The following is a 68,000-nucleotide window of genomic DNA, read 5'->3' as shown; positions in this document are numbered from 1 at the left end:
TTGGATTTCTCCCTGTTGGTTCACATGCTTCTTGAAACGAGGTACCAACACACACTGTGCTTGCTGCAAGTTGACACGTCGATCGTTTTGTCTTACCTGTGATACTCATGCTCTGAATCCTTTAAAGGGCTTTGCTTTTTCGTAACAATATGACATGGCTGACTCACAGTTTGTGATTCAGTGTATGCCCTGATCCTTTCTGAGGAACATTTCCAATAAATTTACTCTCTTATCTTGTGATTATAAGTGGGAATAAAGTATTATATATGCTAATTTCTAATCCTGTTTATTTCAGCTTGTCAAGATAATTTCAAACCATAAATTCCTCCCTTAAAGTGCTTGCAACTCTTTTCAGCTTAGTGTTTCCCACGAGTTTGAGAAGTATAATCTTACATGTAATTAATGAACAGACTGAGGACAGATGCCCACATAACCTCGTTTTGATATGCTTTTACAGTTTGGTAGTGACCAGCTGCTCTGCGTGTGCCGTAGTTACATAAGAATGCTATAATCACGGCTTTTCTATCTAGCACAGCAGTAGCCGATTGGTGTGTTTTCTGCTAGCTTGATCGTAAGGTGTAATGTGAGCAGATACCCAAACCCACAAATGCCAAGATAACACTGCTAGCACTCCTTCTTATGTGTATGGCCTGCTCTCACTGAGAGAAAACAGGTTACCGTAATGGGCTGGCATTGTCAACCCCATAGTAATAACGTGTGCAGAGTGTCCTTCTTATATCCTTGTAATTGTGTTTTACTTTCTGCTTTGGCACTGTTGGATTTTTTTGACCATACTGGGTTATTTGATTTAGGTTTTTTTTTTTTTTTGATATGGTTCTTTCTGAGTTTTGGTGTCAATGTAATTGTTTAACCAAGACGATTTTTCTGCACTTTACTGTTCCTTGGATTGCGATGGTTTGGGCACATCTAACCTCTGATTTTTTCAGAATTATTTTTTATTTGTACTTTCTTCCCATGAAATCTCATCTAGCAATGTGGAAAGTTTAAACATGTTTTGTTAAAGTCCATTGTCTTTTTTTATTTCTCTTGTCATTCCATGAACAGTTGTGCAACTTGTTTGCTGCCTTTGTTCACTCAGCTAGATTTGTGCAGATTCAAACCTAGAAAGCCTTCCCTATATGATGTCTCCCATGTCAACAGAATCTCTCCCAAACATTCTACCCGTTAGCCAACTTTCTCACGTTGTACCCATTTACCAGCAGATATCTGTTAACTTGAGTAGTGAACTTGGTGGTAATGACTGACCTTAGTATGATGGTATTTGAAATCCTCCCCTTAAAATTATATCCCCTGCATTTTCCTTCCGCAGTGCTCTGCAGTAAAGTCATACCACAGTGGGCTCTTCCCTCTGCTTTCTCCTCACCCCCATTTTGTAGCACAGTAGCGTATAATCATAATCACTCAGCAGCTGGACCCTCAGCTTTTCTTTTATTTGCTTAGTCAGATAAAATGCAGTAGAGTGACGAAGCAGTTGTGCCTTGTGGCACTAATTTATCCCTCGTGTGGCCTGGCAGCTCCTGGGCTCGGGGAGAAAGTTCCCTTGGTGAGCTGCTGCTGACACCTACTGCCAGAGCTGAATGCAGCAAAACAGCCCGGGAGAAGGCTCTGACACCAACCCTCATGATTCAAGGGATGGAGCTTTGCATTCAGACTACCAGCATTGTACTTAAAGAGAAAAATATAATCCATAGTTTTATAGAAATAAGAGTAATACAGATAAAAAATGGCAAAGTCTCCAGGAGCAACCTGGGGGACTTGTTGCTGTTTTTCTTGTAAAATTAGTGAAGGGCAAGAGTTAATTGAAAGTCACTTAATGCATTTTCCATGGTGGAAGCTATTGAATTTATGGCTAGAAGTAAACACTTCTCAAAGGCAAAAAATTTGCAATTTTTTTTAATAGATAATACATCTTCATTGTGATTGTGAAGGGTTTTACGTCAGGTTCTTGCCCAGTAGTAGGGACCTGTTTGTTTGTCTTTGCAAACCTCCTTTCCACTTATTTCAATACCTAGAAATCACATCCAGGATGAGGAACTGTGGTAGAAGATCCCACTTACTGGAAGGTACATAGTTTTTGTGAACTGCAATGAATGAGTTCATTGCACTTAAAAGCTGTAGTTTAGACCTTTATAGGTGTAAAAAGGATTAAGAACCAACCTTCTGAGCTATCAGAAAATTAGAAACTATTATAACATCTGGCTACTGGTGTTTGTGCATTTTGGAAGATGGGATATTATGTTCAGTTGCTAAAGGAGAGGGCAACAAACCAGTTTGAAGGGTTCATCTAGTTTATATTTGAACTGTAATTACATCTAGGTTAAAACCCTCAGGAGAAAAATCTGAGGATAGAGCAGATTTGTTTGTTTTTCCTCAGACCATCGATCCACTCCCACCATTTCATATTTGTGTACCAGGTCCTCTCATGTGTCTTCAACTCTGAAAAATACAGGCTCTCAACCAGGCAAATGCTTCCAAATTTAAGCATAATCCCAAGCCAGGCATCACTGCTATATGTTCTCTGTAAGAAGCATTCAATGTCTTTGTTGCCTCTTTACATCTTTGACTTGGGAGTTTTTCTGCACTGGAAATGGCTGCTCATTCTTCTCTACCAAACTGGGTTTTTGCGGAGAGAATTTCACTGAGGACCAGACAGTAAACTGGGATGCTTAAATACACGTGAATGTCATATAGATTTAAGAAGAGCTTTAACAGATCAGTGACTGTGCATATGCTGTGAACATACAAATCAATACGGGAGTGTGTTAGTTGCTCAACCCATTTTATTTTGAGGCATTTATCTTTTAGTCTAATGGGATTGTACTGTTCCTTCAATTTGTATTTGACAGAGCACTATGGAAAACAGATACATATTCACAGTAATTGCCATTGAGACTTCCACATAATCAGGCTACACATCTAAGCTAATAACACTTACATTCTCCTCTTTTTTAACAGTCTACTGCCCTAAAGATTGATTTTCTATTGACAATTGCTGGACGCTGACAGTCCTGATGAATCCATTTTGTTTGCCAGTTGTGCTGGCATCAATTCTCAAAGAGATATTCAGAATAAGAAAGGTGGGGCCTTAATTTTGCAGAGGAATTTACATATGAAATCTATTTCAATTGCTTGCAAGATAGGGCCTCAGAACCCTTTTGAGCCAAGGAATAAAAGGAAAGCACAGGTAAAAAACCAACAGTGCATCCATTGAGCAGCTTGTCTTGGATGCTGAGATTGTCCCTGCATGGGACTCAGCTGTAGAGCTGTTCTTGACAAACAAGGCTGTACCCGAACAAACATTGGGAACCTTGACTTTGCAGCAGCAAAGCTTTCGAACAGGTTATTTGGATAGTTGTAATTAGTATTAGAGCCTCTGCCCTTTTCATGTTGTTTTCCTAATGTGCTGATGTTTTGCTGACACACATACCGCATTTTGAGCAGCCCAAATTTGGCCTTGTGTATAGGAATGACATCAGTGTTAACAAAGCACAGCTATTAGTGGTGTGAAATGCAGAACCTGTTGCAATGGCAGCAGTTCAAGCTCCGACTCTTTGAAAGCACTGAAGGAAAACAGTTTTTCATTTTGGAGATCACTGTAAAGCAGCAGAAGAGGGACATGGGAATTATTCAGTTGGACATATCCAGGACAAGAGTTACCAGTCCAGGTCCTCAAAATAAGCCAGATGCTGTTTTCTAACCACCATCAACTAACTATTAATTAACCCAAAGGTTTATGAAATCCGCACCGAGGTTGCTCAGTGGCGATTCCTGTCCTTCCGGAACACTGTGCTGGGCTCACACTGCCTTTGAGGACAAGGACCTGAGGAGGTCTGTGACCAACACCCCAACTTTGGCACATGGCAGTGAGCCTGCTGGTTGGTGCTCAGGCTTTTAGCAACACCTGGTCGAGTGAAGGGCAATGAAATATGTGCAGTTCTGCAGCGGCTTGGAAGTGAGCGCAGGATGGGTTTAACACGAGCGATAAATACAGGAGTCCTCACTGCATGGAACTCAAAGCTGCTCGTGTGTGGTGAAGCACATACTGTTGTTGACTCCTTGTAGACAGCTGGTACTACTAATAGTACTTATGATATTGTAAGTACTATCCCATTGGGGGCCTACCTGTGCTTTTTAGGCACTAGGGTGTCATATCTAAATAGAAAAAAGCTGCATTCATTGTGGGTTGTGATGGTAGTGCCTTCTTCCCTCTAGCTTACACTTGTGTTTTTTCTCTCCTCTTTCTCTAGTGTAAGACTGGAATATGAAGTGCTTTTAAGGCCAGGTCAGGCAAAACTGCTAGTCTTGCAGGCTAGGCAGGATCAGCTCTGCCAGGGATTCAATGCAGATAACACAGATAACGTCCTTTCTCCATAACACATGGTATGGAGAGCACACTCAGCTGTAGCTGGAGGCTGATAATAATTTTCACTTCTTGACAAAACAGAGCATCTTCTGCTTTCTCATGACCTGGTCTTTGGCATGCTGCACAAGCCTTTTGTTTCTGTTCAGCTGGAAACTTCTGTCATCACTGTTCCACAGAAATGAGTCCCTCTGAAAAAGAATTGCTTTTCACCTGGGAATGACCCATTTCCTGAGGGTGAACGATAAAGAAGAGAGGCAATAGTACTGGGTGAAGATCAAACTTAAAATTTTAGATCTTGCATCCTGGGCTTGAAGTGAATGCCTGGTATTCTGCCTGGCAGTGTTTGGATCTCAGGAACAAAGCAGCATGGGCTCAGATATATCCTGTTGCTGACACTCTTCTGACCCATTATGAATAGATTTAACTTCGTAGTCGGTGTGATCTTCAAGTACATGGTAGATTTGAAAGTAATCCTACTTCTCTGACTGTGAAGCTGCTGCTTGCATTGCCTGTGAAAACAGCGCGGTTATTGCGCGATCTCTGGCAGGATCATTGCTGCATCTCTGCAGCATAAGCTACTGACAAGGCAGACACTAGATTTCCCGAATTTTCCTTTAAGGCTGCTTAAAGGTTTAGTTACTTGTATGACCTGTATTCAGTGATATAATACAGAATTTTCTTATCCTGTTTGCCAGGTACAGTGTATAAAGCTTGTAAATAAATATGCATTTAATTTGCATAAATTATTAGCTTGCCAGAGAACTGTGATTTTTATTGAAGATTCTGTAATGGAAGTTTATTGTTTCAGAAATTGCTTGGGCAATCAATCATGATGATAAGTCTGCATGTAGCTGGAAGGCTTACAAATGTCATTCATTTTAAAAAATCATGTTAATTAGGGTCAAGTCATCATAGAAAACAGATTTCTCTATTAAATTTCATTTATCAGTGAAATTAATGTAGGGAATAGGAAGGAGAAATGCTTTTGACTTTATAGTCATGGTTTATCAAGTGCTTTCATAAAAACATCTGGCTTAAGAAGTAAAGAAAACATCAAAATTTCTGTCAGCTTTGACAGTAAAAAGCTAATTATTTCACCAGGGTGCTACCTATTATTTAACACAAAGTACAATTAAACAATGACAGAAGTGTTTATCTCCCGTAAGCAAAGAAATGGATTGCTCCAGAGGCTGGCAGTGTTACAGAAAAATTATTTGACATTCCTTCAAAATGCAGGCTGGATTAGCACAGGATTGTCACTGTCCGATGCCCTGAATGGTGCCCATTCTCAGGAGCTGCCACACAGTTTCAGAGAGGACAGAAGGTCCCCTATGTGCATTTTTACTGCGTTCCTGCTACTTATGAAGGGAAGAAAGGAGTGAATGGGCAAAGACTGCTGTTTTATCCCCAAGTACAAGGCACATTGGCAGGATTATGTAGCTGCTACTGCTGGTACCGTACTGTCATACACATAAAAAAGAATTAGTAGCAGGCAAGAATGAAAATCAGTCTCATAATTTTCACCTTTTCCTCGTCAAACCTGTCCTAGATTTTAAAAGATCAGATTAAAGATTATGCTGTGGCATACATACATTTACACACACATATATATTTTCTATGCTTGACGACTTACTGTAACCAAGAGGGAATGAGCATGCACAGCTCTGCTGCTGTCACTGGAAGGTGGCAGTGCTCAGTCTGTTGCAGGGCCAGGCCTGGAGCCATTTTTTTCCTCAAGCCTGTGATAAAGCACACAAACAGTATTTTTCTGCATGTATTAATCATCTGAATCTTTGTAACTTAAACATCAGCTGCATAAATGGCTTTTCACAGATTAATGAAAATGAAGCATACTCTTTATATTGGAAAGTACGAGCACAAGATGTTCTCTATGATTTTTATTATAATTTTAAAACTTTTGGGTGACTATAGAATAGGTAAGGCCTTGGGATGTAAATGCCAGGTGTTTGGTGGAACCGGGATGACAGAGGAGGGAGGAAGCTGTCATTTTTGCCCTTTTATTTGCGGAGCTGGGTCACTTTGGTACTTGGCAATACCCACTGAGGTGCTACCTTGTCCTCCGTAAGTTCAGCTTTTGTTTTCCTTTATTAGAGGATAAACCACTGCCTGGAATGACTTCCAGGGAACTTAAAAAACCCCACGTGCTGGAAGTACCCCTCCTTGAGCTCTCAGCATGAATATACTGCCAGCCCACCGTAATTAGGCTGGAAGTCGTGAACATTATTCCCTTTCATTTTTGTGAAGTACCATTTCAGACGGCCGCTGGAGATAACATAAGCGTCATTCCCTCATTATCTCCTTATGTAGCACCAGCAGGAGGGATCACTTGTGTTAACAACTTGCTCTTGCGTCTCCTCGTGTGTGTTTCACGCTATCAGCAGCCGGCAGCTGGGCAACACCTCTGTTTAGATAGCTCACCTTCCGCAGTACCGGCCTGGGGAGCAAAACCCCACCGAGGGTGTATCGAGCTCCAGAAAGCCCGGGGAGGGGTTCACAGAGGGGGCACAGCGCTGTGTCCAACACCATCCCCGGCTGTGGTGGTGGCCTGGGCAGACACTGGAGGCCGGAGCGCGCTGCCCACGCCTGCAGCCATGGCTGCCGGCCGTGCTGTTGGCAAACCTCCGTGCCCAGGGAGCCGGGGGCTCAGCCCTGGACGCTCAAACACCCCTGCACAGCGGTGAGGTGCGGGCTGCGGCCCGGCCACCCGCCGTGCGCCGTTCTGCCAGCCCCTCGCCGGTGACAACCTGTTGGAGCTCGGCCAGGCAGCGCTGCCAGCAGCCGGGGCTGGAGCCGGGGGACAAGGCCCAGCGGCAGCACCGAGCCCCCAGGGCGCGGGCAGAGCGAGCAGCCAGTCCCCGGTGCCTGCCCACAGGGGCAGGTGACACGGGGGGAGCCTGGAGCCAGTGTTCGTGCCGGGGAGGGGCGGAGAGGGCAGGAGAGGAGTGTACCTGTCGCATTGTCACCTCAAACATAGCAGCCTGCCCCGCCCCCACCCCCCACAGCGGGAAGCGCAACAAGCGCTCGCAAAGTGCCCCAAGCATGTCCCTGCCGCCTCACCCCGCCGCGGCCCGCCCGGGAGAACACTACACTTCCCAGAAACCCCGCGGGGCGGCGCAGCCGGCACGGCGCGCCCCGCCCCTGCCCTCCCCTTACCGCAAGGCATCACGGTCTTTGTAGTCTCTGCGCTCCTCCCCCTCCCTTCCCCCCGCCGGGCCCTGGCGGCGGGGCAGACTACCGCTCCCGGGCGCCCCCGCGGCGCCGCGCCTGCGCCGTTGGCGTGGAAGTGCGAGAGGCCGTTGCGTTGCGGGCAACGGCTCAGGCAGCGAAGAGGCAGTGAGCGGCGGCGCCGGCGGCTTCCGCGTTTGCCGGTGGGGGGGCAGGCGGGGGTGGGGGTGAGGAGCGGCGGCGGCGGCGGCGGGAGGGCGCTCGGTGGATGGGCGGCGGGCGGACGGCAGCGGCGGCGTCTGTCAGGCGGCGGACGTTACCCGGGGCGCAGGGGATGAGCCTGTGAGGGCGGAGGAGCGCGGGTGGGGGTGCAGCCCGGCCGGAGCAGAGCCATGTCTCAGCCGCAGCAGCAGCAGCCGCCGCCGCCGCCGCCGCCGTCTCCTCAGCAGCAGCCGCAGCCGCCGCCTCCGGCCGCCTCCAAGAAGCGGGACCGGCGCATCTTCTCGGGCACCTGCCCCGACCCCAAATGCCAGGCGCGGCTCTTCTTCCCGGCCCACGGGCCGCAGAGCAGCGGCAGCATCGAGTGCACGGACTGCGGGCAGCGCCACGACCAGCGGCAGCTGCTGGCGGTGGAGGAGGTGACGGACCCCGACCTGGTGCTGCACAACCTGCTGCGGAACGCGCTGCTGGGCGTCAGCGGCGCCGGGCCCCCCCGCAGGAACACCGAGCTCGTCAAAGTCATGGGCCTCTCCAACTACCACTGCAAGCTCCTGGCCCCCATCCTGGCCCGCTACGGCATGGATAAGCAAACTGGCAAAGCCAAGCTCCTCACGGAGATGAACCAGGGAGACATCTTTGACTGCTCCCTCTTGGGTGACCGTGCTTTCCTCATTGAGCCAGAGCACGTTGAAACCATTGGTTATGGAAAGGACCGCTCTGGCAGCCTCCTCTACCTGCATGACACCCTGGAAGACATCAAGAAGGCCAACAACAGTCAGGAGTGCCTCATTCCTGTCCATGTGGATGGGGATGGCCACTGCCTCGTCCATGCGGTCTCGCGGGCACTTGTTGGCAGGGAACTGTTCTGGCATGCTCTGCGAGAGAATCTAAAGAAGCATTTTGAGGAGAATCTGAGTCACTACAAGGCGCTTTTCCATGACTTTATTGATGCAGCAGAGTGGGAGGACATCATCAATGAATGTGACCCTTTGTTTGTTCCTCCAGAAGGTGTGCCAATGGGCCTTAGAAATATTCACATCTTTGGTCTGGCCAACGTGCTTCACCGGCCTATCATCCTGTTAGACTCCTTGAGCGGAATGCGAAGCTCCGGTGATTATTCAGCAACGTTCCTCCCTGGTCTGGTACCTCTAGAAAAATGCATGGGAAAAGATGGCATGTTGAACAAGCCAATCTGCATTGCATGGAGTAGCTCAGGACGTAACCATTATATTCCTCTAGTTGGAATAAAAGGTGCTGCTTTACCTAAACTGCCTAGGAAGCTGCTTCCTAAAGCCTGGGGAGTTCCTCAAGACCTCATCAAAAAGTACATCAAGTTAGAGGAGGATGGTGGTTGTATTATTGGAGGAGACAGAAGTTTGCAAGATAAATACTTGATGAGGCTTGTTGCTGCAATGGAGGAGGTTTTCATGAGTAAACATGGGATCCATCCCAGTCTTGTGGCTGATGTACATCAGTATTTCTACAGAAGGACTGGTGTAATAGGAGTCCAGCCTGAAGAAGTCACCGCAGCTGCCAAAAAAGCAGTCATGGACAACCGCCTTCACAGGTGCCTCATCTGCGGGGCCCTTTCAGAGCATCATGTTCCTCTGGAGTGGCTGGCTCCCGGGGGGAAACTCTATAACCTGGCAAAAAGTACCCACGGCCAGCTGAGGCCTGACAAAAATTACAGTTTTCCCCTGAACAGTTTGGTGTGTTCTTACAACCCCGCAAAAGATGTGCTGGTACCAGACTACAGCCTGAGTAGTTTGACTGCTTGTAACTGGTGTCACAGTAACTTAGTGCGTCGTGTCAGAGAAGACGGATCCGTTTCATATTTGGATGGGGACAGAACTAATACTAGGTCTGCCGGTGGCAAATGTGGGTGTGGATTCAAGCACTACTGGGAAGGTAAAGAATACGATAATCTCCCTGAAGCTTTTCCTATTACTCTAGAGTGGGGTGGAAGAGTGGTGAGAGAGACAGTCTACTGGTTCCAGTATGAAAGTGACACATCTCTGAACAGCAATGTGTATGACGTAGCCATGAAACTTGTTACCAAGCACTTCCCTGGTGAATTTGGTAGTGAGATTCTTGTTCAGAAAGTTGTCAACACAATATTGCATCAAACTGCCAAAAAGAACCCTGATGATTATACTCCTGTAAATATTGATGGTGCTCATGCCCAAAGAGCTGATGATGTACAGCAAGGACAAGAGTTAGAGTCGCAGCTTCCAACCAAAATTATTTTGACTGGACAGAAGACAAAAACTTTGCACAAGGAGGAGTTGAATATGAGCAAAGCTGAAAGAACTGTTCAGCAGAACATTGCAGACCAGGCTTCCATAATGCAAAAACGGAAAAGTGAAAAATTGAAACAAGAGCATAAAGGGCAGCCTAGGACTGCATCTCCTGGGGCTGTTCGTGAGGGGCCATCATCCGCACCTGCTACACCAACAAAAACCCCATATTCTCCGACATCTACAAAGGAAAAGAAAATTCGAATAACCACAAATGATGGGAGGCAGTCAATGCTTACCCTGAAGTGCACTACCACCTTCTTGGAACTACAGGAAAGCATAGCAAGAGAATTTAATATTCCTCCATATTTGCAATGTATTCGCTATGGCTTTCCTCCTAAAGAGCTTCTGCCTCCCAAAGAAGGCATGGAAAATGAGCCTGTTCCTTTGCAGCATGGTGACAGGGTTGCAATAGAAATCCTGAAAGGTAAGGAAGAAGGCAGGCAGTCTGCCTCAGCGCACTTGGCCCACGCCATGAAGCATGAAGATGTTGCTGTGACCAGTAAAATCTCATCGAAGGAACTGCAAGAGCAAGTCGATAAGGAGATGTATTCTCTCTGTCTTCTAGCAACACTAATGGGTAAGGATGACTTCAATTTATACTTTAAAATTGTATTTTTAAGTAGAAGATAAGATTTTACAAACTGTAGTTACATACGTGTCTCTTTTTTTCCTTCAATTTAATGGTGGAGAAGGTTAGTTCCTTTATTCTCTGTGAGAAGAACATTTAACATGTTGTCAGTGATTCATTGAGTGCTGTAACTTTTTAAAATGTGTATATGAGGTACTCGTTCTTTCTTTGCTATGAAGGCCTCTTTTAAAAATTGCAGTTTAGAAGTTGTTGCATTTCCTCTTCTGTCTGTCTCACGATTGTTTCTCCTGTCTCTCATTAAGCACACACATCTGATGTGTATGTGTGTGAGCTACACGCTCTCCTTTCTCCCTACATCTCCCTCAGGTTTCAGGAAATAAATTCAGAGCAGAGGTGAGCAGGCAATGCTGAATATCTGCTCACCTTTGTAGCGGGATAAAATCCTAGCATTTCTCCCCACAGGGAGTTGCATTGATTTAAGCATATCATCACAACATTGTATCCTTAGCTAATCAGCTAATTTTAAGTGAAGATCTGGTCTTTTTAAAGAGCTGTGAAACGTATTGTTTCAAAATGTAAGCAGAAGAGAAACTGAAAGAAGCCAAACACAGATTTGAATCCTAAAGGTGGACAACAGGGTTGCAAAGCTATGCTTGTGAATTGTCAGTCATATAAATCTGACTAACTGTTAATAATTGAAGACAAAAGGACTTTTCTTAGGTGCCTGTGGTTTCTGTTTTCATATTTAGACTCAGGAGACTCGGATCTTCATTTGTGTACTCTTCATCAGGTTTCATAGTTCTTGCTGCTTACTAGCAGGAAGTAGGACAGTAATTATACATTTAGCCCTATGAACTAGTTCAATAGTAATGCTCACAGGTTTTTTTTTTGTGGGAGCCTTCTCTTTTGCTGGAGGGATTTGGTGTGGCTAAAGCATGTGATGTTTTAGAAACAAAACAATTACATAATCACAGAGTGGTATAATATGTCAGAAGTTCATCATGCAGAACTTTGCTGCTTTTCCACGCCTGATTGTTAACTCCCATGTCTCTTGCAAGATAGTGTGCTGAATCACTAGCCACCTTGTCACCCTGACATTTACACCACAGTTCCAAAGTCCAGCAAGAGGTTAGGTTTAAAAGCTGTCTTAATTGTGAGATGAAGCTTAAGAGTGCTTTCCTGTTTTCAGGAAATGCTCCTGAAAATGTAGTTATTGGCTTACAAAAATCTGAGGTGCTTTAAAAGTATGTCGGTGACCTCAGCATTAAGTGTGTCTCTTTTTTTTTTTTTTTTTTAACAAGTATTTATCTATTAACTGTGAGCTGATCATGTATTCAAGAATCAATTTTTTGTCTTTGACTCTTGTTACTGTTAGACTCTGCTTTCAAAGCACAGGTTAGAATAGAATTTACCTCACCCTTCTCTGACTGCATCCTTTCTGCATTACTAATAGAAGTAAAAGTGTCAGCAAATGATAAACCAACCACTTACAACAGGTTTATGCAGCTACTGAATAAGATGCTATTTTTATATAATCACTTTTCTCATCAGAGCCTCATTTTCCTTCCAAGATACTTATAGAAAAAATCTAGACAGTTGACTACTTACAATTGTGATTTTTTTCAATGGGGAAATGAACTCTAAGAAACTTCCTAAGTCTTTGCACTTAAGTGTTGGGAGTGGCAGTTTCTCAAGGTGGTATATTCAGGTATATTCTGGGACAAGAAGCCTCAGCATTTCTCAGTTATGTTTCTGTACTGCTAAAAACTGCAAAGTTCTGAGAGTCAGCTTATCCTGCATGCCCCTGCTGTAACTTTGTTCTACTGAAAGCATACATCTAATACAGTCAGATTAGAATGTGTAGAGGCGAGATGCTATTGAAATAGCTCTCTGGGCCACATGTGTGGGGTTTTTTTGTTGTGTGTGTTTGTTTGGGTTTTGTGTGTTGTGTTTTGTTGTTGTTTCTTTTTTTGTTTTGGTGTTTTGTTTTTGGTGTGGTTTTGTTTCCCCCCGCCCCGCCCCGCAATGCCCTTGGTGAAAGTGTGTCTTCCAACATCTATAATTATTCATTCTGGATGCTTAGAAGTTTTTCTTTCAGACAAGGTCTCCTGTAGGCTGACTTGATGCTTCTTTTGTATTTCAGTTATTGGAATATTTCTCTTCTGGTCTCAGCTAGTTAACATATTACAAATTTAGACCATGTTCTTTAATTTTTATGTATATGATTTAAAAATAAGCCTTGGGAAATTGGAAACTGTAATTTCTGGACTACATAGCTTTACAAAAAATCATGCGTAATATGTTTTCTCCCCTGTTTTTGTTTAGCTCAAAATACATAATTCAACAAGGAAATGACTAAAGGAATTTTAATTTTACATTTACATTAACATAGTTAAAACATTACGTTTCTAAACTGATTTTTATATACACCCATGCATAAGCACTCCGAATACATGCAAGCCACGTACGAATCTATCTTGATTGGTTTGTTTTGCATTGATGAATATGTCAGTACACAAGAAATCAAAATAGCCAGATGTAAATTAAATGTATTAATTGAAACCAGGTTTTCCTTGGATTTAAACAGTTTGTTTTTAAGCCAATTGTATTTCCCTGTAACCTGTGTTTATCAACTGAGCTTTTGATTTGTTTTGCACTTCTGTGTGTCCTCTCTCCTGTACAAAGTGATGGTCTTGGGCTTCCCCTGGCGTAGGTTAGTCTGCACCTGTGATTTTTCAGCAGTGTGTGGGGTGTGCGGTTGGGTAGGATGGGCTTCATTTGTTGCTGTACCTTAATGTTGTGGAGCTGAGGTCTGGTCTGGGAGAATGTGTACGGCAGTGGGAATAGCATGGAGAACATCGTCTCTTTGATAAATGTAGTGTCTTGAGGGAGACTTTAATCTAAATGATCACCAAAATTAACTTGGGACCTATAAACATCTTACATCTTGTGATAAACAAAACCAGAACAAACAGTAAAACCTAACTAGCAATAAAAATGTGCAAACCTCAGATGTAATTTAGTTGAATCGCACACGCTAATTCCTGTGGTCTGGGAAAGTCCAGTTGTAATTGTGGGGTTTTTTTGGTGTTCCAATCTGAGATCTCTTTATGAAAACAGCATTGTTAGTTTGTATTTCTTTCAGTGGCTGATGCTTTTGTTTTGTGAGCCCTGCTCTCCACACTTTTCTGCATGTAGTCCTTGCTTGGGTTGCATAAAAGCCTCTAAGCAACAATGCTTCTCTAGTGCAAGGCTTGAAAAATCATGCTCTGAGTGAACAGGGAGTGCCATGAATGTGTAAAACTGGGCTTCTTCTAGAAGCCTGTGGTTGTCTTGTGGCAGGGAAGGGAATCCTTCACCCGAGAATGGATTGCTGGGTGCAGCAGTATGGGAGCCCTTCATACAGAGCCAAACGCTGTGTGGCCGCTGGCTGTGGCCTCCCCAGGCCTCAGTCAACTGATGACCGTATTCTATTAGTTATCAGTGTAGTGGTTATTTTGATTCCCGTGGGCAGTATTTAAACCATCAGGAAGACTTCAGCTTGCTGCTGCTGGGGGGGAAATAAGGAGTCACAGCTGGGATGCTCTGGAGCCATTGGCTATAGGGATGTGTATGTCAAAATGTAAATGAGAATAGGGATGTGAGGATAGCAGTGAACCTTTTGAAATAACAAAAACATGAGTGTGTTATCAACTGTAATTGTCCTCTCTCCATGCAGCTGTTTGAAGAAGAGGAAAAGCACAACAGTGGGGAGGAAAAGAGAATATTCCTTTTACATTTGTGCTGGTTTGACTGAGAATGAGTTCATTTTCTTCATGCAGTTATAAATCTTTCTCTTTCATAGCTAGCACAGTCATTATTTGGACTTAGTTCGAGAACAAGAGATAACACCCCAGCACAGAGTTAATATTTTTAATTGCTCAGGTCTGAGAGCCAAGGGCGTTCTGAGTGCTCTGCCCACAGGTGTGAGGCATCGAGGAAGGGGCGGCATGGATGGGGCAGAGCTTGACTGACATCCAGACTGATCAATAAGAGTATTCTATCCCATTAGCGTCATGCTTCATATGTAAGGAGAGTTGAGGCCTTCCAGGTCACTGGCTCGCTCTCTCTCTCATGCTTTTTTTGGGCGTTCTCGCTCTTGCTTGCTCTGCGGTGCAGCTGGGGGAGTTTGGTTCAGGATGTTTAGTTCGGCCTTTTTCTGTTTTGCAGAGGCCTCTGGCCTTTCTGCCTTTTTTCCTCTCTTTTCTCTCTCTGGGATCGGCTGTGGGACCAGGTGCTGTTTCCTGGGACTGGCTGCTCAGTGTGTTCATGAGGAATTGCCTTGAGTATCTTTTATTTCTATTTTACATATATATTTACTAGTAGTGTATTAGTATTTTGTTATTTTATTAAACTGTGTTTATCTCAATCCAAGTTTCTCCCTTCTCTTTTGATTCTTTCCCCCATTTGCGGGGGATGAGGAAGGGGATGAGCGAGCGGCTATCGTTGTATTGCTAGCTCGGGTTAAACCACGACAACATTTTTTTTAGTGGATCAGTGAGAGCTGGAGAGGAGCTTCAAATTTATCAGCAAGTCAGTAGAGAGAAGTTATCAGGATAAAGTCAAAAGAGAAGACCTCCTTCTTCAGTAGATCATGGAAAATAAGCAAGACCAGTGGTTGGTTTTACCTGGATGTTCTTGCTGGGAAGTGAAGGCCAAATCTGTGAGCTCGATGCGCAAATGAATACAATGAATTGGAGTGTATATAGTTCAAGGGAATGCATTAAAAATGAATCAGGTTATGTAGGTCTCCTGTCTTTAACGTGTCTAAAGGCAAAACATGATGAAGATGCACTGCACCTTTTTGTAGAGAATGGGGACTTAAATAACACCTGAAGTGGAGAGGTGAGTGACAGAACCTTGTGGTAGGGGGACAGATGAGCTGGGGAGTGTGTGAGGTCCTGTGCCTGTTGGGAGGGGAAACAGAAAAGTTGGCGAGTGGCTGGAAGGGTTTCAAAGCATGACATGGTTCATAATGCCACCGTCACAAGGGTGAAACGTTCCTCACCGGAGGTGGGTGGGATAGGAGAGTGCCAGAGTTACCTCATGGCATACGCAGTAAAGAAATACAGGGAGGGATTTAGATGTGCCATATATTCAGTATTTGGAAACTGTTAAAAATAACTATTTACTTTTATTTTGCTGTCAACAGCAAGCAAAGAAATATCGGTAGGTAATATTTTATAGCCTCACATATTCCAACCATCTCTATTCCAAGTAGTAAGTGCATCCAGTTAATTTTAGTTAATGATTTACATTCTCCAATTTTAATAGAAAATTGAGAGACATGGTTATTGAGATTTCAATGCCTAAAGAAGGGTGCAATTTCTATTTGAAGTATCTCAGTATATTCCCTGAGTGTTTGATAGAAAGTGGGAAAAGCAATTTTATCTGAAAATGTGTACACTCAGTAGCTGTTTCTGCATCAGGAGAATGGAATTTATGAGTGCTTTTTGTTCATACTACTTTGACAGCTACATCACACGTCACTTCTCCAAAGCAGGTAAGTAGTCAGCAAAATAAGGAAAAGGGTGTAGGTAAAAATGCAGATTTAGCAGGTGCTGTTAGGTCACTGATATTCTGTCATTGTAACACAATTTTTCTATTCTTCTTATTCCTTTCCTTATATACTCTTGGGGTTTTTGTTTGTTTTGTTTCTTTCTTCTCAATGGCAGTTACAGTTGTCACATTTCAATGCCATTTTTGGTGTCTTTGAAAAATGCCGGTTACACAGGACTGCTGGGGCCTAACAGTTGGCATTTTGTTTCTAACTCTCAAGGAAAGCAAAGGGCAGACACAGCTTCTGCACAGCTGCCTGCCTGGACGTTTGTATCGCAGCTACAATGTAAAGTCTGTTGTATGGCAGCTGTGAAGTGGAGATTTTTGAGAAGGTGTAGGGATACAGAATAGAGGTTTTAATGTGCAAGGGTATGTGCTTGAATTTTGGAAGTGTGTTAGTAACTTCCTAGTTTTATGTTGAAAGCATAGGGTAGGAGGGGAATAGAAACTTGTGTGTAGGGCCTGGCAAAGAACCAGGAGCTGCAGCTTGGATCAAATCAGATTCAGGAAACTTTGTACTAAGAAATGCAGGATATTTGACTCCAGACGGTTATGTTTTCCTGAAAGTTTCTTAACATCCTGGGCTCCTGTTCTGTAAATTTGCAATAAAAATTCAAATTCTTAATTGCATAGAAGAGAGTGAAGATTCATCTTTTAATTCAAGGAGTTACATTTTCAGCCATTGTCTATTATGTTCAAATATGTCTGTTTAATTCTAATGATTGTGTTTGATTTCTACAGGAGAAGATGTTTGGTCTTATGCGAAGGGGCTTCCTCAATTGTTTCAGCAGGGTGGAGTGTTCTACAGCATAATGAAGAAAACCACAGGTATTTTTTGGTTTTGTTTTTATTCCTTCCTTCCTCTGTTTTCAAACCTTTAAAGTTGAAAATTTGTATTAAGTCACTTGTAAGCATAAATATATTTTTATTTTATTACCATGGTACATTTTCATAATATTGTAGAACTCCTTATGCTCCTTCAGAGAGCCTAAGACTAGGGAATCTGACTAAGACTAGTTAATTAAACTTAAATCTCATCTTTTCTGAAATTTTCTCTACAACCATACATCTCCATTTAAACTTCCTGAATTGTACAAACAAGTTCAATAAGTCAACTGATTTTTTTATATTTTCTTTCCCACTCCCCGGAAAGATCAAACAAAGAGAAGATCATAGGACCTATTCCTGTTATACTGTAAAACACTTACTGGAGAAGCAGTTCATCTTTCTACTGTGCTTCTTAGTAGATATTTCATACAGGGGTACTGCATGTTTTAAATGTAAATGTTTGGTTAATTCTGTCTTTCATATTCCTAAGATTGTTGTTCAAAAGCAAAGCTACTCCCTTCCTGCATTAATAAATGTCGCAGCTTGGACTATGTGTGGGATAACCAAGCAAGCAGTTAGAGTGTATCTGATTTTTAGACAGCTTTAGAAATACTACCTGCAAAGAGTAACATCTGTTTCTTTAGAGAAAAAAAGTACTATTCAGTTATTTTCTCATTTAAAATTTATTTTCTTATTGAAGTCTTTGCATTCATAGTTTAGCTTTTGTGGTTTCGTCTGTAATAATGATTCCTTTGCTGCTTTCTTACTGTTTGATTTCTTCTTAGGCAATTTTATCAAACTTAACTTAATCTTGATTATTTCCGGAAACAGTTATTTTACCATGTAATTTCTGTTCTGTTTGCAGTAACTAAAATGCGTGGTATACTCAATGCCCACTACCTCTCACTGAATTATTAGCCTGGGTAATAGAATTAGCATGCAAGTGTCCTATAGTAGATCTGTTTCCTTTTGGTTTTCTTTCTTTTACTATGCTTGTGCAGTAAAGACTGGTGCATTGTTTGTGGCAAGTGAATTAGCCTAAGCAGTGGCTGATGGAAAGGACATTTTGACTGATTAATGACTGGCCAGAATGGAGAACCTGAAATTAATCCAAGGGATTTTAACCCACCTGGTCATTAGCTCACAGAAAAAGCCTGACTTAAAAGTCATCTTTGCCAACTGACAATTTAAGAACTGAGACTGAGGGAGATGATATTCTGTATTTAAACATTATTGCATTTCCGTGTGTGCAGGTATTTTACGCTACCTTGGTAGGTAGAATTACTATTTCAGCATTAACATACTTTTATGATTTTAACACTTTATGAACTACTGAATTTCCACATTAAACAATTACAGTGTGCAACAATTTTTTTCACTTAAAGAAGCTCCTTACCCATTTGTAATATTTTACTTAATGTAATAATGCAACTGTTATACTGGACTTTTGGAACGAAGCTTTCTATCAAGCATAGGTACTGTTAATCAATTGAAATTTGATTTAGTAGACCTCATTTAAGATCTTATTTTGGGATTTCAGGATTGCAATCTCTGATGCTTTTTTGGTCTGTCCTAGAAACTGTTACAGCTGTGTCTTGTGAATGAAGGTTGAGCTGGTAAATTATGTGTTTGAAATATGTTCTTCAGGCTAAGTTAGACAGATAGGTGTGTGTGGTTAAATTTTGTTCTGTGTGTGTATTGGCTGTTTGGTTATTGGTTCCCATGGATATGTAAAGAAAGGAGCTACATGTCTGAAGTCGAAATAAAATCTCATCTGTAGATTCTCTTTAACTGTAGAAGTGTGTGAATCAGAAGCTGTGGAGGATGATTGCGATTGGTCAGTTAGTTCATTAGTATAAAACCAGTTTAATAATGTTTCAAATTATTTGAGTGACCTTTCTTATTGATGCCCAGAATACTTGTTTTGACTGCATTGTATTTGATAACACAAATAGGATTTGCTTGTTGTGTTTCTTCCCTTCTGCACAATTTCTGGTGTTCAAGAATTGTAAGAAAATATGAAGCAAAAAATCCCATTAATTTACCTATTCCTGGCACTTTAAAAAAAGTGTGTTTTCTTTTTTTTTCTTAATTGTAGCTCTCCTCGCATAGCTGATAGAAGCTGAAGTGAAGCGAGTTGTTGCAGCCAAATTTTCATCTGCAGATAGCTTTTAACTCGTAGCAACTTGTCATCACTTAAGCAATACCTTACCGATTTTAGTGCAGCCTGTATGGGATGCAGTTGAAAGAGTTATTTTGTATTTTATGATGATAAACTGGAAAACCAAATGTTGTCCATTTTTGACACAGACCAGCTTCAGAACTTAAATTTGTTTGTGAAATCTCAATTTTTAGCAGACAGTTGGATAGTGGGGCAAGTAGCAGACAGTGGGACAGTAGCAGACAGCGGGACAATGAAACAGCAGATCAAAAATATGCCTCATGTTTGTTATAGAGGTTAATAGTTATAGTCTCTGGGACTACTAAACAGTAAGCTTGAAACGCTTGTCTAGCAACAGTTCCTCTCTGACAAGACGACAGATAGCAAATTTGAAATTCCTCAGGCTTAGCAGCAGTTGTACACCTTGAAATCCTACTACAGTTCTAACTAGTATGGAAGTGGCCTTTAATAGTACTGCTCCAGAAAGACAGTGATTTGAAATGTGCCCTTTGGCGATTTTCTGAGGGTTTGTTTGGTTTTGTGTGGGCTTGGGAGGGTGATGATAGTGATGGGGTTTGGCTTGTTTTATGTTACTGCAAATATATACTATTTCTTTAACTTCTGTTGGATTAGAACTCCAAGTCTCGGCAAAGTGGTTATTTTATGTAGTGGTAGTACAGTCCTGTCTCTTCGTTAGAATCACTGTAGAAAGCAGCAGCCTCTTAGGGGTATCCTGTGACTGCTATCGTATGGCGTACAAGCCTAAATTGTTTTCCTCCCACGGCAGTAAGTTTCAGTGTGTTTGTTTTTACAAACTTGATGCAATAAGTTGAAACACAACAATTACTGTGTATTCAGAGCACGCCTTAAAAGATGTTAGCACTTTGAATAACTTTTTCTGTCTTCATAGGTTTGGCTGATGGCAAGCACTGTACTTTTCCACATCTGCCTGGTAAAAACTTTGTGTACAATGCCGCAGAAGACAGACTGGAGCTGTGTGTGGATGCTGCTGGGCACTTCCCTATCGGTCCTGATGTCGAAGAGTTGGTTAAAGAGGCCTTAAGTCAAGCGCGAGCAGAAACTACTTCAAGAAGCAGGGAAGCGAGTCCTTCACACGGAATGCTGAAGCTGGGTAGTGGTGGAGTAGTGAAGAAGAAATCAGAACAACTGCATAACGTAACTGCATTTCAAGGAAAGGGCCATTCCCTAGGAACTGCATCTGGTAGTCAACAACACGATCAAAGAGCCAGGGAAACACCACTTTTAAAAAAGCATAGCACAGAAACGGACTTCAGTCCTTCTGCTAAAATTGAGCCTTCTGTATTCACAGCTGCTTCTGGTCACAGTGAGCTTATCCGAATTGCGCCAGGAGTTGTGACGATGAGAGACAGCAGGCAGCTTGACCCCACTTTGATTGAGGCGCAGAGAAAAAAGTTGCAGGAAATGGTCTCTTCTATTCAGGCTTCAATGGACAGACATTTGCGGGATCAGAATGCAGAGCAGTCAGCATCAGGTGATTTATCTCAGAGAAAAGTAGAGGCAGTGAGTTCAACCGCTAAAACTGAGAGCTTTCAGGCTGGCTTACCCGAACCATTTTCTGCACCAGGTGGCACTGAACCCTTGAATACCGAATCAACTGATGGTAACGTGGTGAATTCTGTGGGATCAACATTCCCTGCAAGGTCTAAAGCACAAAAGGGAAATTCTGTTGAGGAGCTTGAGGAGATGGATAGTCAAGATGCAGGAATCACTAATGCAACTGAGCCAATGGATCACTCTTGATAGGTTAAAATCTAATAAGGGTAGAAGAAATTACTGGTCAAATGTAATGTTTATTGGCTGGGCCACACAAAGTGATTAGTTATTAAATCTTGTATGTATGTCAAAGATTATATCATCTTATTCAGTGCATGATAAGTGTGTGATTGGCAATAGCTTTCAATATTACCATACTGCTGCCCAGGCTGGCTCTGTTACCTGTAAATTAGTTATTAGGAAATGCACTGAGATGAATATCTGCTGTAAATGTGGGTTCTTGAAAATTCTTTGTAATTTTTAATTCCTTAAAAGTCTTAAAATTTAAGCCCATTTAAGGTTCTTACCGTGCTAGTTTAAGGTTACTGGAAATGCTAGAACAGGCGAAACTAGAAAAGTGACAAAGTTAATCCTGTCCCAGGTACTTAATTCCACACAAAAATACACTATAAACATGAATTATACATAAATTTCAAAAAGCAACTGAAACTAAACTAAATTTGATAATACAGCATATACAGTAATTTAATTGCATTGTACTGGCACTTCCTCTCATTTAAAAACTTTTTCATTCATACAGCAGGATAAACTTGTCAGAAATTTCAGAGTAAGTGTAACTTCAGTAAACTCTCTAATTCCTGCATATTGTCAGTTTAAGCAAGTTAGGAAAAAGGCTACTTAGTGTATGATGAAGACAAAGTGAATGTGGTGTGGTTGTGCATGGCTGGCTGAGCCAACACAACCATTTTGGTGCTCTGTTGCTGAGTGATAGCATGGTTTTATTTCCTCCCAAATACCGAGCTAGTCAGATGTTGTGCAACTTTTCATACAACTGCATGAGAGAAGTTGGCAATTGCAAGAAACAACAAATGTTCAATGGCAAATCCATTTCTTTTAAGAGACTTTGATTACTACTGTTGGTTAGTAATGGCAAAAATTAAATAACAGCTGTCCTCTTCAGAGCAAATTAACAATTTATTGGAAGGAAATGACTCTCTAACATACATTATCCTAAAGTGTTCAGTGATAATTGAGCTTTTGGAAGCTCGCTGTTGCCTCCATGGAAACAAGGAATACATGCTGTTTCAGTGTCTGTAGGACTACCCACCTCTATTAGCCTCACTTCAGCTGGTGATGCAGGTTTCCCTGCACCAGGATAGCTGGTTCAGTACTTCAGTAGCGTGTTCATCAGACCTGCAGTGCTAGTTTTTAAGAAGCAGCCGTTGTGCTTGCTCCCTAAGGATGGAATGTGTCTCTGATACTGCACTTTGCTTCCTATCTTCATAGTCATATTTAAGTGCACTATTGTTGCTTCCTCTAATGGTAAAATAACATTGAATGGATGAAAGATGTTAATACAGCTTCCAAGGAATGAAGAGCATCTAAATAGTGAAGTCTGTGTTTGTGCACATGTGGGTTTCTACCAGTTCACAAATGTTGTTTGTATTGTATATGTTTGTATTTGGAAAAGCCTCCTCACTTTTTACATTTCTAATCACTTAAACAGTTCTAAGCATTCGTATGATAAAATGTCCCATGAGGGAGGATTTATTTTTGTATGTAAAAATTAACTGAAACAAGTCACTTTAAAGAATAGCCCCTGTTTTGTCAAAGAAAATTAAAACACCTCTGATCGTTAAGGTTTTATGTAGAGGGAAAAAATATTTTATGATTTAGTACGCTACTTGTAGGTAAAAAGTAAGAATAATGACCTTTTCACAAATAAATGAAACACTTTAAGAACTCAAATTGCTAACCTGTAGGTTACCAGTTTGGAAGCTGGGAACGTATGAAGTACTTTGGCTGAGCAGAACTGACCTTGCTGAGGCACTGATGAACTGGCAGGGCTTATTCAATGAGAAACAGGTTGCACATGCAGCTGCTGGAAGCCTGCCATGACTGAAACGGAAAACATTTAGTCTCCCGTGAATCAGCCTGGTTCTCTGAAGGCCGCTTCTATATAGAAAAGGTTGAGTAGAGGCTTGTGCTTTGTCACTGTGTGAGGTTTAGGAAAGTGTAGCAGCGGCGTGTTCCTGGGAAGGAGTTTAAGTCAGGAGGGGCTAAGGGGGAGGAATGTCCTGGATGTCTTGCATTTTAGACAAGGTAACTATCACTTAGACATTTTTAACCTTTTCTTTACAAAAAGTGTCTTCCTAGGCTGAAAAAAATATGGGCAGTGTATATGAGAGAATTTTAGGTTTGAAATAAATGGAAATATTTATTGCACGTCATCTTTATTTCAAGGGAAGATGCTCACTTCTTTCATGCCTTTCTGGTAAGACTACAGAAGTTTATGTGCCTTTTACTGTGTAAAGAGGAAGGCTTGGTTTAATTTTGACACACTTCCCATTTCAGCAGTAATTTGACATTTTCCCTCTTATCTAGAGATAATAGCTCTGTTTGACTCACCCTTGGTGTCATCTCAGGTCCACTCAAGTGATGTAGATCAGAACTCTCCAGTTCCCAAAACAAAATGGTCACAAAAAGGAATGGTAAAATGATGTCAAAATCACAAGATCCGCTGATGTGAATTCCTCTGGTGTAAAGCAGGATTGTGCATATTTCTTTGCAGTGTTCTTATTTCACGTCGCTTTCTCATGCATCTAAATATCAATGTTTTTGAGAAAGATGGCTTTGATACTCTCAAGTAAAGCTGAACTTCATCTACATGCTGGTGAGATGTGTAACTGTACAGGAGAAGTGAAATAAAGAACACTCAAGCGTAAGTTTGAACAGATCTTTCATTTGATTGCTGGCAGTGGGTGTAAATGTAAGTTGAGGCAAATCTGTGTTTCTGTCTTGGGAGCACCTCTGTGCTTGTCAGATGCCCCTGTTAGAGTCAGGACAATGGTGGTGGGGCACCAGGGCAGGGAGGACTTTGATTCATTGTGGATGTGAAGCTGTGTCAATGGAACTTCTCAAATGACTTGAGGAGCGTCCTTTCTCAAAAAAACCCGCAAACTAAAAAAGCCCACAACTTCTTGCTGCTTAATTGCCTGGGGACAGAGGCTGTGGTTCTAAATGCTTTTTGAGTACCTGCCTTGATTATTTTCTTGTCTAGGGGCCAACCACCTTCTATACAGTGTCTCCTGGCAACGAAGTCTTAATGATTTGAAAATCTGAAACTTTACTAGATTGCTGATGAGCATACAGGAAAACTCAGGAGAATGGATCAGTTTTCCAGGCAAATCCAAGATTTTTATTACTTCAAATGGCTGCTGAGTAAGGTTGACTTTTTGATACTGCCATTTCTCTGGGAATTGTTTGCACTGCATTGAGAGAACATAAATAGCAGCTTTTCAAATTAATTAGTATAAATATATTTGGGATGCTTGCACTGTTCTGATCATAGAACAGCAATGTATATTGTTGGTTTTGTGAATTCCATATAGTTTACTTCTGATAGATATAAAATGTGAGCTAGACGTTACCTCCAACAGAACACTGCAGCAGCTTCCCAGAGGCGCAAGGCTGTGTGCTAACAGGCACGCTTCCAACACCAAAACACTTAATTTACAGTCTTTCAAAAAGTAGAATGTATTGTCACTGTCACAAGGTGAGCACAGTCACTTGCTACTTTTTCAGTGCACTGAAAATGCCGGGTAATAAAATTCAAAGTATGTTTACAATTGGGAGAGCGATGCTTGATCTGAAATGTAGGTGAAAGGAATGATTGAAGAAGATGCCACTGTTACCTCTACATTTGTTTGGCTCCCATTTTCAAATAGCAGAATCTACATGCTTTTGTAAAATAATAATATTAAGTTGATCCTTCTGTTAAAAAAAAAAAAAAAAAAAAAAAAAAACAAACCCCAAAAAACCAAAACACCACAACAAAAACCAACACACAACCAGTAAGTGGTTTCTTTGTTTTGCTTGTGGATATCAGTTTAGCTTCTTAAAATTGAAGAAGTTGCTTAGGATCCTTAGATGCAGGATTCCCTCTGAGCCCTTATGCCTGTGGTTGAGCAATAAAAGGTTGAAACAAGAGTGATATTTTCAGAATTATTTTATGTTTAACGAGGATTATTGCCAAGAAATGAAAGAGTGCACTTTTAGGAGGGAATGCTATTTAAAATGTATAAATAAGAATTAAAATAGTGTATATATTTAGGAAACAAATCTTTTTAAACAGTAAGTGCTTTACATGTTGAATTAAAAATAAATTAGCATAGAAACTATACCATCTTCACAGCACTGGCTGTTATCCAGCACAGTTTGATTTGTTTTATTTGTGATTGCTGTACTAATTATATTTGATTTTTTTTATCTGTAATGTAACAATAGTGTATTATAACAGTATATAGTGTACTATACTACACTTCACTGTACAGTATTTGGAATTTTCTTTGATTGCTATATTAAAACTGTAAGTTAAAACATCTGCTTTGGCTTTGTAAGGTGCAACTTTTATCTAGCCTTTCACACATTAGCCTGTTTAACACTGATTTGGCTACAAAATAACGAGTTGTAATTATATTAACTTCCGCATTCTACATATAAATTGCGTTGTACTTACATACATGAATGCTAGTAGTTGAAAAACTGGTATGAATCTTAGAAAAGTAAACTCTGTCATCTGTTTTGCTTTAGTTATGTTGCTGTTTAAAAGAAACTTTTTGGAAAGAACAACGCTTTACGGAAAAGCTTTTTTGACCTCATACGTGTTCTGAGTATTTCATGAAACAAAAATTTGAGAGATTGTTATAAAAAGCCAAGTTTTTAGATATTCGAGACCAAAATCTGAGATCTGGATATTTTTGCAAAGTTGGTACCAAGAAGAAGGTGTAGGAAAATGCTGACCAAGTTATACATGACATTTAAGGTATCTTGCAATCTGTGGTTTGAAACGTTGGTCAAGATGTATTTCAAAGCAAAATTTTAATGCATGCATGTAGTATGCAAGTATGAATAGTAAAATTTGGAAGAACTGGGCTTTTGAAGATCTGGCAATACTCAAAGGTGAACATATTGGCAACTACTTAAATTATCTCTGTGCTTTTTCCGCCAGCTACACATGGTACTTTGTGTCAAAATTTGGCTGTAATCATAACTTTTGAGCCTAAAAAGAAGGCATAAAACCCATCTACAAAACTGCGTTACTTCTTCCTGTATTTATTGAAAGGCTTTTATTGAAAGTGTGCTAGCATTAAAGCATTCTTTAAAATGATGGGTGTAAATACACAGTTAATTTTGATTGCATGTCGTATGATGAAGAATTGAAAATTATCCTTTGGAAGATTTGTATTTCAAAGGCTTAAATGCTTAATGCTAAGCTAGAAATTTTCTCATCCTTAGTAATGTAGTGTTTATAATCTGAGTCAAACCCAGTACTGAATGTATGAAGCAACCAAATTAAGAGTGCTTTCAAAGTGTTTTCATTTCTCTTCTGCTATTAATTGTACAGCTTTAATATCTCTCTATTTTTTTATTATTATTTTAGATTGGAGTTGTTTGGTTTGGTTTCTTTTTTTCTAAGGTACATCCATAGTAAATGTATTCTGACATTCCTGCAAAACCCACCTTCCTTCCAGAACGAGGCCCCTAAATAACATCATTTTCTCCCTAGGATCAGGATGCGGGTGAACCTTGGATGTTCATGAGCATGTGGAGCGAGTTGTGGAAGATGCTTTTGGTGTTACGAAGAGTCAATTCAAGCACGTATCTTGACGCAGAAGTTAATAGAAACTGTGTCGCTTTACTAGATGTGGAGTTCATTTTATTGAGGCTTTGATACATGTTGGCTTCTACTGATTTGTGATGTTTTCAATATTTACTTCTTGAAGAAAAATGTGTTTGGATCCACAGTAGACTTGATGGCTAAGTTGACATTAGAGAAACCTGGTTGCCACAACTGATTTGAGATGGGGTATTCTGATCTGAATTCCTTAAACTGAGGTACACTGGGTGATTCTGAACATTTATTCATATCATCAAAGGCGTTAGGTTTCAGTGTAAGCATGACATCTGTTGCAGTAACTTGCAGACACTCTAAGAAGCTTCAGAAAATACTATTATTCTTTGTTCTGTTAATGAAAGACATTGATTTGATGATTAAGAGATAGCTGCACAGACTTGGTTTTGGACTTTATCCACCTCTGTTTTTTTAAATGACTACCTAATTTTGTTTTCTGCTGGAAATAATACTTCTAGTGGCCTGTCTTGCTGGTAGCAAATCTAATTTCACTTCTAAAGTGATCCTGTAGATCTGGACTGGGTCTGTGCTGCTTGGAAACTTGTATTCAATAAGTGAACAATTAAAAGAAAGATGGCAGGTGGAAGGAAGTGACCAGAAATTAGAAGAAGGTTTAGAAGGTGCCGTGGTTCTTATTAGTCAATAGTCTGTGGAGCCTGGCTGCGTGAAATGCGCAGTCATTTCTTGCAAACCTTTAACCCATAGTTCAAGCAGCTTCTTTCAGAATAAGAAAACTTGATTTTGTAGGCTATTGTGTCTGCTTGGTATACAAGATTTTCTTGAAAATTACACTTATTCAGATTGTCGCATTATGATATAAATGTGAAGAGATACTTGCCAGGCATTACCTCCTAATCCTGACCTCTCCCTTCTTTCCCGTATGTATTTGTGCAGACTCTGCAAACCCTAAAGAGGTCTCTTCTGATGTGCTGGCTTTCCTGTTTGCTTTTTGTCTGCCGTTTGGACTTATATACTGAATCATTTTCACTATGGACATTTTTGTAAGCTTATTGTCCTCTGTTTATACTGCTGCTCTTAGAGACAGTAAGAGAGAGTAATAAATAATCCAATTTCACACAAATGAGACTGATAGAAATGAAAACCTTGTTTGACTTCCTCAGAGATCCATATGTATGGCACAAAAAGGCATGAAGGGAGATTCCTCAGAGAGCAGACGACTTGTGGGCACACTTAGTAGATACGTAAGGATTTATCAGTTATTCTAAGGATCACCCAGTAGTTCTGCAGGGCAAACGTGTTTTGTGTTGCTCCACCTCCAGGGTGGTAAGCTTGAGAAGCTGCAGTGGCTCACTCTAAATCTGGGGAGTTCCCTGAGATCCACCTTTCTTTTCTCCTAGGAGTAAAAGCTGCCAAATACAAACTTTTCCACTCAGTGAGAGAGAAGACGTGAGACCTCACCAGTTTCTGCCTCATGATGGTGTAGGGTTTGTGGCAGCAATAAGAAAGCCAAAACACACAGAAGAGACAAGGGCCTAACTTAAAATTGCTTAACTCTTAACTATTTGTATGTTCAAATCTGCTCAGTTATTGCTCAGTACATACCCAAGTCCTACATCTGAACATTGCACATACAAGAATACTACTTTTCCCCCCCACTATGTCCTTCTTAAAATAAGGTCCTTTTCAGCTTCTGAAGACAGATGCTGGAAGGAGCAGCTATTTTTGCAGACAGCAGGAGGGATGCAGGAAAAAAAAGCGTCAGGAGTACCTGCTTCCTTTTACTTTCAAAATAAGAAAATTCAAGGCATGGTACAATGGAAGAAACTAAATACCAGTATTTATTTCTTTGCTCCCTCTCTTTCTCCTGACCTTAACTTCTTCTTTACCCTGCCATATTCACTAAAATATTTTTTTGTTTTCTTCCCTGCATTTGAAGTTGACCAAGATAGCCCATTCCCTCCTTAGCTGGGAAACTTTGAGCCATCTCAGGTCTCTAGTAAGCCAGCAGCCCAAAAACCCCCCGTTATTTATTGTCTAGTCTGAAAGTTGTCTTTTTAGCATTTTGGATCTTTCCAATCCTAACCCTGGGGTTCTACGTTTGATACTCTCACACACTCGCATCCTCGCACAAACTCAGAAGATACATTTGCAATAACTAAGGAACTTTCACAGACACTCATTGTGGACTGCAGGGGTGGAGCCAGGATGGAGGTGTGCAGGCTTTTGCATCTCCTCTCTCCATCTGCTCTCTCTCCTCCTGCTGGAATTCTGCAGGGCACAGGAGCAACACCACCTTGGAAAAAGAGCTAAACCGCAGCTGTGCAAGCAGCAGAGGCTAGCGGCTCTGGGATCGCAGGTTGTGATACTGGAAGATTGGTTGCTGTGACTCCTGTTACAGCAATCAGTGTTAGGAGTGGGAGTGAAAGAGTCTTGTCATGGGTTCTTTTTATAAAGTGGTTTTCATTTTGGGGGTAGACAGTCAGGCCAGGGATTTCCACTTATCACCAGGACACTATCAAACAGACTGTTTGGTGGAATCTAGCTCAGGCTGCTCCTGGGACATGGTCACTGCTGCCTGACTGCTGTTTACCCACCTGAACGTTGGGTTGTCTCAGTCTGGCTCCAGCTGCTTCACAAAGCCCTTGCATTAGGGCTAATTGTTTGCTCCTGGGGTTGGCGAAATGTAAGGATTAAGGACTTCTCTTGTATTTGGAGCGATGACTTTCTAGGGTGTAATTCCAAAACAGTGTGGGAAAATGTGTACTGCTAAATTGCGATTACCAGGTGACTTCCAAATGATCTCTGGTTTCCAAGTGGTACGCATGCTTGTGAACCGAGTAAATATTTTTTTAAGAAAACATTTGCATGGCTGACTAGAGCTACAACAATCATCCCTTCCTGATTTCCAAAATAAACAAGTTAGTGAAGCCTGTTAGTTGAGATTAATATTACAATCTAATCTTGCAGCAGCAGCATCATTATTTATTGGGAGAATTGATAGCGAGATCATAGGTAATATCTGAGTGTAAATTTGTGAATGTTTTTTACCCCCCTTTGATTGATTCAAAGCTGTCCTACTTTTAGCACCTAAAATAATCTGTTTGCCTATATAGTGCCTCATGTGAAACCATAAGTGAAGTGGTTGCCACCCTGAAATTTGTCTCTTCAGAGCAGTGCTACCAGTGCAGCTGCCACTGTACTTGTGTAAGCAGGTGATGTGAGGCTTCACACCTGGTTTCTAAGTGACGGTGTCCATCAGAGCTGTGCACTGACACCGGTTCCTCACAGTCTGTGCAAGAGACACTGTGAGCTCAGCATGCACCCCAGTTTCTTCTCAGCCGAGGATTGCCAGAAGCAGGGATACAGAGCAGCTCATGAGGTCTGAAATATAATCTCATCCCTGAGAACCACAATTATTCTAGAGTAACCAGGTTCTTCTTTGTGTACGTGCCTGAGTGGATCACAGTGTAGGTCTCTGGCAGGGCTATATCCCTGGAGCTGTTTTATTGATCTCTTTGGGAGAACTCAGAGACTGTGGTTGTTTCGTTCAGTCCAAGGCTTGATCCAAAGGCCACCTTGGAATTCTTTGAGCAGTCGTGCAGTCTCCTTGAGAAGTTGATATAGGCTGCTTTGGGGATGTGCAAGAGGATATTTTTTGTGCACAGTCGTCACAGAGGTTAATGTACTAGTATAAATTCTAAGCCCATCCAGATATATTCAATTATATTGATATTTTTGTGATAAGGTAGCCTTTAGCCCTTACATTTCCACCCTCCCTACACTAGCCTGAATAAAGTAGACCTAGCAATATAGGAAAGCAAAATTCATGAAATCACAAAGCACATACAATTCTTCTCTGTCACAGTTAACAGAACACAGGCTAATTGAGTTAGGCAGAAGTATCAGCACTTTTTCCCCTCTCTGAAAGGCTGTATGAATAGACTGAGTCAAAGTGTGCAGAGCTCGCTAACTTTGGGGTGAAGTGGTTGATTCAGTAAAACTTAGAATCTCAGGAAAATGTTGTAAGGAGCATTTAGAGAGAATTCCAGCGAAAGCAGATAATTTTCAAAAGCCATGAATAGAATATTGCCCTTCAGAAACTTTGACACCAAGAAGTTAAAAAAAAAAAAAAGACCAAAAAGAAGGTTAAGTATGACTCTGAAGCCACACAGCAAGCTGAGATTGCTCTGAACTACAGCTTCCCTGAACTGACTGTGACATGACTCAAGTATGGACTTTCCGTCGTGAGACATGGAGCAGATGCAGATAATAATGTGCTGTCCATATGGAGAACTATTTTAATTTAAGAGTATCTGGTGAGTATCCTTGTGCTCTTCATTGGGAATGTCTCCAAACATAGGGAAGAAGCTCAGCCTCCACAGGGCTGATGCAAGCAGGATCACTTTGGGCGGTGCTGAATGAGTGATGCCGTGACACTGAATCTAAATAAGTCAAGTAGCTGGGCTGAAGACTTGATGGATGCATGTGGTTTTGATTGACATTTTGATGTTTCTGCAAGTGTAGAGCTCTGAAGCTTACAGTCACTAGAGGAACAGATGACAAGGCATCGAAGGCTATTAAAAGGAAAATATCTGGTAAAATGCTGTAAGCTCGCCTGTGCTGCTTGATGTTCGTGATCATTACATGTTTCTCTTACTTTATAGACCTTAGTTCTGTGAGACAGGCAGCAGTTGCTTTTGAGTTGGGAAACTGTTTCCTGAGGAAATAAGCCACTTGTTTTCCACAATTCAAAAACTAATTACTGAGTTAATCTTGTAGGAATTTTGCTAGATTCAAAGGTTGAAGCTCTTGTAGCAAGAGGTCAGTTGCATGTCTTGTTGATTGATTGTGCTTAGAGTCATCTTCACAAAATTCTGGGTTCCTCCGCTGAAAGGTTTCCAAACAACCTACAGGGAGATAATTTAGGATAGACTGATTATTCTTAACTTCATGTCAGTGGTGTTAAGCTCTGTGCCTTCCAGGGAATATCCTTGTACTGGTTAGTTGTCCAGATAAATGTTGAACTGGCTGTGTGAATTCACAATGAGATTCTGATGAGCACAGCAGCAAAGAATTACAAACTTCTGCACATGACATTAGAGTTTTTCCATCATTTCAGCTCTGTGACAATAAGAAATGGGATCATGACTGGTGCTTTTTTATTCATTAAAGATTTTGCCAGGGAATAGATGGAACTCTCGCAAAATTGGAGCAGTAACAAATGATCCTGGTAATACACACGTGGACTTAACATATGGCCTAATAGTGTGGTACCTTTATGTCATTGCAGCTGGGTGAAATTTTTTGAAGAATCAGCATTGCACAGAAGGGGACCTGTTTCCATGCAGGAACAGTTGCTCATCTGCTGTTGATCAGGGGCATAATGAATGCCTCATAGATTTTTTTTTTTCCTTTTTTTTTTTTCTTCCCCTCCCCACCTCATAGATTTTTTTTTTTTCTTGCTTCCCCCCTCTCCCCCTGCAGCAGATCAGCAGGAAGCTTAGCAAAGAGGAATAAATAACAGGGCAAATTACAGGATCATCACTGTCTCTTCCAGGGCACTTGGCCCATCACATCATCTGGGTAAGGGTGTGAGTGTCCTGTCTTTGGAATTGGGATGTACGCTGCTGCTGGCACTTGGGCAACACCACAAAAACCAGGCAGGAACCAAATGACAATAGGTGGTTCTAGTGATGTTTGGTTTTGATTTGTCAGGAGACCCAACAAAGCAGTCCTAAGGCAATGGAGAAGTGGCAGAGTGCCATTGGAAGTATGCCCACTGTCACACAACGTCCGTGAGCTTGGAGTGATGGTGACACTGGCCTCATCCTGCCACCCCAAACCTGGAGCACTGTCCTCAGGGCTAGGCTGGAACTGAGCTCTCTTTTGTCACAAGAGAGTCTTGAGAAGGACAAACAAAGGTGGAAAGCAGGTCTCGCATGGTGGGACTCACATTGCAGGCTGCTGAGTGTTCTACCAGAACTCAGTTGAAGCTGAGCCTGCTGGCTTGTGGGACCTGACAGCCCGGATGGGATATGGTAGGATGGGATGGTCCCTGAAAATGGTGGCATTTGGGGGAGATGTTCTGTATCCCGCTACAGAAATAAACTTCTGGTTTGTGCCTTCTGTCTTAGGGATGCTCTTAAATGGAAAAAATAACTTGTTGTAAGGTCTCTGAAGACAAGAGTAGCTAGACCTCTGGCTTAGTTTTGTGAAGCTGCTAGAAGCTGAGAAGAGGTGGAGGGGGAATGCATCTCCAGCCTCTTGTTGTCATGTAGGGGCACAAGAAACTTGGAACATTTGACTTTGTCACACGGGACAGTAATACATACGGAATTTAAAAAAAAAAAAGAGTTGCATATGTGCTTACTGATGTACTCCAAGGAGAATGTTTACTGGATCTCATAACAAACTGCATCTTTTTTTTTTTTTTAATGATGTGACCATCAGTGCTTATTAATTTAGTAGTTGACTCAGCTAATGCTTTCAGGATCAATTTCCTACAAATTAAGAACACATGCATTACTATAGAAATATAAAAGAAGGCACTTATTTAAACAACAAAATTTTTATTCTGGGCTCCTTTCACTTCGAATTAAATATAAATGAATGCTAAAAGATGACATTTCATGCCATGTGAGGCTGACACCACAAATCCTGTCTCAGGGTGCTTTTTACTCCACACACTTTTTGATTACAGCTTTTGTAGTTCAAAGACTCCTGTCAGAGCTTTGATGTGAGGAAACCTGCTGTGTTGTCATCTCTGGGTTCACTAGAAGTGAATCACAGTGAATGCAGGTTGGTGCTGAACACCCGTTAGCAAGCAGCAGGCAAAGACTTCTTGTTAATAAACAAATAAAAACCCCAAGGAATTTGATTTTTTTTTTTTATTCTGTGAAAGATACAACAATAGGAGTGCTCCCTTGTAATAAGAGGTTTGTAATGCAAGTAAACTGGGATTTTGTGCCCTTTTTCCCCTCTTGTGCCAGGGCCTGAGGTCCCTGTGTGCCCACGCAGAGGGCGCTGCGAGCCAAGCCTGCCCCCTCGCAGGCTGTACATCTATTAACGTATGTATGTGCATGTATGTATGTGCAAACTCCATACGTACAGTTGTACAAATAACTTCTGGCTTAAGACTTTCGTCTAGGACAGGGGCAAATTGCATTCGGCCCTTCGAAGGCAACCGCGAGGCTGACGTGGCCGCCGGTGAGAACGAGTTTGACGGCCCTGTCCTGGAAGCTCTGCAGAGCTCATGTGCTCGTCAGAGCAGCCACACGAGGATGGGGTGCCATGTTCGGGGTGCTTTTTTTTAAAAAAAAGTGACAGTGTAGTGGCCAGAGCGGGTGCCCCGTGGTGGGACGGTGGGGTGCGATGAGACCCGCTTCTCGAGCACCACAGGGGGTGGGTGTTTCGGAGCCGGGAAGGAAGGCGGGGCGGCGGCGTGAGGGGCGGCGGCGTGAGGGGCGGCGGCGTGAGGGGCGGCGGCGTGAGGGGCGGCGGCGTGAGGGGCGGCGGCGTGAGGGGCGGCGGCGTGAGGGGCGGCGGCGTGAGGGGCGGCGGCGTGAGGGGCGGCGGCGTGAGGGGCGGGCACCGTCCCCGCCCCTGCGCTACCGACCCACCCCGTAGCAGGGAGGAGGCCCCGGGCGCGGGAACCCTCATCTGGGCCCTTGCCCTGTCACACCCGCGCTGCCTGCGGTCTCAGAGCTTGGTCTGACCCGGGTCTTTACGCCCGGGCTCTTCCCGGGGGAAGGGGCACCCGCTGAAGCCGCGGTGCTGTGCGGGGCGGCAGGCTGTGTGCCGCGGGATGGCGGAGGCGCGCAGCTCCCTTCGATAGCTCAGCTGGTAGAGCGGAGGACTGTAGAGGCGCGGCCCGCGGGAATCCTTAGGTCGCTGGTTCGATTCCGGCTCGAAGGAAGCGCTCGGTTTTTGCGCCGCCGCGCGGGGCAGCCGCCGGTTTTTTTTCCCGTCGAGAGCCCCGCCCCCGTTGCCGCTGGCGCTGGCGGCGCGCGGGTGCTCGCGCCGGGGCGTTACGGGGCGGGGGGGCGGCAGAGAGCCGGGGCACCCTCCCCCAGCTTCCCCCGACCCCGCCCCGCGGCCGGGAAAACTCGCTCCCCCGTCATGCCTCGCCCGCCGCCCCTCCCCCTGCCCGCCCGCGGCTGGCGCGAGGCCCCGCCCCCCGCCCGGGTCGCGTGCGGCGGCGGCGGCCAATGGGGCGGCAGTCCGCCTGCGCAGATTCAAACGGTGGCTCTGGAAGGAGGCTGGGCGCGAGATTCGGCGGTACCGACCGAGCCCGCGAGCGCGGCGGTGGCGGCGCAGCCGGGGCGGCGGGGGCCGGGCCGGCAGCCGGGGGAGCCGGGCGGGGTGGCGCAGGGCAGCGCGGCAGCACAGCTGCCCGGGGTGAGAAGGCGCCGCCGGAGCCCGCGGCAGCTCTGACAGGAGTGGGGAGGCACAGCTGGGCGAGAAAGGGGCCGCTGCGCGCTCCGTCCTTGCGGGCAGGGGCCAGGCCGAGCCATGCCTGACGCGCCGGGGGCTGGGCCGGGCCGCGGCTGAGGGCGGCCGCCGGGGCGCTGTGGGGACCGCGAAGCTCCGCGGGGAGGAGGGGGCCGTCAAAGGAGCCCTGTCCGCCTCAAGCCTTCCTGAGCCGCCAGTGCCCCCGTCCGCCCCCCGCCCGCCCTGCCACGCCGCCCGGCTGTGAGAGAAGGAGCCCGGGCGAGGGCTCCGCGCTGCGCCCCGCTGCCGTGGCGGTTCCCCCCTATGGTGCGCCCCGAGGATGGCGAAGAGACTGCGCAGGTGAGTGCGGCCGCGGGCCCGCGCCGGGAACCCTGCGCGTTCTGCCCCCCGCCCCCTCCCGGGCAGCCGCTGCCTCCCACGCCGCCGCCCCGCGCCCAGGTTCCCCCCCGCGCCCGGGATCCCTGCCAGGTGCCGCCGCCGGCCCGCCCCGCCCCGGCCCTGCCGCCCCGCACCCCCCGCCGGGCTGTGCTGGCGCTGCCCTCGGCCTCCTTCCACCTCCCCGGCCTCGGGTGTCACTGCCCACCGCCCTCCCTCCCTCCGCCCTCCGATTCCTCCCTTGGCCGGCACCCGCACAGGTATCCGTCTTCTCTCCGGCTTACGAACTCCAGCGCTCCGGTATAAATCTCGCCTCTCACTTTGAGGCGCCTCTCACTTTGAGGCTGCTCTCACTTCTGTGCTTTCACTCGGACAATCTTTGTTGTAGTTTACCTAGGCAACCCTCTGCTTTGCTTTTCTGTGGCCACTGAGCCTGTCAGTGATGAGTGCATTGCCTCCGCAGTAGCTTTTCCTGCTGGTTACTTTCCTTTTGCTGGAGTAATGCTTCTTGCTTTTCTACTCCCGAGTGGCTTTGGCACAGCCTTGATGTAAGGTTTCGGGCTGTTCTGTTAATGTTCAGCTCTGCTGATGCTTCCAATATCTTAAATGCACCTACTTTCTCTGATTTGGCATGTTCTTTGATTGAGGATGTTGTAATCTGGCCTGCAATCTTCCTGAGAGCGAATGTCTTCCTCAAGAGCTTCAGCAGCAGCCCCAGATGGTTTAGATACGTCTTTTGTTTTATTGATGTGAAAATGGGTGTGTCTTTACTTTGTATTCAGAAGGTGCGTCTTGGAGAACTGTTGCTGGTATGGTTATTTTTGTCCTAAATAGAAAATCAGTTTCTGGAAAGTGATAAAGAAATGTAAAAGAAAGATTAGGATTGAGAAAGGAAAGGATGCTCAGTGAGTAATATTAATGTGCGAGTTACCTATGACACCAGGGGTTTACTGAGACTACTTACTTTTCATGGAATTTGGGGTGGTTTCACAGTTACAGATATTAAAACTGCTTCTGGATTTTCCTTTGATACAAAAAGAGGTGTGTTGGTTTTTTTTTTTTTTTGGCAAAACTGCAGCTAAAACAAGAAAGCAATGCTTTGGGGTTATTGTGTAGGGAACAAAAATTGAGGGGCTCTGCTTGCAGAGGCTGACTGCTGGAGCTGTCTATACTTACCTATCTGCAAGAATCAGCTCAGTGAGAATGTTTCTTGTTACTCCGAAGCTGCACTTTGTAATTGAAGATACTTTCATCTGTGGTATTGCAAACAGTAATTTCATCTTTGCAAAGCTTACCTTGTATTATATCTCATGGCTATGGAGTGCTTTGATGTCGTAATTGAAAATACAATGGGTTGTAGATAGCGGGGGAACATTTGGTTAGAGATCAGTAGCCCTAGATGGATGCTGTGTTAATGTGTGGTGATGATATCTCCAAAACTAAATCATTATAGTTATGAGTTTACTTAAAGGTGATTTCAGGATTGTTAATCTAGTTGCGAAATAAGGAGAAAGTATAATTGTTTTGCACCAGGTAGGATTAAACTTAATTTCATTAAACTGCTCTTGGTTTTTTTGCATTTGGAAGCCTAATTATTTCCTTTAATGGTTCTCTACTCAGAATTACAAAGACAACATCACAGAAGTAATGAAATACTTCCTTTATTGTTCCAGGTTTCTTATTTGATGAAATTTGGTGATTGCATTCCACTTCTGTGCAGTATTTTAGCACAGTTTCCTAACTGTAGAAGAATTGACAAATGAATTATAACAACCCAACATGTTGGAAAATCTTTTCATTTTATTAAAAAACTTAAGTTAGTAGTCCAAATCACTCACATATATTTAATTTATAGTCTACTGGTGTACTATTCTACACAAGACCAAAGACTGGATGGTTATTCATGTGGAATCAAGTGCAAGGAGCTTGGTGCCTGTGTAGTTCATGGAGGTGGCTGGTGGCCGTGGACACATGTGCCGCTGGAGAACTCTGGGTGCAGGGTTCTTAACCACTGCTGCTGGCCAGGACTGATGTTGTCTAGTACCTGTGCTCTTATCAGCATCACTGCTGTGTACATGGAGCCCTTCCTCTTTTTTAAAATCCCAACAACTCTTCACGTAGCTGAAGATTCTGTTCTTGAACTAGTGTGCTGTGCAGTGGGTGAGTAGGGAGCCTGTGCTGACAAACAGCTTAACTACAGGACTAAATTGTATGGCTTGCTTGGTATGAAGTAGAGTTATAATATCAAGATATACTCCTTGTAATACCAAGATATACTCTTGAAATTTGCTGAGAACCCGTGGATAAGAGACAAAAAAAAGGACGTAGGAGCAGAAGAGAGAACTCTTAGTTAACCGTGAGTTTAAATGCTATTTTCTGAAACCCTAAGCCACTTAATGCAAAACTCTTACAATCATTGTGTTTGCAGCTTATTTTTTTTTGTGAGTACTGTGAAGAACTTGCTGTTGACCTTTAGACAAGCTTGCTGCTTTGTATTTCACTGGCTCCAAAAAGTTTTAGTATGTTAATGTGTTACTATTTCTACTGCATCATGAAGCGGAGCAAATCCAGATTTGGTGTAGGATGTAAAAGCGATGTGAAATATACTGGGTCTGCAAGAGCTGGGTACATACCGTCTTGCAGTAATGGTTTCAGTGAAGTAGTGCTCTTCTTGTCTGACTGTGTATTTTTGTTAGCTACAGAGGATATACTTCATGGGAAAATAACAAATATACATACATGCTTGATCAGCATGCTGTATGGGTAATTTGCATGTTCTGGAAGACAATGTAGAGATCTGACATCTAATCGGTTCTGAGGACACTGGCACAGGTTCATTCCATTACTGGGAAAGGATGTTTTTTTACCTTTGGTTGAAAAAAGGAAGTAATTTTCAAGGCTGAACAGAACTAATATATAGTATTGAACATGAATGTATGATATTTATATCCTGCTTTATACTGATAATAGAGGAAAAATAAAGACTGCAGTGTGAAACTGCTTTTAATTAAAGCTACGTATTTGGATGGGAGTCGCTTCTTTGTGTCTTTGCTATCACTAATGCAGAAGAACTGCTCATCTTGTTGTTTGGCCTAGGTTTCCACATGTGTTTGAATTTATGCTGTCTAACATGAGTCACTGACGTACAAGTTGAAGTGATATTTCCATGAAACATTTCCACGTGGTGCTGGTTTGTAAGGCGCCGTTTGTCAAGGCCGTGCAGTCCGATTTTCCCCAGTAGATGGAGTGTGATCTACACGGAGTCACAGAGGTTACCTGCCTTCCCGCCTCTCCGACTCTTAACTTAGAGACCCAGTGCTGATCCGCTAGTCATTTCTTGCTGGAATACTTCCGTTTTCGAAGATTTGTATCTCATTCCTGTAACACTGAGGCGGCGCTTTTATTCAAGGCAGGAGCTCGGCGAAGTTCTCAAGTCGACACTAAATTATTTGGCACCCTCATGTTTGTTGTTTTGAGTTATGGAGGTGGAACATGAATGTATTTTTCAGACTAGTAAACCACTTTATCTCATGAGCTCATCTGTGTAAAATAAGGATTCATAAATTTGTTACAAACCCATGATCTTAAACAATAGCTTTTGCTTCAAATTAAGTCTTGATTTGGGATGAATTATCTGTCCATATCCCAGTACGTGGCCTTGAAATTAAAATTAATTCTGTTTCTTTGACATGGTGAATGTAGGCCACTGCTGGAGGCAGATCTTTTGTTCATGCAAATTCCATATATCATTTTAGAACTATATGTACAGATTGGAAAAAAGCTACAAGTAGTTAGGAAAAAAGTTATTCAGAGTTATTTTAAACTCTATCTTCATTCTTCTGTTGGACTCTGCAGTGAGGAAGATGACGACCTTCAATATGTGGATCATGACTATGAAGTACCACAGCAAAAAGGTTTGAAGAAGATATGTAACAGGGTGAAATGGACACGTGATGAGGTAATACTTTTTTTTGTTTGCTTTAGTTTCATTCCTATATGATATTGGTAGCACATGAAATATGTTATTATTTAGTATCATATTAGGATAGTGTGTAACATTTACTGGCTGGGTATGTCTTAACAGGATGAAAGGCTGAAGAAGCTGGTGGAACAAAATGGTACAGATGATTGGGCTTTCATTGCTAGTCATCTACAAGTAAGTTGAATCTCAGTTTCAGTTAAGTTCCTTTTTAATATTTATTTACTTTTGTCATGTCTAGTTTAGGAATGAGGTGAAACAGAAATCGGAAATGCGTAATAGTAAGAAATATTTTGAAAGATGCTTGTAAATTGGACTTGAGATGTAGCTTAGACCTTGGAGAACCTTATCAGCTCAGACTGAGGCTCAAGTGATCATCTGAAATGACCAAAAATAATCGATGCCTTCTGTCCACATTTGCTATTTATTTTCATTCTGGAATATATTCCTGCTTTCCATTAGTTGTACCACTTGTGGTGGTTACATCTGCAGTTCATGGGTTGCTTTTGAAGCAGTTAGGAGAAGTCTTTGTTGGGCTTTTTTTTGTTGTTGTTGTTTTAATTTTTTTTTCTTTACAGTCGTATTTGCTTCCTAGAATATGTAATTTTTTCCACTCAATGATCTCTTCTGTTGCAACAAATAGAACCTTAGCAAGTTTCTTACAAAGTTTCTTACTGACAATTAAAATTTCTTGTTCTATTCCAGTGATCAGGTGGAATGAATAAAGGAGCTGTTGGTTCAAACATTAAATGACTCCTCAGCTGTATGAGCTGCACTGGTAGAAAATACCTACAACTAGAATTGATGATGTTTGTTTATTTTCTGATTAAATGCTTTAAAATGCCTACTATAAAAACATGGCTAAGATCTAAGGCTGAACTCACTACCTAGAAGTGGAATTGAATACTCAAATGTTAGAAATAAAAGAAAAAATACACTCCCCTTCCCCCGCCTTAGTGGTTCTCATAATATTGAGTAGGATGATACAGTTGTCTGAAATTCCTGTGTAACTAGGTAAAAATAGACTTGAATCCTAAATGCTCAACAACTGTAACTTTTCATTGTTCTTACCATATTTGTACAACTGTGGTGCTTCTGATTTTTTTTTTTTACAGGTGGCAAAGTACAGATATCAGGGAACGAGCTCAAAGCTTTGAAATTTAAGGACTGCATAAGCAAATCATTATTCCTTATATGTGCATTGTCCTCTTCCAAAAGCCAGTGAAATGGGTGAATGGCAGAGGAAAAAGAGATAATATAAAAAAAGCTTTAGTATAAAACTGTTTAAAAATGCAATGCTTGGTGATACTGATCTGCACGTGTAGTATGGAGTTGCATTTAACAAATCTGACAGTTTAATAAAAAGTTCTCCAGCTGAAAACAGATGCTTCTGGAGACAGAAAGCTATTTTTCAGCTAGGCCCAAGTGAGGCTGAAAAAAGGCTCCCCAGCTATCATGGGAAACATGCATGGAGGATCAGGCTGCCTGTTGCAGGATTGTTGGTGTTGGAAGGAACCTCTCAAGATCAGCTAGTCCAAGTGCCCTGTTCAAGTAAGGGCAGCTGGAACAGGCTGCTCGGGACAGTGTCCAGTTGGGTTTTGAATATCTCTATAGATGGAGACTCCACAGCCTCTCTGGGCGACCTATTGCAGTGTTCAAATTACAAAGCCAAATATTAGAGGCTGTTGTAATTAGCCCTTACCTTGTTGCTGATTGTCTTTTGGTAGGAAAATCAAGCATATCTTGAGTTGCTAACATGTAAAGGCACTCAAACTGCCATGTTTTCAGAACCCCATTTCACTATTGGGCTGGGCACAAGTAAACCTTCCCTCTATTCTGCCCAAAAAAGTGAAGATGGCTTAAAGGTAACTCTGGAGAGGGAACACAGCTTCTGTTCTCTTTCAATTTATTGTGGCTAAGGCTATCTGAAATTATTTTATTGTTCCCATCATTTGTTTTGTACTTCTATGCCAAATATGTCATGACTTGAGAAATGTCTGGAAGGTAAAAACACTAAAAGGCCACAGTTTAAAAATTTCATAGAAAATGGGAGCAGCTGTCCTATATAGAGTCTGTACTTTACAGCTTATCTCCACCAGGAAATGATGATTCGTAACAAACTCTAGTGTGTTTTTAATTATACAGTGTCTACTTGTGATTAACTTGAAGGTACTGTGATCAATGTAATTTTAGATGTAACAGTATTCTGGGTGTTTTTTCTGGTTGTGCAGACTTTTTCTTGTTTAACTTCATCTGAATGTAGTAACACCATTGCTTGGTAGACAAGCCCAGCAAAACCTTGAAATCAGTACTTGTTATCTAGCAGCTTGCACTGAAGAGAGTAAATCATCATGTCCCAGTGTTATAAAAGGTGTACTAGTATGTGATGCTGGGACAGGCTCTTCTCTGTGTATTTCTAAGGAAATACAAACTTTCCTACAGACAGTTTTTAGGAGGCTAAGTGAAAGCTTCTCCTTCATAACTAGGAACAATATTTCAAAAGATCCTTAGTGAAGCTTCAGAAAAGCACCATCTGTCCTGATCAGAAAAAGCATTGTTGTTTAATTAGCATGTGTTAGCTAAATTTGATATAAATATGTTTTCCTTAACACTGGTAAAGAGCTGAGAATATATTTGAGACTTCAGAAAAAGCTTATTCTTCTATTTGAAAGAAAAAATAAATTTCTTATATAGGTTATCGATAATGTCAAAAGCAGGTCAATGCTATAAAGTTCAAATAAAGTGTGGAGTAATGAGGACAAAAATAATTCTAAGTTTTTCTCTAAAGAAGAGTAAGTTCTGAATCTGATTATCAAGTAAGAACATTGAAGTCAATTAGAGCTTTCTGCAAGGCTGTTTTTTCTGGAGTTTTTGTAAGCAAATGGAAGAAGAAATGATAAGGGAGAATTTAACTGTTAGAACAAAGGTCTGAATAAGTCTTTTAATTAGAAATAAGCTAATAATTCTGGCTAGCTAATATCTACAGTTTTATGTGTTCAAGAGTTTAACATCTACACTGGTCTTCTAAAACTATTTCAGAATCGTTCAGATTTTCAGTGCCAGCATCGATGGCAGAAGGTACTAAACCCAGAACTCATTAAAGGTCCCTGGACTAAAGAAGAAGATCAGAGGGTAATAAAAACGAATTGATACTGTACTGTTTTACTGTAATAAAATTGGCATATGACTGCTAAGAATGTGTACTTTTTCTTAGGTTTCATCCACACAAAGGTGGTGTCTGATGCATCTTCTGACATAGATAGTTACATTACATTATGCTGTGTGAGAAGAAAAAAAAATGCAGCTGCTCTTATGTAAATGGAATGTCTGATCTGCTCAAGCGTTTCATTTCCCTTTGCTCAGATTGCTAACTGAACTACTCTTGCTTACCAAGTAGAGATCTCTTTACAGCACTAGAGATCAAAGGTCTCATTTGCGTCTTTTGTTCCTCAAACCTACTAGACTTTAAAGAGGTTGCAAATAAGGGAAATGATTTCATACTCTACTGTTAAAGAAGCTAGCAATGGTGTCTTAGACTCCTTTTCCCCATCTCTGTTAATCCACACTGCAGCTTTTTGCCTGCAAAACCTGGACTGCCCGGTAGGGAGGTGCATGTATAGCTCACACGTATGTTATTTCAAATCAACTGCTTATTCCCACTGTTTAAAACTGTTTAAGATGTTTAATATTTGTCAATTTGTGAATATGGTCTTCCTAATCAATTATTTTACAGTTCTCATCAGTCTTTTAAGAAAAAATCTTCTAATGTATAAAACCATGTAGAAATGGGATGAAGGTTGGGGTAAAGATGTGGGTTTTTTCTCATATGTATGTTCTTGAAGAAAATCAAACCAAGCATCTTTACCAGCTGCTTTTTTGGTCTTTCCTAATGTCAGCTTATGCAATGGGTGACTGAAAGGAAACTTGCAAATTAATGTTTTCATCAGTATATACTTATATTCTAAACACTGTGAATCTGGAGTTAACAGGCAATTTTTTGATTTCTTGAAAAATTTTTAAAACTCCAGGTCACTGTCTGCCTCCATAGGTCTAGTATCTTATCAAGTTGACTATTATAATACTGTTCTAAAATATGAGTTTATCAGTGTTCTTGGTCTTTGATTAGGAAAATTAGGTTTTGGAATTATAACGTGCTTTCATCTGTGTTCCAGGTTATTGAATTAGTTCAGAAGTATGGTCCAAAACGCTGGTCTCTAATTGCAAAACACCTGAAAGGAAGAATAGGCAAGCAATGCAGAGAGAGATGGCATAACCATCTCAATCCGGAGGTTAAAAAGTCTTCATGGACGGAAGAAGAGGACAGAATAATCTATGAAGCTCACAAGCGTTTGGGAAACCGATGGGCTGAAATAGCAAAACTTCTTCCTGGAAGGTGCTTTTCAACTCTATTTGTGTTAAATATTGGAGTATCGAAAGTCATCATTGCACAACTCTTTCCAATGTAATTTGTTAGTCAGAGAGCATCTGTTGAAACCTGTGTCACATCTTTATCTTGATAGATACTGACATTTTTAAGATCTTTTGCATTTGATTATGTATTCTTAAAAAGCCCTCAAACCAATAAAAAGACCTCTAATGCTCTGCAGGTTCCTTCAAAAATCTTCCTATTACTTAGAAAAAACTGTAGTAGAGCAGAAGAGTAACTCAAGTAATAGTGGAAGTATGCATTGACATCCTATGACTTGATGCCAAAGTGTCTTCGTTAATATGCAGTTGGGAGTGACTTTCTTTTTGGTTTAAGATCAGAATTTTTTTTAAATTTATTTTTTGTGGAACATTTCTTGTTAAACAGAACACTCGAAAAAGAGAGTCTTAGTAACCTTCAAAAGTCCAGGCTTAGGAGTCATGAATTGCAAAGGTAGTTGGTTACCATGAAGTCTCTAAGTTAAGAATGAATTGTATGCATTGTTCTTATTATCTTTGTTTCAAGTGTAATTGCCAACCTACATGCTTGTGGAAAACAAAATATTAGTGTATAAAGAGTTCAATGAAATAAATTTTTTACCTTGTACTATTAATTGTAGTTCAATGTTAAACTGTCCCTCTCTGAATTCAATCTGTGTGTTCAGGAGGTGACTGTCTAGCTATGCCCAAGGAATGTCAGAGTTCTTAACGCTGGGAGAATGAGTCCTTAGACGTGTGTTTAAAAAACTTGATGTTTTGATTAAGTGCACAATCCATGAATCACAGGAAAGCCTTTGTAGGAATGAGAAGGGAATGGGTTGCATCTTAATAGAATTTCAGAGTGGGGAAGATGAGTTTGTAAGGACAGAGGCATTTCTAATTCATTAACTGATTTCTTGAAATAAATTCAAGATGAGACTCTGAGCTAAAGATTGTATCCTAGACTTAGAAGATTTCTAAAGAGTCTGACACTAGTGGGATGAAAAAGGGGAATACTCCTTGGAGTTAAGCTTAAATGAAGAATGGGCCTTGAAGCAGCTTTTATTTCTATGTACCTCTCTCTAAAGCTAGTAATATTATTGCTAGTATTTTAGACTGTAATACTCTACTCTTGCCTTAATGCCTGTCTAGTGTTAAAAGCGATTTCAGCCTGCTTGTCACATTGCAGATGTTTTCTGTCCAAGGGAGGTGACAGTGGGCACTGGTCTCCTGCCAGGCCTGCTTTCCCCATACAAGATGAAGGGCACCAAGGGGTAGCGGGATGTTTTTCCACAAAGCTGCACATCACACTTAGAGCTGGGAATGCAGGCTGTCGCTTGTTTGAAAGAGATGTCTTCCAGTGGCAAACACTAGCCACAGTGCCCTTAGGGTGATTGCCTTAGCTTCATGTTCTGCAAATTTGTAGCAGGGGCTAAATAATGTAGTGACAGAGAACACATGCTTGTTCCAAGTGTCCAAGAAAAGGGGTTCTCCATACATGATAACAGCCAGAACCAAGGCTTTCTATTTTGCAACTTTTAATTTCCTGCAGAGTTGAAGCTTAGTAGAAGGACGTTTTGAAAAGAATAGCTTTCTAGCTATTGTGCCAAAATCCCACTGATTATAGAACTTTCTGTCCAAGGTGCTGGAGCTTTCTGGATTTATGGTTTCGGATGAACCTACTGTACAAACCCTCTAAATCATGCTGTATATTAAACTCTGAGATGTGGAAATGAGTCACTGTTGTACACTTTCGTTTTAGGACTGATAATTCGATTAAAAATCACTGGAATTCAACAATGCGAAGAAAGGTGGAACAGGAAGGGTATTTACAAGACAGTATAAAGTCTGAAAGAGAGAGTTCATCCAAACTTCAGCCCCAACCTTGTCTGACTATGGAACACTTGCACACTCAGAATCAATTTTACATACCTGTTCAGACACATGTAAGTTCAAAATTTAGAATAACTAGTATTTACTAGCTGCAAATAATGTATTGGGTTTGGAATGAGAAACAAATCTAAAAGAATGAAGATCTGTTGAGTATTTTTGTGATTTTATGCTAACTGAGGATTTGTAAACCATAATAACTAGCTTATGTACGATCAACTAGTGATCATTTTGTAGCCTCATTTTCTTTAGGGTTTGTAAAATGATTTATGTCTTTTTAGATTCCAGCATACCAGTATGCCTCACCAGAAGGCAGCTATTTAGAACATGTTTCAGCTTCTTCCAACTTAGTTCAGGTAAATTGTTAACCAGCGTTGTAAATGAAGATAATGTACTGTGTATTATGCTGTAAAATGAAGAGTTTGAAAACTTGTAACTTCAAAATCTCTTTAAGTCCTTATCATTCACCTAAATTCATGTAAGTGTTCCTCTGTAAGTAGGCTTGCTAGCTTAATGGGTCTAGTTAGGAAAAAAGGAGCTGTCTTCATACATCCCAGAAACACAATGTTGTCCTTATTTCTGACGGAAACATGGCTTAAAACATAGACTGCTAGTTAAATCTTTAGGTTAAAATTGTGACCTGTTAGCGTTACCTAGCGTCTGAGAGATTTAAAGACAAAATTTTACTACTTTATATATGTAATAAATATAACCTTATCTGAAATACTTGGTTCAAATAACTTACTGTGACTGATACTTATGGCTGTGCTTTTTTGTTCTCAAGAGGTTTTAGTTTTTCTGGCTGATAAACTTCTGTCAATCAGTTGAAGATGCTTTTTTGGAACATTCTAAATGCTGAAGTATTGAGAAACTTTAAAACAAACAAACAAAAATGGATATGTTTATTTTCGTTTGCTCCTTTGGGCTCACTTCCTCTTATGTTGCAGACTGAATGTATCTCTTGGTTTGTAATATGACTTCCTGGAATATTTTTTGTGAATTTGAAATTAGTAAAAAAATTATTTTGACACCTATTTTGTTTGTGCTAGATGTGTTAGAGGCATTCTGCAGAACTCTGTTCCTAAACTTAAGTTTCCCTGTGTGGGTCATCTGTTTGCTGTTGCGTTTTCTTCCCTGATCTCAGTATAAGAATACAAATCATAACAGAGCCTCGCATGGCCTTTGGCACTCTGGATTGCCTTATACAGAAAAGTATAAGATACTTTCTGCTCCTTGAAGTCCTTCTTAAATTGGGGAGTATAACTAGTTTTGAAACTTGTGGCATATGCCCTCACTTACCTATATTTATAGCAATAATAGAAAATTTTAAGGAGGTTAAAACCCAACCAACCAAAACCAGTAGTTAATTTTCTTTTCTCTTAGTAGTGGTAGAGTTCCTTCTGTAGACACTCTGTCAGCAAATACTGATTTGAAACGCTTTTCTTGCACACTTAGTAGGGATAAAGAACTCAAAATTCTAGAGAGCATGTGAAAACACAAACACATCTACCAAGGTGCCAACATTGTTGCTTCTATTAAAGACAGAACTGAGTGACTTTTGGTTAAAAAGTGCTATAGTGTAGTGAGCATTTATGGGCCATACTAGAAACCTGGTAAAATATTAGCTTGTTTACCACTTTAACATTGGATCCATCTCCTGGTAATTGCTGGAGTTGTTTCACTTGTGACCACTGTATTACAAAATAAGATACAGCTTGAATAGCTCTGTTCCCACTTGGTGTGGATTTCTGTTAAAAATGTAGCTGTGTTATAATGTAGAATCTTTACTGTGGAGGGGTGGTAGAAGTGGAAAATAGTAATCTCTTCTTTCTTAATTTTTTTTTCAGCAGTCATTTATTGATGATGATCCTGATAAAGAACAGAAAATAAAGGAACTTGAATTGCTACTGATGTCAGCAGAGAATGAAATCAGAAGAAAGCGAGTGTCTTCTGTAAGGACTGTAGATTTCTGTAACTATTTGGATATGCTTTACTGGATTGATCCTCAGCAATTTAGGAGTGGATGTTTGGTTTTGTGTGTTGTTTTTTTCACCTGACCTTCTAAAATCAAACCTGTGGCTGTTGGGTTGTAAAACTAAGTCTACATATTAGAATTGAGGCAAATTATTTTTAGTGTCGTTTCCTAAACTGTGAAAACAGCAGAAATATGACCTTCAATTTGGCAGTTCCTAAAGCCTATCATTTTAATCCTCTTCAAGAAGTAGCACATTTGTCAATATCACCACCATTCAGTTTTATAGATCAGCAATGTTGATCATTTGTTCAACAGCAAAAGGTGAAAAATACATAAATTTTGCCCTATTTTATTTCAAAATGTCCTGTGGATTATATTTTTATGAAACTTCTTTGTGAGTGCTTGCAATACTTAATATCCCCATTTGGACATGACAAACTATATAAATTTGCACTGTACAAAATATACATGTACATAAGTGGAATGAGGGAAACTTGCAGATGACAGTCACTTATTTCCTCATGAACAGAGGGCTGTGATCATCAGACAACTAACCAGACACCAAACCAACCAAACCATATTGATCGCTAATTTAGATTACAGGTGAACGTCCAGTATTCTGTGCCGTGGCTGTTCGTGGCATTCTATTGAAACAGTGCAATGCTCTGTTTATCTAGTGGAATCTGCTTTGCTTTTCAATTTCAAGTGGAAATTAAAATCTGTTTCTTGAGTGCTAAACAGTGCATTAAAATGGGCTATGCATTTAGAAGTCAAGTAAACTATCAATGCAGAATCTGAATTTAAAAAAAATCAGATCAAACAAGAAGTATTTCAGACTTTCTAGAAACAGTTTCTTAAAATGTACCTGTGTTCTGTAGTGAAGATGGCTTTGTAATATACTGATGTTCAGGAACACAGGAAACTTGCATCAGAGATGGCGTCCAATACAACTTATAATTGTCTAAGTTATAAGCATGTGTGAGATATGAATGAGAGGTAAGATAAATATTTTACACAATTCAAGAATTTTGAGTATGTTAATGTAAGGAGAAGACTAACTGTGTCAATGCAAACAAATAATTAGTGTTTGAAAAAGCAAAAATGAATAGTTATGCTCAGTCTTTCCACATGCTACTTTTTTTTTTTTTTTCTTCCCCATGGTCACATAATTGACTCTTTTCAACTTCTAGGTTGAATAAGATAAATATGTTTTTTCATACCTTATAGCAAGCTGGAAACTTACCTTGTTGGCCTGGAAGTTTTGTCACAGAAGATTGTGTGTCTAATGCACTAAATAGCCTTGGGGAACAAATGAGTGAGTTCTACAGCATGGATGAGACCCATGGCACATCTGTTCAGCAAAATTCACCGCCTAAGTATTTGGCTGTGGAAGCAAATACAGTATTATCGTCTCTACAAACAATTCCAGAATTTGCAGAGACACTAGAGCTTATTGAATCTGTAAGTCTATATTTATTCTAAAAAAATTTTTATTTAGGAACATAAATGTCCGCAATATGTGCAAAATACTCTTAAAATTACCTTATTCTGTACTTGTCTGTAGTTTCACTCATATTGATTGAGTTGGTTTATTGCCTGTTTTAAAATAATTGCGTTTTAAAATATCCAGTGGTTTAGGATTGCATGTAAGATATAGGGAGATTAATTCAATACATGGCTTCTGGAGGTAGAGAGCCGTTAGATTGGCTTGGATGTTGTGAAATAATCTTGGCTAACCCGGCTAGTGTTTGAGTGTTTTGCATCTTGCCTCATAGGATCCTGTAGCATGGAGTGATGTCACCAGTTTTGAGCTTTCAGAGGCAGTTGCGTCTCCTGTCAAGCCAGCTCCAGTAAAACTAATGCGGATTCAACACAACGAAGGGGCTGCTGAGTGCCCATACAATGTCAGCGTTGTGCTCGATGGCCAAAAACACAGTAGCATCAGTGCCGAGGAAGAAGCAGTTTTTCCAACAACCTCAAACGTAACTAAATTCAGCACTCCACCAACTATCCTAAGAAAGAAAAAGAGATTGCGTGTCGGGCAATCGCCAGTTAATGAACTGAATGATGGCTTGTGTAATGATGCCATCAATGTTGCACTAAAGCATACACCAGTGAAAACACTACCATTTTCTCCATCACAGGTGAGTTTACTTTTAAATATAGCTAAACTACGAAGACTGCAGTGGGTGGATTATAAATTATGAGTGCTTTCATCCCTAGTCATACATTGTAGCCTAAACAAATATGTCCAGAAGGTTTTTAAAACATCTGCATAAGGGCAGATATATTAAAAGGAAATTGTTAAATAACCTATTTCCTCTGTTTTGAATACTAACTGGGGGGGAGGGGGACGGCAACTTATGTCCCAGTTCACGCTTTCTCATGCAAATAATTGTTATAGAGACCTATTGTCTCTGTGGTCTAATTAAGCAGTAAGGATTTTAAGGAAAAAAGGTTTCAGCGATAAATATCACAAATGTCTCAGAGTGTAAGTCAAGATTGGATTACTGCGATTTGTCAGTAAAAGCCCTTCAGATACATACATATAATTTTTTTACTGCTCAGTACTGTGGTGAATTTTTGTACTTTAAAGTTTCTTAGGTTTGTTGGTTTTTGTGTTCTTTTTTTTTTCTTTTCTCTCTCTCTTGCTCTTAGTTTTTCAACACTTGCTCTGGAAATGAACAATTTAACCTTGAAAATCCTGCATTTACTTCGACTCCAATCTGTGGGCAGAAAGTTCTTATTACAACTCCTCTACACAAGGAAATGACACCAAAAGATCAAAAGGAAAATGTGGGGTAGGATTATTACATTAAATATCTGTAGTGTTGCTTTAATTAAAAAAAAATCTAAACATTGAAAAATTAGTCTACCTGTATGTGTACTGTGAATGAGTTTTACTCTCCAACATCTAAATACTTGTATACAAACAAACTGGCTTTCTGTTTTTAACTTAAAAGAAAGTGACTTGTACTCAGTTAAATTTTTTCCTTTTTTAAAATGCTGAACAAAATCCAGTTAAAGTTTAATATATTTGGGGTAATGCTGTGGTGATCTTAATACTTTCAGATTCATGGTGGCGATATGTGTTGTGTAAAATAAGGTACTTTCAAATGTTTCTTGATTCATTTTATTACATTACTGTTGATAGAGTAAAATATTAAAATGCATGTGTGAACAATTTTCTATGTTTGAATAGTTTTAGAACTCCCACAATTAGAAGATCTCTTTTGGGCTCGACACCAAGGACTCCAACTCCTTTTAAAAATGCTTTGGCTGCTCAGGAAAAAAAGTATGGTCCTCTCAAACTTACGGTATGTGATGACATTGTTTATTTTCTTCTTCGTTAAAGTTTAAATACCCCCTTATTTTTGAGATGTTCCATATAATCCTAGAGAACAGCTGTAATATGAATAAAAATGTTTCAGATTTTGTATGTTAGACTAGAATCCTTCAGTGTAGTACAGAGGCATTGCCTTTTTGAATGCTATTCAGTACATATAACCATTTGATGCATAGCAATCTCAAACATTTTGATTCCACATTTGTGAGTTGTTTTAAATTTGTGTAGCCTTGCTAACACTGGAGCTATTATGAGGTGGTAACATCACTGTCTGAGATTTTAATATTTCAGCATTATGTTTTCTCAAAAGAAAAATTGTAAGTCAGAGACTGAATGGGGCTGGGTCCTCCAACTGGATAATCTAGTAAGAGCACACTAGTGCAGACAAATGTGACAAACTTTGTTATTTCAAGCTTTCACATTTGACTCGAAAAACTCCATTATCTTTGAATCCCCTGGACTATGTAAGAACTGAGTTATTTTCTGGTTTTGGTTCCTCTACACTGCTAGGACTGAAACTAGGTGTTTACCCCAGCGTGGTAGTATTCTGAGAATTTTTCTGATGCAAAGATGTTTGGAAGTGTTTTATCCTTCCTAGGGGTTTATTTGAATGAAATATACAATTTTTTTTCATCCTGAAAAATCAAAATCTTAATATACAAATTCACGATTGGTCTGATTCTTCTGTGTCACAGAAGACTTTTTTGGGTTGACTGTGGATTATGTTACTTGTTTGTTTGTTCCAAATGAATTTAATTTTTGCTCTCTTCCTAGCCTAGCTAAGGTATGTTAATGTGTAATAACTTTTGGAATTCAGTAGACATATGCTTTTCAAGTTCTGAACAAATTCCAGCCAATATATATTGACTACTTCTTTTCTGCAAACACAGAAGGTAGCTCAGACTTTGCCACAGGGCTTGGCACCATCTGTGTTACCCTATGGATTCACAGTCTCTCACTATGCAAATGGAGTGGTTTGGCATTCCTGTTTCTGTCCACTATTAACCTCCTGTTCAAAATCAAATTTTGAGGGCTTAGGGGAATTCTTCTCCTGTTGGTACACAAAGGAGCCATCTGTATGGCTTCTGTGAAATTCGGTACTGTACTTAGGACTATCAATGTCTTATTCAAAGACTTGTGTTAAGATTGATATAAATTCCTTTCCCAACAACGGTCATACTTTTATAGTACAGGTTTTTAGTATGTTTGTATGCATGTACATATACATGTATGTGTTTAGTACATATAAAGTATTTCTATCCCTTTTGCCAGTGGATAATCATGGCTAATGAATACAAACAAGTAGGTTGTATGTTTTTTTCAATGCTGCCTTGCATTTTTTGAGGCACTGTGTGCATGTATATATTTTATCTGGCTAGAAATAATGTGGAGTAAGATGAGTTAAAAAATCTCATATCCTTGAAGTGTTGATCTATAGTCGTTAACCAGAACAGCTTAAATCCTTTTATCTGTTGCTATATTTTGCAAGATCTCTTTTCTGTCCTACGTTAGCTGAAAGTAGAATATGGTAAAAATGTAGCAACTAATAGACTTACTGTATTTTCTCCTCCAATTTTACTTAACCAGTCACAACCACTTGCCTTCTTGGAGGAAGACATTAGGGAAGTTTTGAAAGAGGAAACTGGAACAGATATATTTCTCAAGGAGGAAGATGACACTGTGTATAAAAGCTGCAAGCAAGAGGTAACATTACAATAATAATTTCAAATAGGAAATAACTGCTTTTAAATAATATTTTACAGTTTTTCTCTGCAAAATGTTCATTGCAGCACAGTGCTTCTAAGAAAGTCAGAAAATCACTGGTCCTAGATCCATGGGAAAAAGAAGAGGTTGGTGCCCAGCTCTTCACAGAAGACAATAGTTTAGATGTACAGGTAAGTATTAAACTACTTAAGAGCATCACTGGCAGCAATATTAATATAGAAGTGAGCATCTTTCATTCTATCAATGCAAATAAAGTGCTTGGATTGAGGCTAGATTAATAAATCTAGAAAGTGAAAATCATCCTCAGTTTAAAATATTACTTTAAGTGCTTAAGCACTACTTGAACATTGGGCTTGAATTCATGCATGAATTCTTCCTTTCGGGCCTTCAGAGCAGGACTGGTAAAGTAATGCGGATGCTTTGCAGATTTGCTGTTATAGCAAAGCTGCTTCCGTGCTGGTTACCTATAAACTTTAGCATATATGGCATGCTGAAGCTCTCTGTAATACACCAGGAAGATGGCATTTGCCCCGGTATTTTGCATGTTTGACAGTCTGGCAGATGTGTTTTGAAGATACCTAATTGCATATTGGGCAGCATGTTTTCCCTTTTCCTGCTTCACATAGTAAGGAAATACTGTAAGAAATATCAAGCATGTAGAAGATGAGGTTTGTGGCCTTCCTCAGCCTGAAGGAATTTGAATACTTCTGCCTCAAAAACCAAGACGTCAAGAGTTCAGAGATGGGGCTGTTTTGGTCCCTCATTCCCAATATTTTTCCAGTTGAATGATTGTATAGGTTAATCTTTAGTCTTGTAGTTTTCCGGAAAACTTTATTCTAATCTAGTTCTTAAAATGATATATGTAGGTGTTTAATTCTGAAAGAGCAAATGTCTGTGACTCTCGATCAGGTATAAAGCTATATTCAAGACGTAGGAGCCAAAGTCCTTAAAAAGAACAGGTGCTGAAGTCATACCCCCTTCTGTTTATTGTAGCTGTTTTTCTAAATTCCCTTCAATGCCTCCTAGACTCCATGCCAAGCCTAACTCTCTGCCACCTCATGGAATCTCTCCACTTCCCCAAGAACATCTCTGTCTCGTGAGGAGCAGCATTGCTGCAGCCATTCAAAACAGACACAAAATGCCCAGTGTTCTCTTGATAATGTCTTGTTATGATATGGTATATTGTGCATCACTGATGTTCAGGTTATTAAACCAAAGCCAAGATACACTGTCCGTGGTCTTGTGGTACACTGAAGGCAGCGGAGTGGGAAAAAAGTGCTTTTCCTCCATTTTAATGAGGGATGCTGGTACAACAGGAACATTGCCTCTTGGCAAGAGACATAGTAGTAGTATCTGATCTAAAAACGAAAAATATACCAATCCTTAAGTAGAAATTGTGTGTCCATGTGGTGGTAAATTAGGAGTAAGGTCCAAGGTAGAATAAATATGTAAAGGCAGTTTAACATAGTTTAATGGAGTGTTTTTGTAAGGACGCAAGTACGTGTGCTGCTGTTACTCATCTAATTTTGCTCTCTAGAATTGCTATATACCTTTCTTCTACTTTGCTGTAGTGAAGCTGGATTCATTTCTTTTTATTTCTATAAACATTATCAGCATATAAAACTCTTATGGAGTGATCAATCCAGTGTTTATTTTGGTTCTTAAAGCAGTTCCTCCCCCTGCTACTGAAGTGATCTTAATTTTGTTACTACTATCTGCTTGTGCTTACTTTCACAAGGCTTGTACTATTATAGAAGCGAATTATAAGACTTTTTCTTTAAAACTGTTCTGTAGTTGCCACTTTATCAAGTCTTGTTCTTAACAAATGTAATCAGCTGTGGCCTGGCTTTATATGAAAGAAACTTGCTTCTCCATAATACCCACATCGTGCAAGCAGCTTCTTGTTTCATAGTGCTCAGTATTGACTATGAGTCCCATTATAGACCAGGCTAGTTCTTCGTACACTGTTCATTACTTTTTCTTTTCAGATTCTTCCCTAGGGTTTTTTCTGCTACTATTTGCTTTGTTTGCATTTTTAATCTGATCACAGCAGTTGAAGACTTTTAAAAAATTAAATACTAATTATTATTCCTGTTCCTTACCCTCTTTTTTGTCAATAGTCAGAAAATGCATATACCACATCTTTATTAATGCTACCGTTGTTGGAAATACATGACAACAGATGTAACCCGACATCAGAAAACCAGGATACAAATCCAGCAAACAAATCAAATGCAGTAATTAAGAAGAAACTGAATGCATGTGCCTCAAAAAATGTCAAAATGGAGAAGGCTCTTCAGGTCTGGATGCAAAGAATTCTGTTAGTTTTGTTGGCAGGTTAACAAAGAATTTCTTTTTGTTTTCTGTCTTGTACTAATGTCAAGAATTGTTCGATTTGGTGATCTAGTTTTGGTCAGAGTGTCCATGGTGCTTATTTCTTGTAAGTTGGTCATTTGTCCACCAGGTGTTTATTCATAGCTAAGTTCTTTAAATACAACCCTGATGTTTCACTGAGTGGCCTCTAAGATTTAAATGTGGAGAAAAAAACCCCCAAACCAAACAGGGTAGGGTAGACCTATGAAACCGGTTTGCGTACCAAAATCTAGCAGTAAGAAAACGTGACTTGGTGCAAACTAAACCTCTATAGCAATTAAGTTTCTCGAATTTTGCTGGTGCTTACTTCATAATAAGCCCAGTGGGATTCATTAAGCAGAGTTCATCCACAGGCTCTGTTTGGTAATTGTTCTTGCAACATGCCTGTTCTTGTACATCTGTATATTTTCCATACTGTTAAAACTGTGGAACCTCATTTTCCTTCTGAGTGTCTTGACCACCAGGTTTAGGGAGAGATTCTCTTTGGCCTGACTCAGTAGCTGTTCCAGTTTGCTCCACAGGGAGTTCATGTATAAAGTTTTTGTGTCTTCTCAGAACATCTACAGCTCTGCATTAATTAAAAAAAAAAAAAAAGGCAGGGCACCTGGAGCCTGATTTTCCATGTCCCACTTAATTGCTTTAATGATGATGTGTTTTGAAGTTCAGAGACAACAGTATTACTTTCGGATCCTTTCTTATGAGAAGAAAGAACAAACCTCATTTAATTGTAATATTCCAAAAAAAGAATTAAGTATTGTGAATTGGAACAAAGGTGAATGTATCAATCTGGCCCAGAACTATGCTCTTAAGAATACTTAAAAGGGGAGCTTAGTCATACTATACTCACAAATATTCTCATTGAACCATCTTTATCTTTTGCTCTTTCCCCTGAGAAATTCCCTCTCAGTTTAGTGGCCTCTCTAACTGCGAACTCCTTCCATGAATCAAGTCCTGCTAAATTTATAGAGAAACTCAAATGGCAAACTTTCTCTGTGCATCTCTATGTGGAAGTGATCCTTTGGATCTGTTTCTAGCTCCATCTGGGAGGGAGAGAATCTTGCATTCTTCATTATGCTACAGTGTGCTAGCGTCAAGTCCAATTTAGAGCTGCTGCAAATTAACTCGAGTTTCAATAAATCGTGTAAATGTGCAGGGTTTGCTTCATGGAAGAAGCAGGACTAGTGGCTTAATTATTCTTCCATTCATTTTTATTTCTAATTCTTTTGCCATTTGTAATACATTCCCAAAACATCTGACCGTTCTTCCACAGCTGCCACTTTGGTTCAGTGAAGTCCCTCACAATATTCTTTTTCACCTGCCAAACCATTTTGCCTTTCTTGGTGTTTCCAGACAGCTGTCAATAATGTATTTTTCTGCTTCTTGAACATAGCACATTTAAAGGGGAAGATATCCAAAGAGAAGATGACTTAATTAACTTTCCCTTTATGTATCAATTGTTGAACTAGTCTCTTTTTAAGAGTGTTTTTCACTCTGTGTGTTAGAACTTAAAGCGTAACACAGATGCGCTGCTGGGAAGCAGGATTAAGGGGTGGAGAGGGAGCTTTGTCACAGATTTTAGGTGTTGTATTGTAGAACTGAATCCTTCTCAGTAAATACAGTATTGCTAGACTTTGATAATTTATTATTATTCTGAAAGGCTGGATGAGAATTGCTCAAATATTTTGTTTAGTTAAAAGAACCTTTTGAACTGAATTTTGTTTCATGCAGTCGAATTGTGAATGGGAGGCAGTCGTTTACGGAAAAACAGAAGACCAGCTTATCATGACTGAGCAAGCAAGAAGATATCTGAGCACATACACAGCTACCAACAGCACTTCAAGGGCTCTGATACTGTGATGGTCACCGCAACTGACAACCGTCTCCTTCCATTGAAGCTGACACAATGTTGAAGGCGATTCCAGCACAATACTTGTGAATTAAGTCTTTACTTTGAGACAGCTTGCCAAGGGAAACCTTAAAGCTACCTTAAAGCTTCCTTTCTTCTTTTGACTGACAAAGAACAGACATGAAGCTCTCAGATTCTCTACAAAGGGATAGTACAAACAGTTCTGCAATTAATTTCTTAAGTATTAAAAAAGTAACACCCTAAAATATGATAAAGAATGGTAAAATACATTGCAGTACTGACAACATACAGTTTTTAGGTCTATTTTTCATATTTATTCTTTTGACTTGCATTGCTTTTTTCTGTTAGTGCATTTTCAATATAGAGTAGGTTTATAGGTTGTTACTGGTTTCCAAATGAGCAACATACATGACTGAATGTGCTTTTGCTTATGTAGCATTTTTCTAGTATATAAAGAAACACAATGGAAAGGAGTACAAAGGAAGGGTAGAAAGTTGCACTACTAATTTTTTGGTATGCTGCAAAACAATGAAATTAACTACAGTGTTAAATATATTTATTTGCAAATGGTACTAGAAGTAGACAGAGGGGGGCGAATTAGGTTTTAGTGTAAAGCATCAGTATTTTCTTCATAAATCTCAAAATGAGATGATTGTTGAATGTATTGTACAGTATGTAGGAACAGGGAAAATTTTGTAAATTGGAAAGGAGTCTGTTTTTATAATTTATTTTCGTTTTAAAGCTTAAATGTAGATATTTATATGTATGCAGGTTGTCTAGAAGCCAATGTTGTTTCCTGTTAAAACAGCTAAAATGAAAAAAGGACAAGTTTAAAGTATGGAGTAGCAGAAGAATTACAGTGGTGAAGCGTACCAGTCTATACTGTGTGTTACATCTACGTAAAGATTGCACTATAACCCTTAAATCATGTTGGTCTACAAAATAATTACAAGGTATACCTGTACTATACAGCAACTGTTCGTGTACCTTGTTTAAATATATTTAGAAAGGAATGGTGGGGTCCTGTATGTGACCCAGGAGTACTTCGTCCTGCATAGGAACTAAAAACTAATGCATTTTAAATATATATTTATATTTTATTAAAAAAAAAAAGAAACTTGGCACCTTGGATCTCAAACCAATTGTATCTGCACTTAAGTTTGACCATTATATACTTACTAAATATTTGAAGAGCACAAAGAACATTCTTTTATTTATGAAAAATCTTTGTCCTTATTTAAAGGTATACAGGTCACAACAGTTGCTTTAGTTGCCTATTTTAGGTATTTGCACTTATTTTATATCTTTTTTTTTTTTTTCTGAAGGAATGTTTTGGTTTGCTTGTGTTGTAGAGATTTTTATGTAGTTAATTTCAAGCAAGTTACAATGGTGTGCCATCAACAAATACTGACAGGTAAATAGAATTGTACACTGTAGTTGTAGTTATTTATAATTCAGACACTCTTCCTCTCCACTCCCGGGTGTGCTGCTACAGATAGTGGCAGAATCAGCTTGCTGCTATGAGAGATGGAAAGAGCGAGCATCATATGCACTGTATGTAAAATTACAAAAATGAGGTCAGGTTCTCTAGTTAACTTTATGAGATCAACCAGTACTATGCAGGGTGTGGAAACTATTTCTATCACTTTAATATCAAAGATGGTAGAGAATAATTTATTAATGGAGAATTTTAACACATGGTGAGCGGCACAAGGAAGGTAATGGGTTATTCAACCTTTTTAAACATCTCAAAGCTTATACAATCTTTATTTTTAAGAGCTTTTTGATATTTAATAATTTGCCTGGCTATGATAGTAGTAGGCATAAACATTTTTAGCAGCTTTTAATTCACATCAAAATTTTAAGGGGGGGAATCCTATGTAAGCAAGGGGATCAGAAAATACCCATCATGCCAGGGTTACTCCTCACCTGTGAAAACGGAGAGGAGGCAATTGGAATTCTTGGCAGTACTAGATTTAGGTGTGTGTTACCAGAATGGATTTAACAACAATACTTAACACTGGGGACAGCATTTAATTCACAAAAAAAAAGAAATAAGACATCGAGAGAGAATGAATTTCTATAATCTGGATGATACATTTCAGTAGAAGTGGTATCATCAGAACTGCCTATACCGAGTTTAAGCATAGGTTTGTGCTACGTAGTATTAATTTGTTTTGGTATTGGTTGGATCGTTTAGTTAACTCCTACTTTGTTGCTTTAGCTGAAAGGTTTTAATCTTTCATATGTCAGGCATCTTTGTTACTTTTTGAATGTTGTGTGCATTTGCATTTCTTTCAGTTTATAAGTAGATTGTACGTGCAGCCGCCAAACTTGCATGAAACCTAAACACATATTACTCCATATTTTTGTTTTAAGGTTTGACATAATGTGCAACAAATGCCTTGTTTATCTTAGTTTTTGTTGTACTACAAACTTTTATTTTATGTAAGAGAATCTCACATACAATACAGACCATATTAATGTCAGAAATAAAGCATCTATGTACCAGGTTACTGTAAGTGCGTTTTATTTGAGAACTTGAACACTTGTTGCTCCTTGAAGCAATATGTATGTATGTGTGCCTGTGAAACTGCAGGAAACCTGCCTGTTCTGCAGTGGGCAGAGACAAACGGCAGGAGTGGGAGTGGGTGGGTTACACAGCGGGATGGAGTCCCTCGACAATACCCGCTTCAGCCCAGCCGGCTGCTATTTGGTTAATGGCTTGTATTTGTCTTTCAAAGCTTTAACACATATACGTATAGGAGACAACTTGAGGGATGAAGAACGTTGCTAGTGGAAAGCTTTTTTATGTTCTTTCATATGGTAGAAGTGATATTTTAGTATGTTTGCCTGGGTCTTGGGAGGTAAATGCAAATGTAAGCTGTGCAGTGTGATATTTTTTCCTAACTAGTACTCACAAACATGTATTAATCTGGATAAGTGTTAGACTTCAACTCTCATTTTGCTAGAAACATGGGTGTTCAATAGATAATATCTATTGCCTTTCCCAGTTTTGTGACAAAATATAAATGGCAAACAGTTAAAATACGATAATCTGTTGAAGGAAAAGGACAAGAGGGGCTAATACAAGCCAGTTCTTCAGAAATATGTCCTGGTCACTTGTATCACCCAGGTTTAAGCTGTATTGGCAAGCTGTGACTGCTACAGGGGCTTTGCTGGGGTTCTGACTGTCGTAGCCAGACTGCTGTACTCATCCTGCAGATCTCCTCGTGTTTGCGGGCGTGACTTCCATCGCTTGGGACAAGTGAGGTGGGCTGACTGTGGGGCATTGGTTCTTGTCACGGCTGGCTGCTGATGTCTGAGATCCGGACGAAGCGCAGGCAGGTGCAAGTGAAGTCTCTGACGGTGCGACTAGTTCATTATTCTATATCAGCTTTGCTCAGTGAGAGAAAGCAGAGCCAATGGACAGCCAGGAGGAACTACAGCCCGAAGTTTGATTATTTGAAGATCCTGGAACTCATGGGCCTGGCTTTGACTTGGAAGACATGGTGTTTAAGGAATTGATTGGTGAGAATAAGCCCAGTTCCTACCACTATTATTCTGGTTTTACATGAGAGTAACTCAACTAGAGTTGCACCAAACTAAACCTGATGCAAGGCTGTGAGTGAATCAAGCTTCATGAAATAAGGGTTTTAACACTGAATATTAACTGACCACTGTTGCACCACACCTGTGACCAGGGTCCAACACTATGCAAACAACAAAAATTCTGAAACGAATTGATTCTTGCATTTGGTTCTGTGACAAACAGTCGAAGTTCAGTACCTAAGCAGAAAATACACAAATGTCTTCTAATGCTAGACCTAATTTAATTTTTTTTAAAAATAATTTTCCTTCACCTTGGATAGGCTGAAGCTTTATAGGCTTAAATGCTGACTTTCATGAGGAAGCTGTGGATTCCTGTTTCTGTGCCAGCTGAGCCAAAAGGTTGGTCCCTCTTGAAGCTGCAGCATGCTGGTCTGTGTAGCTTCCCCTGGAGACAGCCAGCTTAGCCATGCAGTGGGCTGGATTCTTGCCCTGCAGCTGAAGGGAACAATGGGATCCTTGTAGTTGTGCCAGCTTGATGTGTTGGAAGAACAGGTAAGCTTTGGACATTTGTACATAATCTTACATTTTTGTATAAAGTAAAAATCTGAATACTCATACCCACTGTATTCCACCTTAATGATGATGAAGAAACCTCAACAGTGAAGCTTCTATTTGCATCTGGAGTAAGAGATGTGCAATATGGCACTTTTCAGCATCAACTCATGTTGATGGTTTGGTTTTCTTTTTAAATTTCATTTTCTCTTCTGCTTCATTGCTGTGTGTGTTCTTTGTGAGGTATAGAACTGGAAGGAGTCCTCTGAGGGTACCCACTGTTGGACTGCCTGACCCCAGTGATATGGTTGCTATTGCAAAGGGAATTCTGTCTATCTGCTGCTAGGTTTTAAACACATTTGGAGTTGTTATTTGGGTTTATTTTTAGAGAGTCCTCTGGATTCTTTACCTGACTTCGGATTGCCTGTGTCATCACACCCTCTGACTTCAGAGAAGATGGATGTTAATGGCCTTAGCACACACAAGATGTGAATGGGCTGTGTACTGGCTGGCGTGATGTACGTCTGCGGCTGTCCTGTGTCACGCTCTGAGGGGAAAGGGTGTTTTGTCTCTTGGGTAGGTAGAATTCTGCTTACGCAGCACTTACTTCCTCACTGACTGTTGGCCAGTTGCTCGATCTTAATTACTCCTTGTTAAAGTGATGTTTGGTGGTTGTGCAACCAACAGAACTTTAGTAGTGCGTGTTGTGTGCTCTGCTTTAAAATGCTCTGTCCCATAGGTTAAGAAGTGTTTGCTCAGTTTTGTGAGGGTATCAAGTTCTTACACCAGCAGGCATTAAATATATATATATATATAAAGAAAAAAAATCAATAGAACAAATCCATAAAACAAAGCAAGCTGCTCATTGAAAGACCATGCTTACAAGCTGTGATATAAAGTGCCTCAGAAGTCTTTGCAGGAGCTACATGAACCAAATGAGCTATGCACATACGTTAGATGAAAAGACAAATTTTGGAAAAGCAATCAGCTTTGTAAATCAGAGCAGCCGAGGATGCTTTTGCATGTATGTGTAGGGATGAATCAGCTTGACGTGCCCATCTTAAAACTGAGTGTCGTGCGGGAGGACAGCATCCTTGTTTGCCCACTTCTCACCCTGGCAAGCGTGTGTTTGTGGCAACTGGGTGCCCAAGAGGACTTGCCCCGACACCGGGGCTCAGGCTGTGCCACGCGGCGAAGGGGAAGCGCAAGAGCTGGGCTGAGCAGCGCCCAAATAGCCGGATAAATCAGCCGCTGGCAATTTACAAATGAATGCCACGTCCTCCTCAGCCATACGGAAACGAGCGGCTCAGCAGTGTCTGGAGGGCCTGTGTCACCAGAATTAGGCCAGTTTGTGCATCGTCCTGCCCTGGCAAACGGCCAGGCTTTGTGTGCTCCAGACACCAGATGGGAAGCAATTATGAGTGTGACAAGCAGGTCATCTGGCAGACACTCTGTGGGCCTGCTGCCGCATAATTTTTGGCGGGAAGAGGAAAGCTTTTTCTTCTCTTTCCCCCTCTTTTTTATTTTTTTCTCCTTTCTCTCTGTTGTTTTTAATGCGACCTCTCCTTTAGCGAACTTGCAGTGACTGGGTATGGAGCACCCTGCATTCGCTGAATTTATGCTCCTTTTGTGCCCTTGCTGGTGCTTACCAGAACGCAAGTGTTTTTCCTTGGCCAGCAGTAATCTATGGTTACACTTGTGTTTGTATGTTGTGTAGTTTGCAAATACTGGCCTGCAGTGCTGGCACGGATGTTTTAGCAACTTGGCAAACCAGGCTGGAGCGGGAGACCTCCAGCCCAGGAGAGGGGACGAGGGGGCCTGGAAACTACTCCAGCATGGACCTGGTTGTGCAACAGGGCGCCCGAGAGAGAAAGAAACCCAGTGCTTTCCAAAACATCCCACCTCCGTGTAGGGCCAGGTGGAAGGGGTGGACCTTTCAGCAGCTGGGGCCAAGACGGGACCTTGTCAGTTTGTCCTTTGACCGTAGTCACTGGCCTGTGAAAGGGAAGTTTTGCGAGCCCGGACAAATCAGCTTAGCTGGCTCCAGCTGAGTGTGACAATACAGCCCCTCGACCCAGAGCCTGTCGCTAATTGCATTGGGCAAATGTGTAAAATGTATTACATCTTCCATTGCTTTTGTCCAGCCAGCTGGGGAAAAATGGCAAACGTGGCCTGGGTCGCCCGAGGTCGCGCTCTGGGGGCGCAGCTGGAGACGGCGAAGGTCGGGGCGGGCGCGGGGGCTCCGTCGGGCCGACCCCGGGGAGGAGAGCGGGGCGGCTGCCGTGCAGGGCTGGCTGGCAGCAGCTGCTTCTGCCCCTGCAGGGCTCCCGAGCCACTGGGTGACAGCGAGTGGCACCCGACTCCCCCTCTCAGGGGGGTCTCAGAAGCAAACGTGGGTATAGATACGTGACGAGGGGAATTTCTCTGCACCTGAGGTGTTCCTGTCTCACGCTTATAGTGAATGGCCCTCAGCAATGTGGCTGTAAATAGCCGCAGAGTTTGAATCCACCTCTGGAATTCATGTTCAAAAGAGTTTTTAGGTCCAGAGCCTCAGTTCAGCTCATGACAGACACTGTCAGTAGTTCTACATCTAATGTTTTCAGCTGGTAAAGGTTTGCCCAGAACTCATCGGGGCCTGTGTTCATAACCCAGCCTGTCTCTGCACGGGATAGCATCGCACTCCTTGCCCTTGGGGAAGGCGGGAGTAAGCACGTGTGCTTCTCTCTTTTCCAGCTTTAAATGAGCAGGCAACAGCAAGTGAAGCAGAGAAATGTTACCCTGATGGGAATTAGTGGTTGCAAGAACAATTTCAGGGAGAAGCACCTGCAGCCTCTGATCCTGTTCAGCTTCCCACTTCCCACGGTTCGGTGACAAGCTCTGTGACAAGGGCGGCTTGAGCACCCCCCTTTCCAGCCCACCTCCCCACCCCGTGGCAGCTCAGCCCCGCAGGTGGAAAAGCCAGCAGCAGGTCCAGCTCTTGGCAGCAGTCCTGGTCTACCTTGTCCTTCTACCTCCTCCAAACTCTATTGCTAGAGACTCTTTTTATTTGTACCAAGGGGAATGTTCTGCGAAGGTGCTTGGAGCCAGCCCTGCTTAAACAGTAAAAAATGCAGATAATTAAAAGTGTTGGAAAAATTCGCTATGATTGTGCAAGGTCTGACTATGAGACGATGGGGGGAAAGATAACATGAATTTAGTTAAAATCTCTAGAGCTAAACGAGCAGGACCAGTGGCACCCTGAAGTGCCTGCATCTCTGTGTGCCTCCCAAACGCTGGTATCAGCAGGACTCTCAATCTGCCTGTTTAGGAGAGATGCCATGAGCTTCAAGGCTGAATCTACATGCACAGACCCCGAAAGTTCAGGTGGTGGCTGGGCCGAAGCACTTGCCACTGTACCCTGTTATAACCTTTTTTTCCACACTGCCCCCCCTCCCCTTTTCCTTTTTTTCTTTCCCTGACACTTTTTGTTTGTTTGTTGGTTGGTTGGTTTGGGTTTTTTTTGTCGTGCGTGGGGGTTTTTTTGTTTGTTTGGGTTTTGTTCTGTTTTGTTTTGTTTTGGTGATTCTGAGAGGGCAGTTTGGAGATTTTTTGGCCCAGTGGCTATGGACAGAATATTTTGCAGGCAGTGCTTGTTGCAGTTTTTTCGTTTGCAAAGTGTGCTATAGATGGGAGGGCAGACGTGATCACATTGCAGTAAGAATTATGTACCTCATTTTTTCTTCTGTGAAAAACCTCAGAACAAAAAGCCTCTCTGACTGAACGTGACTAAAACTATCAGCTACCGATTTACTTAAGCAACATGACAGCTGCCAAGCAGGTGGAATGTAGATCTTGAAAAAAAATGACTTTCAGCCACCTCAAAAGCTTTACACTACGGCATTGACTTTCATTCGGCAGGTTGGTTGCCAGGCATGTTTCCAGCTCAGGATGCCTGGAACAGGCTGCCCAGGGAGGCTGTGGAGCCTCCTTCTCTGGAGACATTCAAAACCCGCCTGGACACCTTCCTGTGTAACCTCATCTGGGTGTTCCTGCTCTGGTGAGGGGATTGGAAAAGATGATCTTTCGAGGTCCCTTCCAATCCCTGACATTCTGTGATTCTGTGATGCCTTGCTGTGAAAATGCCCCCTCTGTGCCTTCCCCCTCCTACTCAGTAGTAGTCAGGTGGTAATGCTAAAAACTCCGCTCGGGTTTAATGCAAGTGAGAAAGGAGGATTTTGGTCCAGAAAGGCTGGCGAAGGGTTGGGATGAACTGGGGAGCCGAGGGGCGCGGGCACTGCCCCGCTCCGCGCTGCCCGGCCTGTCCAAGCGTGCTCGGGGGCGCTGCCCGGCACGGCCCGGGGCCTGTGCAGGAGGACACTCAGAAACATCTAGTTTTCACTTTCTAGAGCAGATTAAATCCACAACTGCATGCCTTACGGCACTGAAAGATGTCAAAGCATTCAGAGGGAAGGGGAATGTTTTCCTCTTCCTGCCTTGCCCTGTGAAATGGTGTTTCCCGTGGGGAGTTTGCGTATCTGGACCGTGCACTGAGAACCAGCCGACGTTTGTGCCACCTGAATTAAATGTAGCCAGAGCCTCAGAGCTGGCTGTTCACACGGGAGCAGACACGGGGCTTTTTTTGGCTTGCTTTCCCTCACCTGCAGCGCGCAGTACCCGAGCGACCCTGCTGCCCCGAGCTGTTGTGCTGACCCTGGGCCACCATGCAGCCGGTCTGTGATGCTGGTGGCGAGGGACACCCTCTTCCTCAGCCTTGTGCGAGGTAAGGTGACACGTGTCCAGCTATCCTGTCAGGATATTTATGAAACAACAACAGCGTAACCCCACAGAACACTGTTTCCAACACGGGAGGGAAATCCTTTAGTTTCCCAACGTGTGGCATCTGCCGGGTCCCCGTGTCAGCGCTGGTTATCAAGATGCAGTAAAACTTAATAACAGCTGTGTGCATTTGTCCTGATAAAATGGACTTTATGCTGGTTTGTCATGGTAAATAAGAGGAAATAAAGTAATTTCCTTTGCAGCAGGTGACAGTGGCTTGGTGGTAGGGACTGAAGCCAGGCACCTCCTAGCTCGCTGCCCCAGGGAGACCCCACCAGCCTGTTGGCCTGCGCTGTCTTTGGGAGTGGGTTTTGTGTAACACATACCCCCTATGTAGCAAGTGTGAGGCAAGAAGGTTTCCTTGGTCGTGTGAAGTGTTTCTCTGAAGTGCTACCCGTGCCCATCTATGAGGCAATTGTTTTGCCTGGTGTTGCAGAAGGCTGTTGCAGGGTTCACTCAAGTGCTACTTTCTCTCTGAAATATTCGGCTTAAACTAACAACCCCCCAGCTGGGAGCACAACTGGATGTGAAGAAGGTGACTTGGGAGTTTTCCTTCTGTTCTGGGTCACATAGAATTACCAAAGGGGTTTTGCTGTTGACCTGATGGGACAAAAGTGACTGCTGTAACTGGCTGACCTGACTCTTGCATAAAACTGGCTCCATAACTTCATGTATCTCCAACTTCACCTCAAACATCTGTTAAAGATTTTCTTCTGGTGCATAAAACAGGAGATCGGAGGGCAGAGGGTTTGGCTTTTTTGTGTTTGTTAGATCCTGGAGGAGCTGCCTTGACGTCCTTCAAAAAATATTGGTTCTCATGGAAAGTACCAGAAGTACCAGTTCCAAAACTAAATGCAGACTGTGCTGAGGTTTGCACTGCTGACCCCCTTTGTGAAGGCTTCTCCTTTGGCATGAGGGTGACCCCCTCTCCTGGAGCCTGTGGAGGAGACTTCCAGGACAACAGTCAATGGGCCATTGGGAGCTGTGTGTAAACTTTTACACCTGTTCTGTCAATTTTGAATCTAACTTTTCTCTGTCTTCCTGTAATAATAATTGTTGAAGGCTTCAGCTCAGTGGCTGAGGTGCAATTCATGCCTGTGACTTTACAAAGGCAGTGAGGTTTATCACAGTAGAGCAATTTTTCTACCCTATTTTTAGGCACTTGGAGTAGCTGGAGTATATTTTTATTTTGTTGAAGTCTGCTTTTGCTGAGCCTTTAGCCGTCTTGCAGAACAGCCATTTGCAAGCCTCCTAATACCAACATTCTTCTAACAAAAATGCAGCCACGTACAAGGCAGAAGGTGGTGGTGCCAGCCAGATTAGCCAGTGACATAGGAAGATACTTGAGGATGGAGCCTGTGTCTCGGTAAAGCAGCATTTACCTTTGCGTACCTGTGTGGTTGCCTGCCTCTCTTCTCCATTTGGGGATTCCCAGGGAGGGCAGAGATTTCCTACCCTCTGGGCAGAGCATCCAGCACCCTCCTGCATCCTTACAGGGTTTCTGGGGGGTAATGTACCCCAAAATGCTGGGTGTGGACCTAGACAGCCCAGTGCTGTGACCTAAAGGCTCCTGAAGCCTCCCATGTGTGTCAGCAGCTATAGGTGAAAAACTCTTCCCCCTGCTGAAATGTGATGTTATAGTGTAGAGCTGAGCAAATCTGTGTGAAGCTGACCTGGTCTCAGAGCCATGCGCTGTGTCAGTATGGTGCTGGCATGTGATGGTTGCACTGATAATTCATACAATATTTTGAATGCCTACTGGGCTGCTGTGTAGTGGCAAGGCTGGCATAAGCCAGCTGGTCGCACCAAAAAGCAAGAGTTGTGTGAATAAGCAGTTCCTCTTACTTTTGCAGAAAGGTTGTTATCAGCCTGCATGTGCAGTCTTCCTCCTCACAATGCTGTCTACATGCAGCTGCTGGCGCCTGCTTTAGTGGCTGGAACAGCTGAGGAAGGGTTTTATTGACCCTCCACGGAGGCTGAGGCTTCTGACCCCTGTGCTTTTTGGATTCAGAGGCTTTCT

General features: G+C 41.6%; 2 protein-coding genes and 1 non-coding gene across 5 annotated transcripts; all 3 read left to right on the top strand.

Annotated features, from left to right (window-relative positions):
* Nucleotides 1–7,919: 7,919 nt before the first annotated feature.
* VCPIP1 (valosin containing protein interacting protein 1) lies at nt 7,920–26,726 on the top strand. Of its 2 annotated transcripts, XM_065629432.1 has the most exons (4): nt 7,920–10,666; nt 17,018–17,104; nt 20,176–20,778; nt 26,590–26,726. In XM_065629432.1, exons 1-4 carry the CDS (start codon nt 7,963–7,965, stop codon nt 26,604–26,606), a joined length of 3,411 nt encoding a protein of 1,136 aa, XP_065485504.1. In that variant the 5' UTR covers nt 7,920–7,962; the 3' UTR covers nt 26,607–26,726. The 2 variants fall into 2 exon arrangements, with proteins under 2 accessions (XP_065485504.1, XP_065485503.1); XM_065629431.1 differs by lacking the exon at nt 26,590–26,726 and having other exon boundaries at nt 7,921–10,666; nt 20,176–25,954.
* Nucleotides 26,727–34,500: 7,774 nt separating this feature from the next.
* On the top strand, nt 34,501–34,590 carry TRNAY-GUA (transfer RNA tyrosine (anticodon GUA)). The gene is given in 2 exon segments: nt 34,501–34,537; nt 34,555–34,590. It is a non-coding gene; the product is annotated as a tRNA-Tyr (tRNA).
* An 841-nt stretch (nt 34,591–35,431) lies between these two features.
* On the top strand, nt 35,432–57,051 carry MYBL1 (MYB proto-oncogene like 1). 2 transcript variants are annotated; one of them, XM_065629083.1, is made up of 16 exons: nt 35,432–35,466; nt 39,358–39,460; nt 39,587–39,658; nt 42,521–42,613; nt 43,654–43,874; nt 45,648–45,831; nt 46,057–46,131; nt 47,623–47,727; nt 48,978–49,211; nt 49,526–49,894; nt 50,409–50,551; nt 50,953–51,067; nt 52,684–52,800; nt 52,887–52,991; nt 54,942–55,121; nt 56,923–57,051. In XM_065629083.1, exons 1-16 carry the CDS (start codon nt 35,447–35,449, stop codon nt 57,049–57,051), a joined length of 2,265 nt encoding a protein of 754 aa, XP_065485155.1. In that variant the 5' UTR covers nt 35,432–35,446. The 2 variants fall into 2 exon arrangements, with proteins under 2 accessions (XP_065485155.1, XP_065485154.1); XM_065629082.1 differs by lacking the exon at nt 54,942–55,121 and having other exon boundaries at nt 35,447–35,466.
* Nucleotides 57,052–68,000: the final 10,949 nt, after the last annotated feature.

Source organism: Caloenas nicobarica, chromosome 2 (genome assembly GCF_036013445.1).
Source record: "Caloenas nicobarica isolate bCalNic1 chromosome 2, bCalNic1.hap1, whole genome shotgun sequence".
Classification (NCBI taxonomy): Eukaryota; Metazoa; Chordata; class Aves; order Columbiformes; family Columbidae; genus Caloenas; species Caloenas nicobarica.
The sequence above is the reverse complement of the archived record's forward strand: the minus strand, read 5'-3'. Positions and strand labels throughout refer to the sequence as shown.

Bases quoted from the DNA above. Each gene is read 5' to 3' on its own strand.
- MYBL1 (XM_065629083.1), top strand. From the start codon at position 35,447: ATGGCGAAGAGACTGCGCAG. The intron at 46,132-47,622 runs GTAAATTGTTAA...TTTTTTTTTCAG, and splicing joins CTTCTTCCAACTTAGTTCAG to CAGTCATTTATTGATGATGA. The intron at 51,068-52,683 runs GTATGTGATGAC...TTACTTAACCAG, and splicing joins ATGGTCCTCTCAAACTTACG to TCACAACCACTTGCCTTCTT.
- VCPIP1 (XM_065629431.1), top strand. From the start codon at position 7,963: ATGTCTCAGCCGCAGCAGCAGCAGCCGCCGCCGCCGCCGCCGCCGTCT. The intron at 10,667-17,017 runs GTAAGGATGACT...TGATTTCTACAG, and splicing joins TCTTCTAGCAACACTAATGG to GAGAAGATGTTTGGTCTTAT. The intron at 17,105-20,175 runs GTATTTTTTGGT...CTGTCTTCATAG, and splicing joins CATAATGAAGAAAACCACAG to GTTTGGCTGATGGCAAGCAC.